Below are 71,886 nucleotides of genomic sequence, written 5' to 3'. Positions count from 1 at the left end.
CATACTTTAAATATTTCATATACCAGCTGTCATAAGGCATTAAAACATTGTTCAATTCCCACTTCAATGCAAGACTGAATTGTGCATGGGTTATATCCAGTACTGTTGGTTGAAAACAGATATTTTTCACAAGCTGGATGCTTCATTACAGTGTAGATATAGTCCAGGACGAATGCAAGAGCTGCTTAGGTAAGAAACCATGTGTAATGATTTTACAGCATGGATGAAGGTCTGCCCTTTAACTGGAGAAGTGAAGTAACCCACAATGTCCAGAGCTTTGAAAGTCAACTTATAGCACTAAAGATGGCCTCCAGTGAAAGGCTTGACTATATGCGTTCACAAATGCTGGTAACTTTGATTTTGGTCCCAAAGTTTGTGTCTCGTCCCAGCCCCTGTATTAAACTGAAAAGTTTCAGAGTGAAACCATAGTCTTCTTTTTAGGTTGTGGTCAAGAGCTGAATAGATATAACCTCACTAAACGTGGTATCACTGGGAACTTTAAAGTCTATTGGGATTTATGCAAAGGAAAATGCTAAGTTTCACCAGGATCAGTGCAGCAGACACACAAAATGACAGATTTTGTCAATATTGTTTGCCTAAATGAACATTGGTGTGCTCAAAAGTTACCTTAGATTTGACATTAAAATATACTTTGTCAGCAGATCTTTCCATTAATTGGGACTAGGCACAATTGTCATACAGAAAAACTACACTTTCTATTTTGCAGAAAAGCCCCTTAGATAAATATACTTATGCACATCAAAATGTCATGTAATAAACATTCTTTGCACTTAAAGCTAAGTAGAAGCTGTGTTTTGTCTCTACTTTGTCTAACAATTAACACGAGACCCATACTGCTGTAATGAAACAACTGACAATTCACAGAGAAAAAAATCCCAGTGATGCTGGGATTAACTGCTTGAGAGCATCCAGCGCAGGGCCACAAAGATGATTAAGGGAGTGGAGCATCTCCCTTATGAGGAAAGCTGAAGGTGCTGGGTCTCTTTAGGTTGGAGAAGAGGAGACTGAGGAGGGACCTCATTAATGTTTATAAATATGTAAAGGGTGACTGCCATGAGGATGGAGCCAGGCTCTTCTCACTGGCATCCAATGATAGGACAAGGGGAAATGGATACAAGCTGGAACATAGGAGGTTCCGCTTAAACATGAGGAAGAACTTTTTCATAGTAAGGGTAACAGAACTCTGGAACAGGCTGCCCAGGGAGGCTGTGGAGTCTCCTTCTCTGGAGATTTTCAAAACCTGCCTGGACGTGTTCTTGTGTGATCTAATCTAGGTGGTCCTGCTCCGGCAGGGGGATTGGACTAGATGATCCTTTGAGGTCGTTTCCAATCCCTAACATTCTGTGATCCTGTGATCCTGTGATTCTGTGATTCTGTGATTCTGTGATGTGATTCCTTCATTTCTCTGTCAGTGGTACCTACTGGCTTTTGCGTAGCCAAATACTTCATAGAGTTTAGCAATGAAATAAAGGAATAGGGTAAAAATAAAGTTCTAATATTTTTTTTTTTTAAAAAAAAGAAAATTGTATCAATGCTTAGAAAACATCTAACAATTATATGTAGTTCATGGCTGAGGCTGCCATTCTGTTTGCCGGAGCATGAACATTAAGTGTTAAGTGCAGCTATTAATGCACGCACACAGAATATTCAGATCCCTCCACCCCAAACCAAGAACTTGAACACTGCCCTCTCTTGAAACCTGTGTCCTGCTTACCCTATGGAATGGTCTAAATTGCATCACCAGTCAGAAGTCTTTCCAGCTGATTTGGACTTTCAAAGAAGAGTGAAGGTACATAAAGAATAATGAGAGAGTTGCCAATCCTGTTCCATTTTCAGACTATTGACAAAGAGAACAAGCTATAATTTTGTCACTTAAATGACCAGAAAAGTGCAGTATCACTTACTTTGATTTAAACAGCAAAAGGCACTCAAGGCTAATGAAGACAAGCTGATATGTTAACAGGTTTTCAGCAAGTGCATGGTTCAGAGCAGAAATCAAATGATGACAGCGTTGACTAACAGGAAATAAAAGTGTAGGCAGACCAATGTAAGAAATAGAATAGATGCAGATATTTGCATTTCCTTTCTCATGGCATCCATGGCTGGAACTCCTTTTTTTATGTTTTAAGCCACTTTTTAAAATTCAGGAGCTTAGAGGCCTTGAAAATACCATCTCTGCCACTCCCCATCTCTACAAAATTACAGCTGTAACAGCAAGCTGGATTTAGCAGGTTAAGGAATATCTACATGGAGATTTAACTGCAAACCTATGCCTAAAATCAAATACTATGCTTGAAACCAGTGCAACAGGCCAGCATATTTTACATTGTGATTTTTATTTAATAAGTTCGTAACACCTGAAGGTGTGATGGCCACCTTCCAGCGCTGTTGATGTGACAACTTCTTTGACCCAGAGAACTTTCAGTGCAGTCACAAAGCAAGAGACAACCACATAATGTAGTACACGGAATAGAACAGGACGAGGTGTACAGTGAGAAGGATGCATGCATGTTCTGATGGCCCTATTAAACGCATATGAAATAACAGTTTGGATTTAACAGGGACCTTTGGATTTTGAGGAGAAAAAATACACTTCTCGAAGGAGGCACAGCGGCAGTTTTAAGTATGGTGGGAAGAGAAAGCTGGTTTGTACTAACATTTTCATGTTAAAAAGGCCAGGACAGAGAACATACTGTATGTGTAGATGAAGAGGGACAAGAGGCAAAACAGTGCCAGAACCATCAAAGACATAGGACCATAAGTCTGGAAGAGAAGATATTCCCCAGCTCAGTAGCGTGACCACAGCAGCCTATAACCACTTTCAGACATACACAAGTGTTTGCTGCTCATGAGCGCATTGCTGCAAGATTTCTTCATGGCGCAGGAGAGATGATCTGCATATCCAATGATCAACACAAAGGGTAACTAGGATGGTGGCTTGAGCAAAAAGCCAAGACAGAAGCAGAGGGAAGGCCACGGGGCAAGGAGTGAAAGCTAGACAGGACTGGGCTCGTACACTATGTAGGAGACCCTAATATCTGAGCAATGATATAGCTCCTTCCCGGCAGCAGGCAAACGTTGTGCAGTACTACTTCTCTCCCTTCAAAAACGAGCCTTTACTCCTCCCTTTGGAGCAGCCTCTGCAAGGTACTGGGCTGCAGAAGCAGAGCCACTGGCCTACTTAAGGGTGCCCTGTCCTCAGGCAACAGGGAAACCCAGAACTTCAAGAGTTTCTAAAAGTGTTTGTTTCTAAGGGATAAAAAAAGGAGGGGCTCTCTGGAGCACAAGGAGGTTTGCTTTATGAATTTGGGAAGAGGCTCACTTCCACACATAAGAATAACTGCACCAGATCACACCAAAGATCCTTCTGAGGCCAGTATCTCATCCTTGGCATTGATCAATAAAAAATATGTAGAGAAAAATATAAAACCAGATCAACTACAATGTCTTCCTACACCACTGTTAACCTACAACAAGTTGTAGTTCAGGGACCTCCTGAACCAAAGTCGGTGTTTTTATATTTAACATTTTGCAATAGGATTTTCAGGCATGAGTCTGAACATGCTTTTTAAACCCATGTGAATTTTCAACATCAGCAACATCCTGCAATAAGGACTTCCACAACTGAAACACACAGTAGGTCAAGAGCATCATCCCCCTATTTGCTCTGACTCTGCCTCCGGCTGGTTTCATTCAGTGCACCCCACTTCTTGTCTGGCAAGGGACAGCAAACAGTCATTCTCTGGTCACTCATGGTTTTACAAGGTTCTGTCATCTACTTCTTCAGTCATCTTTTGACCAGACTGAAAACTCCTGGTCTGTACATTACTTCGGATTATCATAGCTGCTTTCGTCAGCAGTTTATCCAGTTCTGCTGTATTCTTTTGCTCTATAAAAATGATCTTGACTCTTGTCACTGTGTCACATTAAACCTGAGTTTATATATTCAAATCCTTTAAAAGTTTCTCTTCCCTTGCCCAGAACAGATATTCTGGTTGCTGGGTGCAATTCCCAGACCTCCCTGCCAATCTTTTTTTTTACAACTGATGGCATATTAGCTGTCTTCTGCTCCACTGCTATTCTGGTGGTTCTGAACAAGCGGCGATACAGAACAGTCACTCAACTAAAGGAAAATAGGTAAGGTGGGCTTTAAAGGAGCATACACCAATTTCCACCAGGAAATTCCTAGTCCTAATGAGTCTTCTGCAGACGGAAAGAAATCTTTAATTTTTCAGATTCTGAGGAAGAAAATGAGAAAATTATTCTGCTTTCCCCATCTATCCCACTCCTGGCTGCTTTCTCCTGGGGCAACAGCTATTACGTCCTGTGTTTTACTACTGCAGTTCTGGTGATGTGAATCAGAAGGTAGAGGCACAGAAAAAAGACTGAAGGAAAATATCTCCACGTGGTCAGATTTTCTCTTGTTCAAGCCTGCACAGATTTTCTCTGTGCAGACACTAAGGGAAAAATTCATCAAGATCTACAGGTGTTTCCAGTTGTGCCAGAACAACTTATTACAAAACACCTGGCAAAACCAGCAGCTGACCATGGCTGGGTTCCTGTCCACATGTGTAACAAGCTGGTGAGCTTGCATCATCCTAGTGGACAATCCATATATTAACTCAGCTTTACGAGCAGAGTTTTCACCACCTCAACTGTTCTGGGACTTCCTCCAAGTTCTGCAACAGGACTGTTGGCTTACCAGGTAAAAAGAGGCCCTTCCCCACAATGTCTTCACTGGATAGGGAACGAGTTATCAGTGTTCCTCAGCATCATGTTCACTCACTCCACGTGAAATTGAAGTGCTACGCATTGCTCCTGCAGTGCTGCCAGTAGGATCTAAAAGGACCACTGCCCTGAGGAGCATCAGCCTCATCTCTCACATTTGCAGTGATTATAGGCAGAGTCATTAGGATGGGAAGGGCAGGTGTTCATGGAGAAATCCCTGGGCCTAGAGAGAGGGCAATGCCAGAATAGAAGGGGGAATGGAGGTTGCACTGGAGAGGGGAGCCAAGGCAGGTCCAGAGCAAAGCAGAGGAACAAAGCCAAGCTAGAACAAGATTGGGAAGACCCAACTGCAGCAAAAGCCAAGAAGCTTTGAGAAGCCATTCTTCTACAGCCAGGATCAGCTGAAGCCCTCCAAAGGAGGCCTTTCTCCAAGAAGTCCAGCAAATGTTCTGCCATGCATGAGTGAAAGACTGCTCTCTCTCTCCGCTCCCTGGGAGTGGCGCTGCAGCTGGAGCTTGCAGTTACTCTTATTTTTTCCAGGAGTTGGATATGAGCAGTGCCAGTGCTCCCGTGCTGTGTGAACAGGCTTAGTAAAAAACACAGCACAGGTGCTTCTTGAGAGAATTTGAAAAAATAACAGCAGAATCCCCTCTCCAGTTCACACAGAGCTTCTGAGCTGGCCTATGTCCTGGTCCCATGCAGAAGGGCATGCTGCACTTCTCAGTGTGCAGGAATTGGTTTTCCAAGCCCTGAACAGGTTTGGCAAGCCACTGAGGCTACCTATCGTGTTCCTCTCCTCACCCAGCTGTTTGCTACTATACCTACAGCTGAACTGGCAGAGCAGTACTTGTGTTTCATCTCTCATCTACTTCCAGCAAAGTCTCACCAGTTTAGTTAGAGAAGTAAGGCCACAAGCAGGCACCTTCTTCCAAATTTAGCTGAAGTGGTTTTGGCCTTCAGATGTCCACCTCCCATCCACTCCCCAAACCAGGTTAGCACCCCACAGTCCCACTGTTGGAGTGGTTTGAGATGGCTCTAAATCATGTCAAACAAACTCAGAGGATCTACTCAAACTGCTCAACCTAATTCAGACTTGTGGGTGGACATGTATCTGCGAATAAAGTGGTAAAGCTGAGAATAAAAATCATCTCAGCTTTCAGGTGCATGTCTGTCTTCATGCCTGAAACTAAAAGAGCAGTTTTCAAGCAACTACAAGGAAAGACCAAAATGTCCAGAGCTCAGTCCATCACAGAATAGACCAAATATGCCTGACCTAACCACTGTGTTTCACTGCAAGTAAAATAAGGAACACTCATGAAGAAACTTCATGGCACTGCATGGAGCTGGTAACTTTCCTTCAGTGTGATGCTGAGTAGTTGCTGGTGGTAGCATTTGGTACAGCTGGAACTGGCAAGGCTGCCTAGTCATGCCCTTATTCTCCATTTTTTACTCTACTCATGACATGCTAAGATAAACCTATTTAGAGATACAGTGGGTTCAGAGTGGAGTGTCCAAACAAGGAGAAGAAGAAACTAAAGGTTTTGATTAAAGAAGACAATACTCTTATGCGGGATACCAGAAGACTCAGCACAAAGATATAAACTGTTTTGGTCCAAGTACAGCACACATATACCTCCTCATGACACATACTTCATTACAGCTGACAGAGCTACAACATGCCTGAATGTGGTCACAGTGCAGACAACAAACAGAAAGGACTTCCATCATCTTTAATACACAAGCAAAGCCTACAGAGACCACAATTCCCTGTCTCAATATAACTGGGTAAGTTGCCACAGACATTTGTTCATATTCGAGATGAAAAACAGCTGCAAGCATCTCTTGACCACTGCTGGCCATATTTATCTTGTGGGTTACACTTGGCCAACTCTGATTTACAAATCAAAGCAAGTAAATTTTTCCCCCACTCTGATACCAAGTAACAGACTTACTGACGAGCCCTTACTGGCAACCCAGTGGATATGAAAAGAGGATACTTTTTTTAAAAAAACAACAACAACAAAAAAAGACCAACAGAACAGACAAATACATGAGAGAATCCCCCAATATTTCCTCAGTACATTGGGGCATACATGCTTGCAACATTGACTCCATAAAGCTGTATTTTATACAGCTGCCTTTTAAAAACCGCTGAACAGGTGATACTCCTTAGCTGGCCTCCAGGATTCAGTTCAGCAGATTTGCAGTTACACAGTCACACAGATTTCTCTTTTCCACCTGAAGAAGCAGAGTTTCTGTCTATAAGAGGGGGGAACAAAAGCAACATCAAAAAACAAGCATGAGTGCCACAAAACTAATTAGCTCCCGAAGAAAAGTCCACTTTACTTTTGTTCCAAGATTTGGGATTGGTTGCATTGAGATGAGGCTTGAAGTAACATTCAGATTTATTGCTTACTGCTCTGCAAAATAATATAGCTTCTGCATGATTAATTGGCTTACTAACATAGCAATACGTTCTGTGACATGGAGGAATTCAGTCCAGTACATATTCATGTTTTTCACATTAGTACATCCAGTATGTGCCTACGTGTTGCTACTTTTGTTTGAAGTCATTTGTCTTTCTTACAATCTTAGTTCAGCTGCACAAACTGGAGCATAAGCTCTCAAGTTTGTGAGAGGTTTGAAAAAAAACAACCCAAACTTATCAGAAATTCTCTTTTTACTTACAAACAGACTCGAAGAATTAAATTTAGAGTATTACAGCCTGGACTCACTGTTGAAAGTTACACAGAGAAAGTAAGGCATAATTTACCTCTGTTTTAACTTCTCCTGCTTCACTGTTGTTATTGTTAATATGCTGTTGGGGCCTAAAATAGACGATAGGTGCAGAGCTGGCACACAGCCATCACAAGCCAAACGTGATAGGATTGCTGGCTTCTTTAATGAAAGGGGTCCCAAAACAGTGAGAGCAGAGGTCCCCCAGTTGAACTGGGGTTCATCAATATCAGGAGATCATTACTCCCCAAAGAGATTTTCTGGAACAATGAGGGTGGATTAGGAACTTCCCAGAACTGGAGCCGGTTGTGATGGTAAAGGCCTGCACCCTCTCAGCCTGCTGTGCAAGAAGGGGCTGAGAACCAGGGAAGGGACAGCAGGGCTGCATAAGGGAAATATGGGAATCCTTCCTCTCTAGCACACACTGTTTTTCCTGGCTGTTTGGAGCACTTGTGGCTTCAGTAGATGCATGATGGAGCACAGAGCTGCTTGACATCAACGTCATACCTTCTATCTCAATTTGTCTATCATGAGCTGAAGCTGTATCTAAGAATCAGTCTGATTCAAGAGAGGACTACTACCCTGCTGTCATGGGACTAACTGGGAAGTCTGCTCACCAAATTAATCTCCACTGGTGTGACCAGCTACACAAAAAAAGGGCATGTAAAAACCAGTGAAATCCATCCTTAATCTGCCTGTCTTGTGATTTTTGTATTTTGTAATTGCCACATGAGTAAAAGCTGTGTTTCAAACCCTGCGTTATCCACTGACCCACATAGGCTAAGGGCACTTAGAGCAGATATGGGCTGAGGCATACTCCTTACCACCTGCTGCCTTAGTACGGGGAAAGCTATCTGTTGGTTAGGTTTTTTTCCTCGGCTGATAAATCACCAGACACAGCTCTGTGATACTACACTAAATCAGGTATGACTTTTGATCACTTCAGCTACCTTGCAAGACTGGAAAGGTCTGATCAGACTTTGCTGATCACCTAAGACACTTAATCAACAACTTCTAACCATCTCCTTGACATGATTTGCGATGATTTGAATACGGGAGGTTGACAGCACGCCAGCAGTGTTGGAGTTAAGCCCCAAGGCTGCTAACCATCTTATATATCTTTAATAACATTTTCAAGCCTTTGTTTTTACTTTCATGGGCACATCTAACTTAATGTGCTTTGAACATTCCAAATAACCATTGACAGTGTAGAAAGGAATAAAGAACAAAATGAACAGCACTAAATACAGCTTTGCTGACTGTTTTGTGAGCATGATCACAAAACCATTTGCACAGAGATTTGTTGTTATCCCCTGGTGGGTTAAAGTATTTTTTTAAAGGAAAAAAACCACAAACAACAAAACCCACCACAAAAAAAAAAAAAAGGCAGGGTACAGATTCTGAATCTACAAAAAAGCTGATAAGTTCCAGCTAAAAATGCAGTTCCTGAGCTCTTTAAAGTTGTAATGCAATGTCTACTGTTAGACTCTGAAAAATGGGTTAGAATTTTGAAAATAAGTGTCCGTAGTGCAGACTTACAGTGAACTGTATAGCCCATGGACTGGCTTTGGTTTACAGGATTTGTTTTATGGCCTGCTCCCTGCTGGCCTCTCTCTTGAGTGGCTTTTAGACGCAGTAGGGAGCTGGCTGTGAGCTGGCTGAATGGTTTTGATGGTAGCAGCTCCCTCCCAGCAGTACAAGAACCCTCTCCCTAGTTCATGATCAGAGCTGCACCTGCCACATACGGCATTTTGGCTGAGTGGTGAATAACAGACATTCTCTCAAAAGATTGCCCAGAGTTGTTTTCTGCTGTTAAAACAACTAATCCAGCCTGCAGCCTGCTTCAAGGGGCCAGCAACAACAAAAGGGTGGAAAGCAGTATGCAAGGGAGCAATCATATCTGGTGTGTGCATGGGCACATGCAGCTAGCCTCTCAGAGGTGGTCTGTGACCCTTTTTTTACTGTATGAGTGAAATGCCGCCAGCCTGTCAATCAGTAAGTGATCACCACATCAGTGTAGGTCACAAGCACGTTTAGTCTTGTAAAAGGAAGCAGATCTAGCCTATGGCCCCCATGAAAGGTTACATGATATATGCTAGAGTCAGCTTGCTTTGTGAGATACTGTGCAGATCAATAAAAGGCCAAATTAAGCATGCAAACTCTGAGTTGTGCAATAAAACTATATGGTTTCCTCTGCACAGAACTGCAGAGTGAGATTTGCAGGAGGATTTAAATGGGAATTTCCTCTCTAAGCTTTTGGGAATCTCTCCGCCTCCAACACAGTTAGGAGCTGCTTAGTCATCATCTGAAAATCTTGCCTGCAAACAAAAGGGAGTTTTTCAAGGAAATGAATGTCTCCAGTGGGACTATTAACAAAGGGAATTGTATTTTCAGGGACAGAAACATTTGCCCCACTAAGAAGCAAAACAGACTAAAATAGTCAAATGTAAAACATATACATGGCTGAAAGCAATTGTCTTAAAACTCCCACTTTGCATCACATTGGCCCACAGCTGAGTAATAAAACTACAAATTGAAACACTGTAGAAGGCACTTCCAAGAAGTCCTCGACTATTAAATATTTCCATGTCTTTTGAAGATGTAGGCAGAATTCCTCGTTTAATGACTCAAATAGGCCTGTCCTAGTCCAGGGGCACTGAAGAATCTCAATTTGGGTTCAACTACTTAGATATTAAAGTGATAAAAAAGCCATATGTTTGGTTTTGTGAGAATATAACATGGAGCCACATTTTCAGGCTTGCTGTCAAATCTACAACTGTGAAACTCACTAATAGGACATTCCTCTCAACTGAACCTTTTTTGTATCCTCATTTCCTCTCCTTGGTTGTCTTTTATTTTTAAAAAAATACATATTAAAATACAGTTGCTATCTTTGGGGATCTCATTGCTACCTTCTTGCTTTGGATATCTGTAATTAATAAGGCTTCTCTCTTGGTCTGCAAGCTATAACTGTCATGAAGCTTATTGCCAGAGCCAGACAACCAGATAAGATTGTAGTAGTTGAGATATTTTTGAATCGAGATTTAGAAATTCTGGGGAAAAGTTCAAAAGTTTGTAAAAGAGGAAAAGGTATGCTAGAACTACTTTACAGCACAATCTGAACATCTGATTTGGGCTGTATACAATGCACAGCAGATGTATTCATTAACGAGATTTCTTCATGAAGGAGCCCAAAATGCATTTGACCTGTAATTATTGAACAGATTTTGTTTAACTGTAAATGTGCTACATACCAATCTGGTTCTGCTGGAACGTTTGTTTGTCTTTTTGTAGTATGTCCCAATTCAAGGCATCTTCATTTCTGCACCTGCATTTTCACCTAAATGTCATGGACCCTGCTCGGAGTTACCTCAAACCGTTCTTCAAAGATGACAGTTTGCAGGCTTTGAACTGTGAATAGCCTTGACCATAGATTAGAATAGCAAGAAAGTTTGAGTGTCTTCTGTTGAAAAATCTATGCAAGAGTGTAGATGCAGTGTTTCAGCTAAAGGGTGCATAGGAGGTGGGGAAAAATTTACCCTCCTGAGACACTGCTGTCTGACAGCAGCTGAGATACAGCTAGTCACACATTGCAGGTTGCAGTAGCAAGAGACAGATTAAACTCCTCTTACAGAAGGAAGATACCAACCTTGGCAAATTCTCCACACTGACTGCAAGCCAAACAAGTTTTGTTCCCTATGCTGCTCTACTTTGTGGCATTTTTCATCATTATGGAATCAGAGCAATTTAGAAAGTATCTATGAGATGACATTTCCTCCCTTAGCCTCTCCCCAGAGGTAAAAGCATGTGCAGGGTAGTATTTTATTTTAGCAGGCTTTTTGTGTGAGTTGGCTCTCTCCTTTTGAGTAATAAATATAAATGATGCTCTCACCTTACTCCTCCTAAAATAAAAACAAAGGCGTGTGCGCAGCATTTGGAATGAGAATAGCAGCACTAATGGCTCTAACTTGGGCAAGAGAAGGATAACTTGGGCAAGAGAAGGATAGAGGGCTGAGGACTGCCAGCTCAATCTTTCCTAAGCTTCCTAGAGTCCCTGATATCCCAAGTCAGAAGAATTCCACAGATTATTGTCTACAGAGGTGAAATGTAATTACCCAGCATCACCTCAGAAGATAGGACGGTACAGTTGACTGACAGTCTTATGCAAAATCCATCCACCTTATCTACTTCTATCTACCGCATTTTCTTCCACATTAAAAAAAGAAAAAAAAAAAAAAACCACCAAGAAATTGAATGTTTCCTTACCCGTGTGTCTAGATTATATGCTGTCTTCTTTAAATCCTGCAGAGCCCTCTGCATGAACTCGAATGCATGGCAGTCAACACAGGGACGGCCTAGGAGAGCATTTAGTAGACAATTGTGACTATATGGCATTAAGTATTAAGTTGAAGGAATAAACAGTGATTTTGAGTATGCAGAAGAGCTATAGAAAAGAGTCCACAGAGTAAGTACTGATGCATGTCCTCTTGAACAAACCAGGTTATTGTAAATGGTTCATCATGATGGTCCACTCAGTCTCTCAATAACAAACAAATAACTTCAACAAATTTGCATTTAAAATTTTCTTCCTCATTTATTGCTGTTCCCCTTATCCTTCTCTTGTCACAGTTCACAGTGTGGAATAACCTGAGTCCTTCATTTTCCTCCACCAACTGTGAGCACACTTTCAACTTCATTTTCAGATTTTTCAGATTTTTCAGAAATTATCTCTGAAACCATGAACCTGTTCCCTGGAAAATCTTGTCTCCTAATTTCACAAATTTGAGCTCTAAATAGAAAGCTAATGGAATAAAATTGACTACATTATCACAAAGAGAAATCACTTAGCCTCTAACTTTGAATATGATATAGCTTTGTCCAAAGCTAGTGAAGCAAGCAGCAGATAAACGCACTGCCCTGTCATTAGTAGGCATTGCTGATAAGCAGAACTGCTACATTCTGGACTAATTGCAGTGTTTAAGATAGTATTCCCATATCTAGATATCCAAACTGAAGGTCACAAGGCTTGCTTTGCCGTGATCATCATGTAACACAAAGCTATGCCCTAACAGCAGTACTGAGACAGAACAAATATAGACATGACGAAATGTCTTTGAATCGCCAAACTCTAAATATGCTCTTATTTGCTTCTCAGTGCCTGTACCTCTCTGACAACTTCATAGGAAATATTGCGCAAGTGAGAACTCCTAAGCAGAGGTTTAGTTTGGTTTTTGAAGTGTGGTAAGGAAGAAAGGATGAAACCTAGAGTGATGTTGGGAAATCCTGCAGTGTCTGTCAGCCTATTTTGCAAATGCTTGATATTTGACTGATTACTACATGCCTCTGATAAGATGGAATATGAACTTCCAGATCATGAACTGTGTGCTAACCAGCAGCCAGGAATCCTGCTTGCTAGAGAAAAGGAGCCTGCCAAATTCTTTAACTGGATAAGAAATAAAAAAGAGATAAAAAATAAACATTGAGCAGTATTAAAGACCTCCTCTCTCATTGTTGTACCACCATCCAACATTAGTGCTATTACATTTGCACCAGACAAAAGGAGAGGACAGCATTTTCCACATCAACAACTTGATGCAAGGACCTGTTATGTCTATGACATAAAATAAACTGAACAAAGATCAGCAAAGGAGAATTAGGCGGTTGAAGGCGGCAAGACTAAGTGCTGACAAAGTGTGCTTTCTTGGCATCTTCACTGTGAATTTTTTAAACCAAAACTACTGACTTTAATACAGCAAACATTACCAAGAATGAAAGATACAAAGAAAAGTTAATGTCAGTTGAAAAAAGCAAGTCTTAATAATGTCTCTGAAAAGCAAACAGGGTGATTCCTGGCATAGAATGGGCTAACACACTGAAAGGGCTGTACAAAAGAAAAGGTGCAGAACAGCAGCAGATTTCAAAGACAGCAACTGGCAGGAGACAAGGGTAAGAGACTGGAGAGCCTTGGATGCAGGATAAAAAAACTAGTATACTATCAAGTTGTGGTTTTAAAACAATATAAGCAAGACATTTCCAAAATAGTTTGATTTGGACAAGCTTCAGTCATTTGAAGTCCTGCAACATTGAAAGTATAATACAAGCTATATGAGAGGACTGTAAGGTGGTACGTACTTTCAGCTGGTATGGCTGTTCCTGCTTCTTGATCCGATATAACAGGCTCCAGGAGAAGCAGTGCAACCACAAAAACTAAAGGAACTGTAAGGACCACTTTTCTCAGAAGGCAGGGTGCCAGCATCTTGGAAACAGGTGCTTCTCTGTTTATCAAGAGACAGAAACAAGTCAGTGAGGAACATTACAGATACGAGGGTTTTGTTACAAAGAACTTAGCATTCCTGACAGCTAAAGCATTGGCAGTCTTCCTTTGAAAGAAAAAAAAATATCAGAAGATCTAGAGGATGGACAGAAGTTCTCTGTACTTTTCCAGCAGTGCATATAAAACTCAGCTGGGACAGAATGTTCCTATATGAGAAGGAGATGATCAGAAGTCCCTAGACAGTTTTTGGTTTAATTTGCAAGCCAGGATGCCAGCAACTTTGCTGGCTCTGTGACTCCAATCTTTTTTTCTAACTACACAGCTCCAGACCAGCACATGAATCTGGACAGCTGGTTCATTATTAGACTCTGGAATCAAAACTGCACAGATCATAGAGCTGGCTGAAATAGACCTGAACCTGGAAATGAGGTTTTTAGCCACTGGTTTGCTTTCCTGATGCACCCTCTTTTCACAAGAATAATAACTAAAGCTAACCATTATCATTAACTACATACCACACTGATTGTAAAAACTTATCCTTTATGAAAGTAGCTGAAGGAAAAGACTTTTGTTAAACCTCCACTAATTCAGAGGTAGAATTTCTAATGACAAACACATCAAAACTTTTTGACCTTCTGTTTCCCCTCCTAATTTGGGCTTCAGATCTTTATTTGCAGCCATCCATTTGTTCCTGAAAATCACAGCCAGGCCACACCATGCCCTGAAGACAGGTAAAGTCTGGTCCAGCAACAACTCCTCTTCATGCAGAGGTAAAATTTTTGACAAGTACCCAGGTTTCAAATGAATTCTCTTCTTGACCCCACAGGTAAACTGTTTAGACCAAGAAGAAACAGAGGAAACTTGGACTGGCTCAAGCTGCAACTGTCTGTTAGAGATTTCAGTTCAAGCCTCAAGGATCCTGGCAAACTGCTAGGGTGGTACTTAGTTCAGCCAAGTCTACCTTCCCTTTCTGTACGTTGAAATGGAAGAAAGAAGAATCTAATAAGGTTAAGTTGTAGCAACGCAATAAAATCCACATGAAAATTCTCTTTTGCTAAACCCAGGAAGGCAGGACAACATTCTGTCTCTTCCTGATTTTTAAGTTGGTGCATACTAAGCAAAAGATGTTGCATAAGAACATCACATCTGCATGTGTTGAATACAAGAGTACAGCACTCCCCCAGACAGCTTATATTTCACATTTGGAAGGGCAATACAGAGAGGCAGGAAAGGAAATGTTTTTCACCATCTTGTCACAAATACAGAACAGAACAAGGTTGCTCTTCGATATATGCAATCCACTGTTTCAGACACAGCTAATCTGAAGCTGCACAAACACTTGCAGCACGTGCAAATCAGCAATTCATCCAGGAAAGTAGCAGCATTATACACATCCCCTTCCTGTGCACCTCAACCTAAACATAAGAGTAGGGGATGGTTCAGAAGCAAGAGATGCAGTACACATAGAGTCACAGATATATTTGGGCCCACACCAAAAAATAGATACAGTAATATAATTCCTATAACCTCAGAACCGGGCTTTCTATTCCTTCCACTATTTAGAAGTGATCTGATGTGATCCTTTTTCTTATTTCTACAATCCTGAAAATAAAGAGATTAAAACCATAACAAGCAGCTTGGGTTTTCTGTTTTAATTAATGGTGATCTGCAATCAAAGCAAGTACAACCAAAGACGCCAGGCTTTGCAACAGGATGCAGCAGTGTCTCCAAGTAAACTAGGATAATACAAGCCTCCTTTAAAAGCACCTAATGCAGAAGCCTCCTGGTCAATAGCAGCAGAGGGTATTCTCACAGTTGACTACAAGTGCTATAAAGGTTCAACAAAACAAGGCAGACAAACTGTTAAACTTTTTCAGGGTACCTTACACATCACCCGCCCCAGCGCCAGCTCAGCTTCGTATGTGAGCCCCACTGCAAAGCAATTGCTCCCCGAGTGCAGCAGTCACCTCAGGCCACATGTAACTACTGCCTCTTGGTTATTCTGTGGGGATTTGCTGTCTGCAAGGAATAATCACGATGGGCTTCAAGGGTGGTCTCTCTCTGCAGTGCAACTGGGAACAGAGACAGATCTGTGCATGGACTTCTGTGAAAGAGAAAAGTCACCCCCTTTAACAAAGGAAAAAAATATCAGTACCTGATCTCTCTCTCGTCTTTGTGATGGTCTCTTTGAAATGGCCGCTGCAAACTGCTAACAGAACAAGTGCAGCATTTCTGAGCATGTGCACTGTCTCTTTTTAACCTTCTCTGAAAGAGGTTATTACTATGGGGAGATTTCTGCCATGGCAACAATGCAGAGCACTGCAGCACACAGCACAGATTTAAAGAGGAACAGGCTGTGTCTCCCAGGTCTGGGGAAGGATGTTTCCACTTTGACATGTGAGTTCCAGCAGTGACTTACCTGCTCTGGTTAAGGCTTTCAAAGCCGGGCCATCTGATTCATCTCTCTTGAAGTCTGCTGAATGATTCTCCTGAAGTCTGCTCAGCTGGATGTGGTGCCCGATTCAAGCAACTTGCTTCCTTAGTGCCTGAAAATAACCATGACAAATTACACCTGCTTTATGAGAAACCAGGAAAAAACCACAGGATTGCACTTGGGAACTGCTGGACACGTTGCAGCTTATTCAGTGAAGGCCAGGAATTGTTCAGCCCACCATCTGCCATTTGAACAGAGTAACAGAGGTCACCACCACCCGTGCCTGCTTTCCCGGGTGATTCTGTGATCCTAGTCTCGGCTGCCAGGAACAGCTGCATGAGTGCAGACACTTAAATTCTAAGTGGGAACTTGAATCTGAACACAGAGTAAACTTCACCCCCCTTTCCCAGCCTGCACCTCTGTTTCCCTTTCAGTGTCCCATGAGCTTTAATCCAGAACAACACTCATAGCGCTTGTGCTGAATGCAATACAATAATGGAGCGCAGATGATAAAAATGCTTTTGTCAAAACAAAGCTAAGTTCATCTGCCCCCACGAAACACATTTCCCATCACAAATTAGACACTAGCACTTCTTGTTCCAGAGAGAATGATCTCAGCTGAGGGCAGGCGCAGCACTGAGAAGTGCACGCAGAACTTCAAAGGGACCGTGCTCTGTGTTTGCTTTTGGCCAGTTCAATAGGGACTCAATCTTCAATGCTTTCATGGTGAAAGGTGGAGGCACTTTGTGTCCAGGAAGGTCAGGCATGCTCTTTTTTTTCATGAGCAAGAAAATCCTTCTCAGAATTATGACTAAATTGCTGGCTAACATTTTTCTTTTCAACATGTTCTGCAACCTCTCTCGTGTAAGATTTGTTCCCATTAATTCAACTTTTGAAGTAAGATGCTAAAATTTCAGGTTGTTCAGTGTGTAACTATGATGCTATATGAAGTTACAGCATCTATAAGCAGAGTCAAGAGAGGATTAATTATAGTACTGCCATCCTCATACATCACAATAATAGAAAGAAGGGGAAAATAATTTTTAGAGACTGTTCTTTTGGACAAACAAGATTTAGCAGTTATTGAAGAGATAACCACACAGGATTTGGTCTGATTAAGTATCTGCCTATATGCAAATTACAAATGCAGAACTTCATTCATGATCATTCTCAGCCATCTAATCTCACACCTTGGCCTCTCTTCCTGATAAATGACATAGATATTCATATGTATATATATATATATATACACACAAACCACCGTCAACGCCTTTTCTTAACCTGTGCTCTCGATCATTCCCAGTAAATCTTACCCTGTTCTCCTGAATCCTGCCCTTTCTCTGTCACAACAGTAACACCATGCAGCCAGCCCTGGTAGCATGGGTGTTATCACTGATTCATTCTTCTAGACCCATGCAATGGACTTCTGACTCCATTAAATAGGATTTAAAAAATCTGTTTCTGCCATTCTCAGCTGCCAAATTCCTTGCTCTAAGCACCTCATACCAGCTACTGTGACCTCCCTTCCTTAACCTTGTCCTAAATCTACTTTTCCTGCAAGGAACAACTTCCTTTTTAGGGTTTAACATATCCTCTTTATTCACTTCTCCCCACTCTGTACCATGTTAAGCACCAGCTTTTCTCTTCACTGAGGCTAATATTTTCTCAACTGGAAAATATCAGTTCACCAAGGAGGATACTTTCCACAGAGGAGGTAGAGACTCCATTTTAGGATATTTTTATTGAAAAATGTTTGGAAAAAAATATTTTAACAATTTTCAAATTGATAATTTCTGGCTTTCTGCTTCAAAATTATTTCCTTTTTAAACCTAAGCCTAAAAAATAACCTAAAAGTAGAAATATATTTCACGCTCAATTCATGGAACTGCAGAGCGGGAGCAGCTCTTATCTTAAAGGTATTGTACTGCATCCCCACCAAAATATTACGACCCCAATAAAATCTTTCTTACTTTTATTTCCCTCATGCATGAAGTGTGGGTGGTACAGATGCTAGCCCTAGAGCACCCCAAAACTGGAAGTATAGATCGGAACTGGGTCTACACAGCACCTGCACAACAGTCCTTAGTGGTGATTTCCCTGGTGTGCCCAAAGTTGAGGTGGTGGTCACGTGGCACCTTGGTCTGAGTGTGAAAAGTGATATTTAAGTGAAAGCTGAAATGTCCAGACTCCCCAGCTGCCCAGTGGGATTATTCATGAGATAAGCAGAGAGAATTCATAGCTTCTTTTTATAATGAAGTCAAACACAATGGATTTTTTTTTTTTGAAATCCCCACCAGCTAAAAAGCGTCAAAGCACTGTTTTTGAGATTTCAATTTTCATCTTGATAGCACATGTTTTGATACTATAAATAGTTCTGTGGGACTGGGAGAAAAGCTCAAGCCTTTACCTCTAAGCCTCTTCACTGCTTGGTCTCTCCTTGGCTTTTAAATCTGAAACTGCCACAGCAGAAAACTTTCTTTCCTCACTAAAGATGACAGCATCTATCACTTCTCCTGTAGACGGTTTTATGCTTTCTCCCAGCCTGCCCTCTAAATCATGGTAAAAATCTCCCTGCAAGGTACCATCTTGTTTTCCATCAAATACTCTTCTAAGCTTTACCTCTGCCACGAATCCTACAAAGCACTGCTGCCTAGCAGAACCTGGGGAGGAAGCTGCCTGTGACGGCTGATGGTATGCAAATGTGCTAATTATACCAATATCTCACTGCCTCACACTTCTCCCTGAGTCCCCTCCTTATCATCCCACCGTAATCCCAGGCTGCGACAGCTCGAGGGCAGGGGCTGTGTTTGCACTTGTTGGCGCAGCACCACAAGGCTGGAGTGCTGATTGAGGACTTCAGGCAGATGTGACGAATAATAATGTTCAACTACCTAAAGCTGATCACATTGTCTCACACTCTGATGTATGAGCTATTCATACAGCAAGCCTCTTATTCTTTTCCTTCCAATGTAAAGCTCTTGGGAAGTGTCAGAGTGACCAGATTAAATGAAGGCTGCCTTTGTCCCCTGAACAGGTCTTGCATATCTTCGTAGCAGCAAATAATTGAAATTGTTCCTCCTTCCATTTTCCCCACCAGTAATTTTAGGAATAATTTCCTTGTCAGTAACACTGATTCCTGCAGCCCCTATCTGTCGGAGCATGGCTCATCTGAAATCATTTGAGGCTCCAAAAGTCTTGAGTTTCAGTGCAACACTAAGGCTGGGCTCATGTCCAAGTCTGAAGTTTCCACATAGCACTCAGGGAGACCTGCACTGTCAGAACTGCTTACTACTTTTTGATGAAATGCTAAACTGAGGTCAAATCTTTCAGCATCTCTCTGGGAGTTGCAAAGGACTTAAAAATCTCATGGCAATATTCAGGAAGGGTTAGCGTTAGCTGAGCTATCCTTGGCTTGCACTACCCACCCTCCTGCACACACATCTTTGGGGAAACAAGCTGTGTTCCAAGCTGTGCTCGAGCTATTTCTGGGTACACAATAGTTGCAACTTTAACTAGTCTGCTAAGTCCACAGGGATGTCTTGAGTACTTTGCAGCAACTATACAAATATGCACACGTATTAATGGGCTTTGAACAAGAGGACAACAAACTATTATCTTTACGAGCTTCTCATTCTAGAACCAGACTTCAGAGTCCAGGGGCCTCTTCTAACATGGGCGGCCTAGAAAAGAGACTCTCTTAGCTGAGCAACAGTGCACCATTAGCCAGTTTCCTTATAAAGGCTGCCTTGAAAAACAGCAACTGAGGAAACTAAAGGAAAGGAGACTGTGAAAATTTGAAGCTTATCAATGACTGTTTTTTCCCCAAAAGATGTTTATTATCCAAGTCTCCATAAGGACTCTCAAACTTCAGAATCCAGAAGATCCATTACCTGCTCTAGGAATCAACTGCTTTGCAGTCAGTTATCTCAGATTGATCCAGGATGATTTTTATGACAGCAATACTTGGATCTCATTGATTATAATTTTGGCATTAATATCTCCATGATTTAATGGCTTAAAGATGGATGTACCTTCATATATCTATGTTTGAAAACAGCATCTTTCACCTGAGTTTATGTTTACAAGATCTTTGCAAGTGGACAGATGTGGCTTCTCCTTTCCTTAATTTTTTTCTCCTTTCTATAACGACAGTGCTACAAATTGCAAGCTGGTTAGTGCAGTACTATCCTGATGTTGCACCAACTGCGACTGCACAGTTTCCAGCTAAGAGATTATTCATGTCTGCCTTCAAAATGCCCTGTGAATGAATTCCTCTTTTGTTATTCAGGGATGTTTTTAGACACTAGCCAGTGACAAATGAGCAATTAATGTTTCTTAAGTATCATTACAGTGGTCACAATCTTGGTTGAGATGCTAGAAAACAGACCAGAACACCCCCGCTAAAAGCATGGCTAGTTACAGCATAAGCAACTGAGTCAAGAATCAGTGATCAGAGCTAGGACAGACTCCCATCCTCAGGAGGTCTAGAACTTGATCTAGGCATGGATCGAGTTTTAACACACACTCATTAACAGACTACACTCCCCAAGTCCTCAAGCTCACCTGGTTATCATTCTAGAAGGGAGACACAGGAACCACCGGGGCAGAATGGGTTATTTGCTCCTTGGAAAATTTTTTGTAACTGTTGGCCAAAAAAATGTGGGTCTATAACCCTCAAAGCAACAGATTGGGTTCTTCTTCTCAAAGAAAAATCATGAAGAATCCTATGTTAGTCTTCTAATTTACTAAGTTAGTTAGTAGTAGCAACTACTGTCAAACCATGTTAGCATCCCCAATGCGAAACGTGCTGTCCAAATGCACTTGCAGGGCACTTCCCACACTGGAGGTATTTTCCTTCCTACACTCTGACATCCAGGCTTGGTTTTTAAGCAATGCATTCTTTCATTTCTAGCATCCTGGGAAGTATCTTTCCTTTCTTGCTCAGTTGTCCTCTCAGTTATGTCATTGGCTTTTGCTGCACAATGTTGTGAATCACATGAATGTATGTAGAAAGACAGCATGTAGGCTCTAGCTAGTAGAAGATTCTCATTCAGTTTTAGGCAGCCATATCCATGGCAGCTCTGCTTGAAGACTGTTCATTCACTGTCCACTTCCAACACCTGTTAGAACACGCAAGGCAGTAAGTATCTCATGTCTCAGCAATATCAAATTCATCTTACAAAATACAATGGCAGTTCTGCAGCTCTGAGACTATGCAGAATGCACTTTAAGAATGCTGAGAAAACAAATCAATCTTGTCGAGGACATTTGTCTGCACAAGTAGCATCAGAAGAAATCGGGTGAATCCAGAGTCTGACCAGAATTAGAAAATGCTGCAAAATCTTCCTCTCAATAAAAGCCTTTCAATAATCAGTAACTTCCCAGGAGGTTGAAATGCTGAAGTCATCTACTGAAATGCTTCTTTTTCTCTTTAACTCTTTCTAATCTTCACACCTACTCACTTCAAAAGCAAGAAAAATCCCTACTGTGGACAAAAAGTGTATTCTAAGGGGATGAGGATGTAGAAGGGAAACAAATATGTCATGATGATAGGTATATTAAAAACTCTAAACCAGATGGATATGTCTTATTTTAAGGTCATGCTGGATGGGGCTTTGAGCAACCTGAGATAGGGAGAGATGTCCCTGCCCATGGCAGGGGGCTGGACTAGATGATCTTTAAAGGTCCCTTCCAACTCAAACCATCCTATGATTCTGTGATTGATAGATGGCAGAAAATCTTGGAAAACTGAAAAGCCAGGAAAAGGAATATTTTCCTCTTGTGGACAAAAAATATTAAGCTGCCCATCCATACAAAGAAAACTCTTTGTACTCCCATCCCTCTCCATGGAAGGGTAAAGACTTATCTATAACTATAAAGGAGATAAAGATAGATTTAATTTTGTCAAGTAGGTTGAAGGACTGTGGGGAGCAGTCCCACATAGAGGTCAGAAGGGAGACTTCCTTTTGTGGAGAAAAGAGTGAGCACGGTCATACCGGATGCAGACAAAAGTGGGGAGCTGAAGTCAGCCACAAAGCAAAGGTGGTATGAGATAAGAAAGAAGGTTGTGTAGGGAAGAGAAAAAAGAAGGGCTAGTTTAGCTGGAAAAGTGGAGGAAAGATCCACTTTATTAAACCTTCCAAGTCCTCAGATGAGATTGGTATAATTGTGATGGAGCAGAATGCTTTCTATTTGAAGGTGAACAACACTTTTTTCCAGACCCTCTCAAAAATGTCAATACTGATATACAGCACTCTGAGGAAGAAACAGCTATCCTGACTTTGAAGGTCTAGAACTGATCCGTGAACTACAAAGTGTTGCTCAATGTATATAGACATCAGGGTGACACACATAAGAAATGGGATGTCATTGTGCAACTTTGTATGGGGTACTCTCTAGATATGTCCCATTATCATTACTTCTGTGGATTACTGTTTTTAGAAATTTAAACCTCAGCAAATCATAGAATCATAGAATGGTTAGGGCTGGAAGGGACCTTCAAAGGTCATCTAGTCCAACGCTCCTGCAAGGAACAGGGATATCTCCTACTAGATCAGGTTGCTCAGGGCCTCGTCCAACCTGGCCTTGAACGTCTCCAGGGATGGAGCATCCACCACCTCTCTGGGCAACCTGTTCCAGTGTTCTACAACTCTCATGGCAAAAAATTTTTTCCTAATATCCAACCTGAATCTACCTCCCTCTATTTTAAAACCATTACCCCTTGTCCTATCACAACAGGTCCTCCTGAACAGCCTCTCCCCATCTTTCCTGTAGGCCCCCTTGAGGTACTAGAAGACCGCTATAAGGTCACCCCGGAGCCTCCTCTTCTCCAGGCTGAACAGCCCCAACTCTTTCAGCCTGTCCTCATAGGAAATGTGTTCCAGCCCTCTTATCATCTTCGTGGCCCTCCTCTGGACCCTCTCCAACTGGTCCATGTCCTTCTTATGTTGGGGGCTCCAGAACTGGACGCAGTACTCCAGGTGAGGTCTCACGAGGGCAGAGTAGAGGGGGAGAATCACCTCTCTCGACCTGCTGGCCACGCTCCTCTTGATGCAGCCCAGGATGCAGTTGGCCTTCTGGGCCGCAAGAGCACATTGCCGGCTCATATTGAGCTTCTCGTCCACCAGTACTCCCAAATCCTTCTCCTCAGTGCTGCTCTCAATCCATTCACCACACAGTCTGTATTTGTGCCTGGGATTGCCACGACCCAGATGTAGGACCTTGCATTTGGCCTGGTTGAACTTCATGAGGTTGACACGGGCCCACGTCTCCAGCCTGTCGAGGTCTCTCTGGATGGCATCCCTCCCTTCCAGCGTCTCGACGGCACCACACAGCTTGGTGTCATCAGCGAACTTGCTGAGGGTGCACTCCATGTCACTGTCCACGTCACCGACAAAGATGTTGAAGAGGGCTGGGCCCAACACGGACCCCTGAGGGACGCCACTCGTGACCGGTCTCCACTTGGACATCGAGCCGTTGACCACTACTCTCTGAGTGCAGCCATTGAGCCAATTCCTTATCCACCGAGTGGTCCATCCATCAAACCCATGCCTCTCTAGTTTAGAGAGAAGAATGTCATGCGGGACAGTGTCAAAAGCTTTGCACAAGTCCAGGTAGATGATATCCGTTGGTCGACCCTTGTCCACCGATGCTGTCACCCCATCATAAAAGGCCGCCAAGTTGGTCAGGCACGATCTGCCTTTGGTGAAGCCATGTTGGCTGTCACCCACCACCTCCTTGCTCTCCATGTGCCTTAGCATGGTTCCCAGGAGAATCTGCTCCATGACCTTGCCAGGCACAGAGGTGAGGCTGACCGGCCTGTAGTTGCCCGGGTCCTCCTTGTTCCCCTTTTTAAATATGGGGATTATGTTCCCTCTCTTCCAGTCATCGGGGACCTAGCCAGACCGCCACGACTTCTCAAATACAATGGCCAGTGGCTTGGCAACTTCATCCGCCAGTTCCTTCAGGACCAGCGGATGGATCTCATCAGGTCCCATGGACTTGTGCACCTTCAAGTTCCTCAGATGTTCTCGAACCTGCTCTTCAAGTACAGTGGGCGGTGGTTCATCCTCACAGTCCCTGCTAGTTCTTTCCACAGCTTGGGCGGTAAGACAAGAGGCTTTATCAGTGAAGACTGAGTGAAATCAAGAAAAACAGGATTTTCACTGCTATGCTGGAACCAAGAACTGTCAGAAAACTGTAAGCATGTCTGTCTGATAGGTGAATCTGCCTGCCAAAACAGCTGAAGACTTCTTCCAAAACTCAGCACTGCCCGAGAGGGAATTGGACAAGTTCTTACACAATTTTAATAGCTTGAGACAGTGCTTATGTTTAAAAACAGGAGCAGGTTATTTACAGTGCAGCCACATTTTCAAGGTGAGGAGGAAGAGAAATCACAGAAGATATTTTACTGAGTGCGTAGAGATGTGCACAGGACAGTATGGCAGCTAAGAGAAAAGGTAAAAGGTGTCTGTCAACAAAGCTCTTTCCTTTCTTACTTTGCCTCCGCTCCTTTCATATTTTCCTCTTGACTCTTACACAACTTCTGCTGTAATTGTTCATTCTCTCTATCTCTGTCTTTTAGTTCTTTGTCCCTCATTTGACACCTTTTCTTCTCTCAGCCCCTGATATTCTCCTGCAATCTGATGCTCAGCTGCAGTGTGTGAATGCTGACCTCTGGTTTGGGCCCTCAGCTGAGTGCAGTTTAGCGACCCTGCAAAGAAGTAGCTCCTTGTGCACCTCTCCACCGCCTTACCCCTCTGCCAAAGTGCTGTTATTCTCTAGAAAGATGGCTGGCGTAAAACACATTGGCTTCTCATCCCCTTGTAGTTGATAGTCTGGCATACTATGCCAGAATGGATCACAGAGTGCTTTGTAAAGGGCAACGTGGAGTGTCACTGAATGACTACACGCTTGTCCCATCTGCCAGAATTAGCATCGGCTCAGCTGGCTTTCTGCTCCTAGCACGGCTATCTCCAAGCTATGCAGACTGTAAACAAAGATGTAGATGAATGTAAAAGAAAGAGAGACTCCTGTTTTTAAAAGTCATGTAACCACCTTGACAACTTCAAACGTGTGGAAGTCTCTCAAAATACTGCATAGTCAGTGGCATGGGTTCCCTGAGATCAGTCAATAAATCAATATGGGTACTGGGACTATGCTGAATCAGTGAATATTGGCTATTTGAGGACAGTACGACACAAACATATACTTTTTTAAAAAGGAATCTTATAGGCAGGGGAGGACTGGGAGAAAAATCTGCCCAATCCATCCCCCGCAGAATAACAGCTGGCTCTAAGTCAAACCCTCAGCCATTAGCAGAAGGCTCTAAGGTGCTGAAAAGGCCCTCACTAGAGGTTCTCCATCTTTTCCACATTGAAGCCCATTTTTCCTTTTCTAGGACTTTCTACTTATTTTTAGGGATACGGGAAAGACAAGGCAGCAACCACCTGGTTATTCCTCTTCATTGCTTCTGGATGAGGAGTCTGCAACAGGAAGGACTGCCCCATCCCCAGGAATGTGGGCAGCCCACAGCACCATCCTGCGTTATTTTAAGTGCTATGTTTGAATCTGTAATAATGGACAAACTACTTCTCATCTCCATATCTCAAAGAAGGAAAGAAAAGAACAAGGCAGAGCTCTCAGTTGCAGAAATACTTTTCTCTTGCCAAGAAATCTTCTCTGGGCAAGCATCCTGCATTTTTATCCTAGAGAGCAGCATTCTCTCCTCAAAATGCAGATATCTTTAACTTAGTTTCCCACTATATTCTGGAAATTGCATCAGGAGGGAGAAAAGAGAGATTATGTGAGGATTAAAAGATTCAATTTTTCAAAGCATAAATTCCTGCAATGTCTATGCTAATGGTGCACTTGTGATATGCCAATTTTGCTAACATGAGTAGCCACCTCTCAGGAGTTACTGTCTAATCTAATATGACCCTGAATCACTATGGGGCAGTGGGTTCATATCTAGGGCATATAGTTTCATATGAGATTTTTTATTAAGCAATTTGAAGTAAATATTTTTCATCTTTAAAAAAAAACAAACATTCTAGTGTTGTTGAGGCAAAGAAAGATTTTCAAGTAACATTAGATGAAGTATTCTTTTGACAAAGAGGTACCAGGGCTTTCTACAGTGTTTGAGAAAACATGCATTACACATGGCAGATAAACGTGGCTGCAGCATACTGGGTTGTTAAAGCTGAATGACAACTTTCATTGTGATCCTCACTCAACCTCTCCAATTCCTAATTTTTTCATACACTGTCCTGGCACAGAAGTTAATTTAGAGAAAGCACTTTAAACAGAACTGATGCACTGGCGTGAGAACAAAACAAGCCTACCATTCCTCATTGGTTCCACTGGGTTTTTTGAGCCTGAAACATTCCCATATGGCTCAGCTGTTTTTGTATTTAAACTTGAAAATTTTTGAGTCAAAAATGAAGAACATCTGTTCAGCAATTTTGAAGCTAGAAGTATTTAACATTTTTCCCTTGATGTGCACAATTTGATTCACTGCCCTGTCATATTGATGTTACTGGAGGGGCTTTGCGCATGATTTAGAAGACAGATCAGCAATGCAGGACACTCAAGATGGCAACTGGGCAGACAGCATGCTGTTGGGCTGGTACGGGGCCAGGAGCCACAGCTTCTTTAGAGAGGCATTTGTGAGAGGCAGTAGCTGTCAGCTCCCAGTTCAAACTGTGTTCTGAGCCCAGCAAGAGCTGCTGCCTTCCAGAGAGGCAAAGTACCTCCCATTAGCCAACCAGCTGCAGGACCTTGTTTCCTTGAGAGGTAGAATCACCTGGTTCCAGCCAGGTTTCTGCAGGAACACGTACCCTCTTTTTGAGGAAAGAAAAATGAAGCACTTTCAGACCAGCAGTGTAGCCCTCTTTATCCTGAGCATCAGGAATGCTTCTCATTATTAGCACTTAGACCTGCAAAGCTTCTTTCCTGCTCCAGGCTTGCTGAAAAAAAATAAATACAAGCAGATGTGTATTCTGAAATTTAAAAATTCTGAAAGAGAGGAAAATATTTGCTGTTTTACTATCCATTATTTCGTTAGTTGGACTGTTTCTACTTAGTCAACTATTTTTTTTATTGGAGAAAGTGTCAGATGTATTTTTTTTTTTAAAGGCTGTAATTAAGCACAGTCAGGAGTCATTAGATTATTCAAAAAGCCTGCTGCTTCCCATTAACTAATAGCAACTACCAAAACAAGTTTGTTTTTTTTTTAAGGACTATGCCTTGCTCTAAATGTAAAAGTACCTTGGAAGGCAAAAGGCACATACTATACTTAAGAGATCCCATCTTCATACTATAGAATGCTGTACTTGGAAATTAATTCCTTCCAAGCTGGAGCTGAAAATTACCTCTTTCCAAACACCGAAATTAACAGAGGATTAAACTGTCACCTTTTGCATAAAAATAGGCTTGGAATATTGATTAAGCCATGAGTCACCTTTTGTCTTGAGATCAGCCATTTACCTCTGATGCAGGTTGCACTTTTTTGCTAGTACTTTTTATCTAGGTGGAAAAAAAGACTAGATATTGTGGTGTGGAATGCTTCTGAATCAGTGAATTCTGGCTTTTCTATCTTCTAACCAGTGTTAAATTGCAAAGGTAATTGGAGAGAGAGAGGAGGGTATAAAGGTAGCAGAAGTGTTAATTCTCCAGAGTAAAGAAAATATAGCCTTAAGACCCCATCTTCATCTGAGACAGATAAATGTTAAAAAATACCTTTGTTGTACCAGCAAAAAAAAGCCATAAGAAAATGTTTGAGCGCTGTTCATGTCACACCATACTATGTTGGCATTTCCATTTGACACGCAGACTTGTCAGTTTTGAGCGTAGCTGTGAACTACAGATGCTTTTAAAATAAGGGATAGAGGAAAATAGGTTCCCATTTGAAATAGAACCTGTGCTGAATATCTATTCCAGGTCTAAAAAGGTCTGAGATTTACTAGTTTTACAATTTTCCAGCTGCACTAACACTGACGGAGGGAGAAAACATACTGAGGTGCTCTCTGTCCTTTATCTTTCAAGCTGGTTTTGAAATCTCTGAACAGAAATATTTCCTCTGTTTCTAGAGACCAGCTGTTCAACAAGAGGTGGGAAATGGAGGGAGCAACAGACAAGCAGCTTTGAAATCTGCTCATATTGGCATGGCTGAATTGTATTAACTCATCCCTTGTCTGACAGTAAGTAAAATATAAGACAATTCACAGAGGATTTTCCCACCTGTGCATTTGTAAGTACACAGAAGAACATGAGTTATAGTTCCTTTTTGCTGTCTCTCCAATGCTAAACGTTAAATCAAGCACAACTGGCGAGGAGCATCCTTCATTCTGAGTAACAGACTTGCAGTGGCTGAGGCTCACCATGTGTGTCACCTTTTGTTGGTTATGATCTCCTTCAGGAGCCAACACTGGCATTGTGGAAAGGTGACTGAAGTGAGAACAGATTAAATAGGAAGGCAAGTTGCAGGCACCAACAGGCCAGAAGCAGCCACTCACGCAACAGAGGGCAACAGAAATACTGCACAGCAAACCACCTACCCGGTGCTGTGCTGCTGAGGAGCATCTTAACACAACCACCACATCAAAATCCTCCTGCCTCCCTCAAAGGCATCTCTATTTATGACAGACCTGGACTAAAGCCTGGAAATCCTCTTCCATATGTGCTTTTACATGGCCTCATTGCTATGTATATTTTAGTACGTTGCATTCATGTAGTACTTTGCTGGGCTTAACATCCCACATAATTTTCATACAAGCATTGATATTCCTCTTCTACTCTTATAAGGGGAATGTGATGTGTGTGCTTCTATGTAAGGCCAAAAACTTGCTCTTCCATTTGGAAGGATGAGTAATAATTTATGATCCTTAATATCGAGAAGAATTGTGTCTTCAGTCTGTGAGCTACTCTCCAAAAATGCTTCTACACTGCCAGTTATGACTGAGCCAAAGAATCATATACTCTCCACCACCTAAACAATCTTCCTTGCATCTACATCTTGCTTGTCAGCACCAGCTTCCACATCTTTTTCCTTAATCCTCCAACCAGCCCTGTCTGTGAATTGATTTTGTCCATTAAGTCTTATCTCTTGTTATGGTCAGCAAAGACAGGAGGTATAGTGCCATTTAGGACTGCTGCTCACCACTACCCATACTTGGAAGCTGCAGCAGCCAGATGAACTAAGTATATCATGTAACCTCAAAAAAGCTTCTGGATTCAGACCGGATGGCTGCTGAGACTTGCACTTAGGGCTTTTCTTTATAGGCATCCACTGAGCTGTGGCTTGAAAGTGATCCTAAAGTTTTCTGTAATTATCAGACATATTCTTATCCTTTCTGTGCATCTATTCTCCAGCTGGCAAATGAGGCTAACTGAAGTTCTCAACTCTCTCAAGTTGAGAGGCTTTATTTACCCTTGCGGTAAAAAGCTTCACAGCACCTCAGGAACAGTACTGTTAACTCCAGCCAATATCCAAGAGCAGTGTCATTTACAGTTTCTAAACCAGGCCACAGAGCAGCTGGAAAATCATGACTTGAAACCCTGGGTTTGAGTATGGGAAGCCAGTGTAGAGAGCAGGAATCAGTTTGATACGCATGTGGGTGTTCTGAGTTGTTAAGGATACACACTGCAGTGTTCTGTAGCAGTCGTGTTTCCCGAGGACTTGTGGCATCGTGCCAAGTATATAGTACCCCTGCAGATCTGAGAGCAGGTTATGTTTCAGAATGCTTTTCTCCACCTTTAGATCTCTTTACCAGCCAAAATGGGAAATGGGTGTCTTTGGGCATCTTTCCAGAAGCCTCTGAACTAATGCACTCAGGCAGCAAAACTCAACTGGTACATTCATATCCTTTTCACCTTGGTATTTGCGCTCCATAAAGTATTTGCCCTACCTTTGCGGTTCCTTTGGATGCCCACTGGCCTTTTGCTTATTTTCCAAAGCAGGAAGTACCTAAGTAGGAACAAAACTGAGTTAAAGTCTGACAGATCAATAGTATCTGTCAGATACTATTGGTTTGGGCTTCTTAACAATCATTACTGTTTTAGAATAAAGGTGTTAAGCTCTATAGGTAGATGTCCCTTCTGAAGTTACATGACTGAGCTGAAATTTAACCCTTCTTCACATTTCCAAAAGTCAATCAGGCTGTCACTGAAACAAGAGAATAAAATCACCGGTCCTTGATCTATCCCTGTTGCTATTTAAAGGTGATAAACAGTTGATTTCACATAAGATCTCATCAGCGTTCCTTAGTCAGCGTGATTGTTCTGGACTTGCTGGCATTCCCACAAACCGAGCACGTAAGATTATTTAGGAGCTTAGAGCAAGGATGGATGGAAAGGGAAAGTAGACAATATGCTGCCACCTTTTGGTTATAGAAATGAGAACAGGTGTTTTCTGGAAATACCTATCCAGTGGAAATTAAAAGACGTCTATGCCTGTTTTCTGTAATAAAACAAGCTGAAAGTCAATATAGTGCGAGATGCATCCCTTCATGTTCTAAACTGTTGCTATGAGCTTAGCTTACATATTTCACATTTGTTCAGTCTTATTTGGGCTAATTAGTTATTATCAATCTATAATTAATAATTTCAATCATTTAAAACATATAGGGTTGAGTTTACTCACCTAAAACTAATGCTTTGCATCACAAAACTGATTTGAGGAACATAGCTGCAGAAATAGAAGGTACAATGTCTCATGAATTAGTAGCTTGTAAAGGTTGAGTTGCTACATGTTGTAACTCCCGTTTGGCTGTTTATATGGATGCACATAGTTAAGGCAGCCTGACGCTTTCATCACTGGGTTCATTTATCAGTACAACCAGTACGTTACAACTTTTAACCTTAACTATATGAGTGAGATTTTCTGTGCTGGCTGACTGCTCTGAGGACCTGACGGGCATTTTGTTTGCTTGTTTATTAAAATGTTGGTTCACCTGTCTATGAGAATAAAAGACAGAAGAATGACCATCTTAATAAAAGAAATGCAAGATTGTTCTGTTAAAAAGTTTGTGTACCTTCTAGTTTGATGCAGAGTCTTGAAATTTAAAAGAGAATCTATCTGTGTCAAAGATGTGCTTCCCACTGCTCCTATGAATCACTGCACAAATTTGGGCCAAGTGACAAGCCTTTGAAAATCTCAGTTCAAATATGTTCTGTAAAGACTTAGGGGAGGTTGTGAGCTCAAGTCCAGGGATGTTCTGTTACTCTCCGCTCCCATATGCCAGAGGCTCTTTACATTTACTGCACATACAGATTCACCATGTGCCTCATCCTGGGGCACAAAAATTCATCAAACACTTGATCTTCTGTTTCTCAATGCTGACACTGAGTTCTCACTCTCTTCTCCTGGCATATGGGTAATGTAAAGGGGGATTCTCTCTGCCTGTACTGCAGAAGGAACAGGAATTCTCCAAGCATCATCAAAGCAGTGTTGGTAGGTCTCTGTTGCCCTGTACCAGTAATGCATTGGTTCTCAACCATGAGCAAAGCTGTGCAGCAGACCTGAACTAGGCCCTTATGCCACATCATGCCGTTGTTACACTTCACACATTGGTGCTTATGCAAAATGTCCCTGCATCAGGAAAGACATGCACACCTTTAATATACCAATGGTGCATGCTACACCAGTGTCTGCTGCACTACGCTCCAAAAGCTGGGAGTTAGAGAGCATCCTTGTACCTCGAGGCATTCTAAGCTCTCCTGCCGTTTGGAAGAGTAGCTCCACAGACATGAGAAAACCACTAGGAATTATCTTGTTTATGCATTGATCGCTCACTAACAGTCCCAGCAGAGACACTCAACAGCTTTGCAGACACCGTCATATAAAGATCAAGAAGCTGAAGGAGACTTACAAGAAGGTTGTTGGTAGGAAACAACCCCCACCTATGTGCTATCACTTCTTCAGGGGGTTTAGCTCCATCACCCATCAGGAAAAGCAAGAGAGGAACTGATTTTATCTTGCTATTTTCAAGGAGGGAAGTGCTGCACTGATTTATGGTGCAGTGCCGGGCTTAACCTCTCAGGGTTGAGGGCATCCTGTTATCTTTCACAGGTCAGGATCACGCCGTTAGCAATCTGGGTCAGTGGTGGGAAACAGCAAGACATCCTTCCAGAGGTAAATGAGGCCTCCTTTTCCTAGCAGTAAATCCCCCTAAACCTCTTGCCAATCAGAATTCCTTTTCCCCATCCCAACCCTCACCTTCCACACACCTCACAAACTGTTTTTTACCTATCTTCCAAGGGTAGGTTTTTTAATCCACTTCCCCTACACGGTCGGCACCAGCACAGACATGCAGTTATCCAAAGCACTCACTGAAGCCACATCAGGTTAGAGAGGCAGAGGAACACCTGGACTACCAGGCCTGCCAGAAAGACTCGCAGGGATGGGCTTTTTTTTTTCTCTCCAACTTTGCTGTCATTTTTAGGGAAGCATATCTGGCTTGTTGGTATAGAGCTGTATATAGCTACTCAGTGCACAGAATGGACCATGGTATGGAGATGAGTCAGGATTGTGTAATGAATCAGATCTTGGCCAGAGGATCCTGGCTTTTTTGTTGCAGAAAGCAAACACAATGACTGGAGGAAGAGAAAAGTGGTTGCTGGCTAAGGCGTTTGTATGCTGCTTCAGAAGGACTGGATATTTTTGTCTTTCACGCAGACTACTAAATTAGCCACTTAAAACTCCATTTATCATGCGTGGCCATGAACCGGTGTGATAGTTTGATGTGTGGGGGGGTGTTCTGGTGGCAGGGGAGGGGATTTGCTCCCTGTGCCACCAGATCTGAGTCCCATCCCCCCCGGGGGAGGTTGAGCCAAATTGGCGCCTCTGCGAATTGCCCTATTTAAGTTGGGACAAAGGGGCGGGAAAGGGCTTTTTGCTCAGGAGCGAGGAGAGAGCAGGAGGGCGCTGCCCTCGCTCCCGGCTCCCGGCCGAGCGGCCGCTCGGGCCCGGGCCGGCGCCATGTGCTCAAGATGGCGCCGGGGAGCCGCATGGGGGACTCGGTAAGCGCCCCGCTCCCGAGGTGCCTGCCGGGCCGAGCTCCCCCAGAGAGGATTAAGATCTAAGAGAAAACAACCACAACGACCGGGTCAGCCAAGATGGAGCAGGAGGAGGTGTGCTGGAGCTGAGGCTTCCCTTGCAATCGGTGTGAAGATGGCAGGCGGCCCCCCTGCAGCCAGGGTGTACTCGGCGGAGCAGAAACCCACTCGTGGCCCGTGGAGAAACCCACGTCGGGAAGGAGATGCCTGAGCCCGGGAGAGGTCGTGGAGCAGGGGATGCGCGACCAGGTACTGTTAACAATGGGGCATGGAATGCACGACGAGGTCGTGGAGGCATCTGGAATCCGTGGGACGGCCGACACGAGTGGCAGCAGGTCCCTAAGAGGCCGAGACTGGTAAAGCCCAAACTGGTGCGATCCATGGGGAGGATTGCAATCCTGCGGGCAGGACTCATACTGGAAAAGTTTGGGGACTTGTTCTTCGTGAGTAGGGGATCCACCGAAGCAAGGGAAAAAATGGTGTAAAGACTCCTCCTCCTTTAAGAAAGGCGCGGCAGTTAACAGCATGGATGAACTGACCTGCACTCCCCCATTCCCTGTCCCCCTGCGCCGCCGGGGGGGGGAGGTAGAGCCAGGAAGGAAAGAAAATAGGGAGTGGGGAGGTTGTTGTTTTAAGATCTGGCCTTGTTTTCTCTTTCTCCTCTCAAGTAACCGGTTTTCGTTCCCTTTTGTCTTTTGTTTAGTAACTGTTAATAAATTGTTTTGGTTTATGAAGAAAGCCTGAGTCATGTTTTGCCCGGGACTGTGGTTGGTGGGTGCTCCCTCTCGGTTCTTGTCTCGACCCTCAGTCCAAAAACCACAACAACTGGGTACAGGGTTTTGCTGAAAGCCTAAATTCTAACCTTGTGCTTTTATGGCTAAAAATGTAGCTGCAATGTAATGTAATTAGCTGTAATGCTATCTTTTCCTTACTTTATGAGGATGTTATCCAAACACATTGAATTCTGTTTGTTAAATTCTCAGGTCCTACGCTGTTGTACACCACTGAAAAGTACATAAGGAAATTACTAACTCCGTCTTCAGAGCAGGACGTGAACAGTAAGTAGTAAGGCATGGAGTCCCACATAAAGCATCAAAGAGAGAACAAGACATTGAAGAGTTGCTCATGAAGTGACTGCCATGCTTTCTGTGCACTGAATGGGCTCGTGTCACTGATGACCACCTTGCAATCAACACAAAGGGAGGCAAATCAAAATTCTGCAAACAACATGAATTCTGGCATTTTATAACTTCAAATGCTTGACTTTACAGCCTTAAAAACTTTAATATGATTTTTGTGTGGAATTTAAAGATATATTATATAAAACAAAGCATTAGGAACCATAAAACGAATCCCTGTAGATTGAAAGTGCATTAAGACTGACATTTCTGAGACTTTAGCCCTGACTATTGTGGATTAGTTTAAATCTATATGTTTAACAGCGCAAGCTTTATCATAATATTAGAATTATAAAAAGGTCCACAGAGTTTGGAAGTGGTTGAACTAAGCTACCATCAAACAGTAATAAGACAGTGCAACTCTGTATAAACAGACTTAAGATAATAATATGACACATTTAAAGAGATAGGGAACGTGTAAATTAATATAGAGTATTTTGCTGTTTTAGCTAGTTATTCCCTTTGGAACACTACACTGATGAAATTATGCCTGTAGCTAACATATTTGAGCTTGTGTCCCAGGATTCAGTGCATAAAGTTGACACACTTGGCCCTGGTCTGTGGCACTGCAGTGGGTTGGTCTTACAGTTCCTTCTCTGTATTCATCAGAAGACGGCTTGTTTGAGCTGTCGGTAACAGATCCTACCTCTTAAATTCAAGCTGTAGAAGGTAAAACACAATCGCAATACAGCAGCCAAGAGGATGGAGGTTGTAAATCAGCTATTAGAACGCTAAGGATTTTCATGTGTATAGTTTTACAGATGATCTCTCTCTACACTCCCCTTCATCCGCCCTTGTACCTCACATAGCTGCCAGAAATATGTTTTCCAAAGACCTTTAACTGAATTTACTTAACGATGCAACAATTCTGTCATCTCTGCATGTGTGACTGAATTGCTGTCCTCTGAGCTTCCTCGCTGAATTCCTGCAAACTATTCTGAAAAACTGGTTCTGGAATCAATTTTGTGAAGGTTTGTACGTGAATCATCAGGATCTTTAGCATTTCATCTGTGAACATTTTAACAGTGAAAAAGAAAATAGCAAATGACAGTAAAACAAAAAAAAACTTAAATCCACCATTGTTTTCATGTTCATCATCACCCCATGCTTGGCTGGGATCAGCATTCCCTTTGCTTGCTCATTCCCTGTTCTGAATTTTCCTGCTATGTTGTCAAATGTGCAAAGAACTGGTTTATCCGTGTGGAAAGGTTCTGTGTAGCCTGCAGGTTAGGACTGTGATATTTCTATTTCAGTTTCAAGGCTTGCATTTTAAGCACTAGGATTAAACAGAGATCTTTACAAGGTATCTGGCAGCTTTGTACTTGGCAGTTTGCAAAGAAGATGGGTACGTAATTCAGTGGTGGAGTTACTTTCCTTGTTCTGTATCACTTGATATGTAATTAAGATACAATTGCACTACCGGGCTTTCCGCATGTCAGGGTACAATCTATTCCATCTAGTCACAGTAAATTACACACTCATCATTATCCTATGAAACAGCATAGTACCAGTAAGTCAATTACACCTGACGGTCAGATTGCTCTGTGTTCAGTGCCTTCCTATTATCCCTAATCTTCTTGCCATTAAACTCAATGATGGTCTCCTACTGGTTTTGAAAAAGTAGGATTTGAAGAGATTTTAAGAAATAATGTGAAAATTGCTATCATTAACTTTTTCTAAAACATTTACTGAAATAAAAGTATTTTTTTAATCATAGAATCATAGAATGGTGTGGGTTGGAAGGGACCTTAAAGATCATCTAGTTCTAACCCTCCTGCCATGGGCAGGGACACCTTCCACTAGATCAGGTTGCTCAAAGCCTCATTTTTGATTTCCTTCCTGTCTTTCTCTTCCCTTTTTTGCTCTTCTCACTCCCCTCCTCCATCAGTTTGAAAACCTAAGTCCATAATGTTGCCTTTGAAAAGGGCTTTGGGAGCTGTAGATCAAAAACTCTTCTATCTAACTGTCAATATAATCCATTTCAAAACATCATCCTTCAAGCTAATTTACATCATTCAACAGTAAAAAAAGATATTAACAGACTAAGCTGGATTTAAACATCCCCCTCATTAATACAACTGAAAATTGGGAAGAGTGCAACTTCAGCTTTCTCCTCCCTGGTTTAGCCCAGTTAAATTTCAGAAGAGGAAAAATGTAGAGTAAAAATCACCGATCAGATGCTGTAGAATTGAGTTAAAGACCTGCCCCATCTAGTTTTCTTACCTGGTCCTAAGCATATAATTGTATCTACACTAGTCCTTAGGTGCCTCTTTATTAAACAGGGTAAAATGGGTACAAATGTCATAAAACTGTGAGAATCCTTTTTATCAGGGATCAAGGCAGTAAAATTCAATGGTAATTGGAACCAAACCAACAGATACAAATAGTACATGTAAACTAAATTTATGCCTTCTGAAGCTTTCTGTAAATGTGTTCATCGGGACATCACTTCAGTTACTAGAATACAGCAAAAGTTTTGCTAAAGTTACAATAATAATTTTTTAAAAAGCAAGAAAATTCTCAGCACATCAGAGTGAAACAAATAATACTAATCCAAAATCCATGGAAAATTAAAATTGCTTAAAAAGTTAATTTACTGGATCTGTAATGGACGTGCAATATCAGTTTGTACTGAGAATAGCAATGTCTCAATAATTCATAAATAATCACATACTAAATATTGCAAGTTTGCCTGCAAAAACTACAACCTTGTAAGTTATTACAGTTCTGCAGGAAATCCAGACATGCTGAGAAAACCTGTGCTGAAAAATAAAGTTTGTAAGGAGAGGTAATATGTTTCATTAGATGAAAACAGACAAAATATAAGGACTGTAAGCCTGAAAGCTTATATATTTTTCCAGTTATATCTGACTAAATATAATGATGTCTTCCTACAAGCTTAACCTTTCTTATAGACTACAAAAATATTACTTTACTTCACATACACTTTACTATGGTTGATAAATATTAACAAAGAAATGGACATATGAAATGACATAATAAAACATGTCCATTTGGAGCCCTTCCTTCACCAGTAAAACCTAAGATAACTTATAACTGAAACATATTAGAAGATTTATAATAATTTTCACTGTTCTCTACATAGGTCTAAAATTGTGTAAAGCTAGTAATTTTCCCCTGCTTATTTGTATCTTTCTCATAGCAATGAATAGAACAAAAATAAAAAATAAAAAGAGTCATTGTAAAAACATAAAATTCACTGGCATGAAAAAGCTTGAAAAGCTTTTAGTCCATTTTATCTTCAAGTGACTATAGTTCAATTTCACCATATCCCTTTAACTATGAGAGATGTTTTGATTTCGGCCAGATTCTTCAGTTATGCATATCTTCTCATGCTCTTTGGAGGTTTCTCTATTTTCTTCCACTATAATCTGTGTTTTTGAAAAACACTCCAGTTCTCAAAGCAGTATCTGAACTACTGCTAGAGATCTTCATTGCCGGGCACTAACTGACATTTATTGTTTATTCAGACAAGCTGGAAAGCATGTTTGCATTTGAAACTTATTGTGGGTGAACTTGTATCATTTTATGATTAATGATTTGCATCAGATGTTTTGTGGGGGTTTTTTTGTCTGTGTGAATTCTCTGGTTTTACATGCACTACTGTTAGAACTTCTTTGGAAAAAGTATTAGTCAAACAACGCCCATTAGCCCAAGCATGTCTTACTGAAACACTATCCTGAAGCCGTTGTTCTGCAATTGCTACGTAGTTCCACTGACTGAAAACCATTATTTTCCTGGCTACCCGGATTGTCCCTTCTATCACACTTACCGATTGCCTCCACAGCCTGAACTACTGGTGTTCCACCTTCTGACACATTCCCATACCAGCAGACCTGTGTCTGTACAGCCAAACCTCAAGCGTCAGTGTGGTCTGATACTCAGCTCCAGATTTCATTGTCCTCAGAAAAGGAGTACATGCTGTCCCACTGGAATTCTGCCCAACAAGCTATACAAATACAGAAGAAAATATCAAAATATCAACCAATGAAGGAAACAATCGGAACATAAGCAGATACTGCCATAAGGAATCTCTCTTTTAATTATAAGAGTAAGAAATACATCAGCAGTAACTCTGGAAAGCTCACTGGGTCAGCAGCTACCATTAAAAGCAGGAAATTTTGCCTGTGGGAGTTATCAACTTGTAAATTCAAGTATTTCTATCTTAAGTCCCTACCAATGTTGATACTGACCAGGATCCAGAGCAAGCAGACATGGAATGTGAAACCCAGGCTCTTCATTGGCTCATAAATATGGAAAGAGTTTCAGGCCCAGATATCTACATGTCCTAAATCACACCTAGAACATCCAGCTGTATTACACATGGAGTCTCTCAAACAGTACAATAAGGTACATACGATAAAATACGCCTTTATGGTAAGTCTTAGATACCATAATTCCTTTCTGGATATTTTAATGTATCCTTGCTCTGCCTCCTGGGCTTTTAAATCTTCTCCAAGTGCTCAGTGTGGGATCCATGCCAAAAAAAATTTACAAATTAATTTCTTCAGTGACACAAAATTGTTCTTTTTTGAGAAAGTATGGTCTGGGCCACCTGTCTGTCAGTTGGTTTGAAAACTGGCTGGACTGCCAGGCTCAACCGGTAAAGATATGAATGGTTGGCATGTAGCTAGTGAAGAACACGGCGTTCAGCATCTTGATCAGAGGCCCAGATGATGACACAGAAGGCACCCTTAGCAAATATATGGACACTAAATTAAGGAGTGGCTGACATGAGGACTGTCAGAACTTAATCCAGAGAGATCTCAATAAACTGGAGGATTAGGGAATTAGGCCAACAGATATGTCAAGGTCAATAAAGTAGGACAACCCCAGGCATCAGGATAGGCAGGAAACGGGCTGAGCATCAGCCCGTGAAAAGGACCAGGGAATCACGGTGATCTTAGGCTGCCCACGAGCCTGTTTAAGCCAACAGTGCACTCTCACCACAAATAAACTGCACCCTGGACTCCATCGAGAGAGGTGTGGCAGGGAAGGTATTATCCCAGTCATTAAAACAGAAATTATGAGCAAAAATTCTCACAGAGGCTGACAAATTCTACTTCGACTAAGTGTTTATCCAGTACGTATAGAAAGAAAAAGAGCACCTTTTCATAAAAATGGACATAATCTATCTGGGAAATTAGAAGGTAGCAATCCTTGCCAGAGCAGTGAGTTTCTGGAATACTTTCTGCCTTCGGTAGCAAGGTAAAACAATCAAGCTAGCTACAAAATGGTGTTTAATAGTTTATGAAAAGACCAACGTAATAATGTTGCATATGACAGCAAGTGGTGATGGAGGAGGTCTCATCCAGTCCTACATTCCTGAATTCTGCATGCAGAAGGAGCAATAAAAAATGAAAGAAGATAAAGAATAGTTTCTGAAACACAATAAAGAGGGAGAGAAAAGAGGAGAGAAATATATGAGTGTTGGCAAACAAAGTCCCTGGAGGTAACAGAGAGGGAAGCAATCTTCCTCGAAAACTTGGTGACTTTCTTGTCAAAGATCACAATGTTGTCGCAATGTGGCCTGACACCACTGCCTTTAAAACCCCTCATTCTGGAGCACAGTTTCCTCCTGACAGCTGCTAGAAGCATTACTGCTTCTAACAAAACAGTCATGTCACATTTTATACAGCATATGCCATGGGATGTCAAGTAACAGATGATCCTGAATGATTCCCTTGAATCTTTTATCTACAAAGCAAGGCCTTTCTACCATTTGGTCATATCATCATAAGCAGAGACAATTTGAGGCACCACACATGCACAAATATATGACTTTGAAAGGACAAGTTTATTTGTGTGCAGCACTTTATGTTTTAGGTCCTAGTGGCTTTTTAAGACCCCTAATGCTTTTTAATTTTGCACATTGTTATGCCCAATTAACGATATTTGTCATGCTCAGTGATTGTGTTGTTGTTTATTAAACAGTAATTGAGAAGGTAATTGAGCTCTGCACTCACAGTTTTATGTTTTAAATAACTATTTAAATGTCTCCTTTTGTCACAATAATACATTAAAAAACTTACTAAAATCAAGAGAGAAAGAAAAGCAATGTAAGAGGTGTCAAAGGCAGGTGTTGCTATGTCATTGGAAGCAGCAGCAATGGCTGTAGGTAGGGATGTCCAGAAAAAGCTAAAGGAATACTCTTCAGCCAGGCACATCAGCTCCGAGAACAAACATCCTTTTGATGGCCTCTGAGGTCAAACATGGGAAGCAAATAAGACTTCAGTGATATCTGGAAGTCCCATTAATCACCCCAAATGCCCTGCTGGCTAGAAGAGCAGCACCCTCTTCAAAGCAGTGCACACTAATGAAGTCAGGGCAACCCTAAGGATGATGCATTACACCACACTGATTAGCTGCTGACGAGTGACACATGGAAGTAGGGGAAAAGCAGAAGGGGAGTTTCCAAACAGATGGCTCTGTTTCCTCAGGAATGGGACCTGTCACATAGGTATGCCGCTCCACAGAGACTTCAAGGAAATTGTTTCATCACTGCTGATAACCTTCAATTTTCAGGCCCCATTAGCCACTGCTAGACGTCAGAGCCTGAGTGGCAGTGTACCAAAAGAAACTATTCTAGAGCAAGATAAAAAGGAAATGATTGTTTTGAGTTCTACCTCTCACTCTTCATGGGCCTTTATCATGTTAGATCTGAAGTCACTACACCATTTTGAAGTTTATTTGGGGAAAAAAAATAATCACAGAATCGTGTGGGTAAGTCGTAAAGAAAGTCGTAAAAGGGTATGACAACAATGTGAGCATAATCCTGGACATAGTTAGCCAGATGGGGCACCATTACAATAATTAACTGCCTGTCATGCTATGCCAATTCACAAGAGAATATGTATCCAGGACACTTTTCATAGCTTTTACCTTTATTTACCTTTATTTCTGCCAGAATAGTTTGGTTTCAAGAGACTTTGCTTGCCAGGGAAGGTCGCTGGCTGTGTCACAGTTGACACAAGAGGTTACCACGAGCAAGGTTCCCATTTGACTTGAGGAAGTCAGATAATCCGGTTTTGTTTGAGTAAATTCTCAGACTGTGTTTCCTTTCAGATCCCACCACTACAGCAAAGTTTTAAGACGAAACAAATAAACTCCCACACAAAATGATATCCCCACACAAAATGTTAATGCATGAACTCATAAGAAGCAGCATTTTATGAAATGAAACAGTATAAAAATGTTTTGACAGGTATTAAAACTGACAGCAAATACCATTTTATAAAATCTACTACTGCTTAATGATAATTTAATTCTATACGTGAAGGTAGTGAAATGGATTTTCCTTAAAATTATGTGCACCTTAGACTCACTGACAAACTTCTGTTGCCAGTTAACATAAAGGATATTAGCTCGTTGCTACTACTAGTTAATCCATTCAGTGCCCCGGCAGCTCTAAGGTTTAACCACGCAGACAACTTATGTGCCAACCTGACATCACAGTATAAAATTTGTCCTCTTATTGTGCTTCGAAAACCTAGGAAACTGCACTTTAAAAACATACTGAAATACTGAATGTACTAAAAAGTTGCAGTGTTTAGAACTTCAATTACAAATATGAAAGTAAAAATAAAACTGCAAAGAAGCTCAGTAATCCAACTTTAATGGAAATGTTGGCAGGTCAAAAGGGTGTGTTATATGGTAACACACAACCTACTGCTTTGTCTACTTTCGTATGCTGGCCCCTGTCATCATGGCATGAATCACAGCCTAGAGCTTAGTTGGCTCAGAAACTGCCACATTTGCCATTGCAGGATGAGATGCCAGTGGGAACTTAGTGCCACTGCTAATGTTGTGTTTATTGCACATGCCTCAGTGCTTCCTAAAACACAGTAAAAGCAGCTTCTCGTTCACTGAGAGCTCAATGCCAACACCAGTCTGAAATCTCTGCCGATGAGCGTATCACTCCTCAACTCGGGTGCCCAGCTGAGATGCAGTGCTGCTTCCCCCCCCAAACCAGGAAAACTCCAAGTTCTACCCGTGTAATGTCCTTCTGAGTATATACAGTTATTCTGAGTCTGACAGGCAACACAGCACTCTGCCCTCAGTAGTGCAGGACTAATTCACCCCAGCATATATATTTTTCAACAGCTAGAGAGGTAAACTGCAGGTTGGGAAATTCCTGGAACACTGGGTTTGGGGTGAAATAAAGTCGTATCTCTCTTTAAACAATTATCAAGTGGATTCAAAGAGATGAATCTTTGCCTATGTCTGTTTTTTATTTGGATACTGTCATAACCGGGCAAACTAATATAGGGTGTCTTCCTCGAGTCTGTCTTGTAGCACACTTCAACTCTTCTCAACAGTTTGATATTCAACATTCCCAACTTTGAAAAAGCGACTTGTGACTTAGATGAGAAAACATTTGCAGACAGTTAACTGTGCAACACAACATCATGTGGGATATAAAGCATTTCCAGAGAAATCAAGTATATCCCTTCTAGCTTCAGGAATCCCTGAGGAATAAGCACTTTTATATTTCCCATATTATGCTGAAAATCACTACTCAAGCTAAGCAAAACTTAGGTAAAAAAATAAATAATGCTTTATTATATTCAAACAGAAAGTTAAGGTACTAGTAACTAGACAGGACAAAAGCATGCTCTCACAGCTAGCTGGCACTTTGTCTTAATCTCCACAGCATCTGCATGCCCATTCAGTTAACAGCTGATAGGCATAAATTTGCAGGCGATAGGACTGGAGCCAAATTGACTGTGCGAAATCTTATATTCCAGATATATATCACAGAATAGGCTTCCTTTTCAAGTCACAGTTCAGACAGGAAAGTAGAAGTGATTACAGTAGCTCAGACTAGACAGCCACGCAGGACAGTGCTTTAACAACTGACAGTATCCAAAAATAGATGCCTCAAGGAAAGCATAGGAACAAAGAAAGTATATAATAACACTCCCTTAGCTTCCATCAGTGTACAGTTTGGCATTGCCAGAGAAAGCCAGTACCTAATCCCACACAAAGTTTCCTGGAACAAAGTTACCCTTTCAAAAAACATTCAGTCCACGTGAACTGGTTGAACGAGGCTGTACAACTCCGCGCTTTGCACTATGGAGTTGTAGAGCATTTATCAGGTCTGACAGTTAAAAACCATTTGTGTCATCTCATAGAACCAGGTTAACTCTCTGTGTTAGCTATCGCTCGAAGACAACCAGCTGCACAAACCATTGCATATTCTCTGGTTTACTTCCTCTAACCCACCTTTAAAAGGAGTTGGCTATTTTTCTCCTCCCATTTGAATGTGAGAACACTGCTAGCTTTCCTTGCTTAACTAGATCTTTTTTGTAATTTTTTTGTAATCTCATGGATTACACATTTTCTAAAGTAGCTGACAGCAGAAAGCAGAGTTAAGGGTGAAATATTAAGCTATGCCTCACCAACAGGTTTGGGGAGTTTTGTCACAACTGTGCCACTTTGCAATTTTTTATTTTCAGAACACTTTCTCATAGCAGAGTCCATACCCTTAAGCAAAATCAGACCCAAATCTATCAGGGGCTATGTAAGGTACAGGAACAGGTAGAGAGCCTACTCTCCCGCCATGAAACAAATAGTTCCAGTGAACTCAAGGAGATGTTGCACTACAGTTAAGCATTTACCTAAGTCTTACCAATACAGGTGCCTACTTTACACAACTGGGTATAATTAACAGAGGGTAAAGGTAATTAGTGATAGTGACATGTTGATTATGTCTAAACCAATACCATTCCTTTACAGCTGTTTTTTAAAACTTTTGCTTCAATTCATTTCCTATTCTGTTTTCAATTTAATCATTTATCCCAGTCGCTACTATACATTTTCTTTCTGTACAAACGAACAGACTAATAGTTTCTTGTGGGTAAATAATTCTCCCATAGCTATGTCCTGAACTAACATATGAGATACAGGTCAACTGAAATTCTGGACAGAACAATTTATATGCTAGACAAACTGTATCTATTCCGATTTTGCTGTTCTAAAATGTCAGCTGACTGTATACACAAGTTTTGTCTTAAATCACATTTGAGTACACATTGATAGTACCAACGAAATGCATGTGTGTGCATTTGCACACACATTTTAAATTATTAGCTGTGGAAAAAAGTTCCCAACGTACTAATATATAATTTATTCGCATAGAAACTCTTTGTTCTAGAACACTTCCACATTGATATAAGTCAGTGTTTCATAACACCCAAGAGCTGCAGGCACTCCGCTGGGAAAAAGAATGAAGCATAACACTCCCCAATGCCATATTGAGGAAATATAAAGCACCTCAGCAACAATTGCTGGGCTGTCCTACAGAAACCAGGTTGTAAACTTCCTGTAAAGGGAGAATGCTGCAGAGAATACGGTTTCATTCAAAAGCTTAGCGAAAGAGACAAGGTGAAAGTGCTGTGCACTCCTTCAACTCCTGTGCTTTAATTTCCATTAGAAAGACACTAAAATCAACCCTTTACGCCACACTCGAAACTTGTCTTCTGGGATTTAGGCAATTGATTAACTTTTCATATTTAAATAACTAGCTGAATCACGAGGGAATACGAATGTATGCAAGCCAACCCCCGATGTCTGAGTGCCTACTGCTGCTGCTACAGACGCTGCGGGAACCTCCTACATCTCTGGAGCACCCACCACAGAAACCTCTGGGGAAAACGCTGAAACAGATACTCCACGCCACTTGTGTCAAATCGTAGCGCTACAAGGGAGCGAGGCAGGCTGCCACCATCGCGCTCCGCTTGGCGGTAAGAAAGCCAAGGCCTGACGGGACCTGCGGAAACCGCAGAGGTGGGCGCGCTTTAACGTGCTGTTCGCTCTAATAAGCTCCCCACGGGGCTGGGCGAGGAAAATGACTGCCTTTTGCACACAGGCCGACCGGTGAGAGAGTGAAAGGGGTGCTGCCGGGGCCTCCTGGGCCCCGGCGGGCGCTGCCGAGGGGCCACGTTACCGGCCCCTCGGGGACATGGCGACCGCGAGGAACACAGACACGGCGCCCTGGCAAACACGGCGCCGGGAGAGCGGGCGGCCAGCCCGGCCCCAGGGCGGAACTGCCTTCCACGTCAGCCGCCCGCCGCGCCGAGTCAGCGAGGCGGACGGCGGGAAGGAAAGGGAGGGCGGGAGCCGCCGTCCTGGGAGGGAGGAGCGGAGCGGGGCGGGCTCCGGCTGCCTCCCAGTTGTGCCGCGCGGCCCCGCGGCGGCTCGGCACCCCGCTTCTGGCTCTCGGCCCTTTTCTTGCCCGGGAGAGCCGCGGAGAAGTTAAGACCGGCTGTGAGGGATAATGAGTCGGGGCTGACGGAGAAGCTTCTCCCCAGTGAGGCGGCGCCGCCTTGCCATACAGAAGAAAAGCTGTGGCGGGCGCCATTTTGCATCTGAACGAGACATACGAGCCTCCCTGTTTTTCGCCGCGTGGGCGCCGCCATTTTAGGTTACGGCAAGAATCTCCGCCTTCCCTAGCACAACCTCACCGGGCGCCGCCATTTTGGGTTACGAACAAGACGGCGACCCGCAGGGGTCCTCACCTCCTCCCTTCCTCCATTTAGGTGTCTTCATAAAATGCCCGTGGAGAATCCCCTCTTTTTTCGCCCCGCTCCCAAGATGGCGTCGATGCGGGAGAGCGACACTGGCCTGTGGCTGCACAACAAACTGGGCTCCACAGACGAGCTGTGGGCGCCGCCGAGCATCGCCTCGCTGCTCACGGCTTCGGTGATCGACAACATCCGCCTCTGTTTCCACGGCCTCTCCTCGGCCGTCAAGCTTAAGCTACTCCTGGGGATGCTGCACCTGCCCCGCCGGGCAGTGGATGAGGTGAGAGCTGGGCAGGAGCTTGCCCGGGAAGCTTAACCGAAGAGTGCGTGTGTGTGAGGGGGAGAGGCCGGTCGGAGGTGGCGTGAGGGGAGAAGGGGGGCAGCGCCAGCACCACCTCCCCCCCGCCCTTTGCATTTCATATGGAATCTGTGGGGAGGGGAGACCCCGGGGCGGGCGTTGGAGCGGGCCGCTGCCTGCGCCAGCCCTGCCGGGGGAAGCGGAGCAGTGGCTGCTCCTCAAGGGCAGGTGCCCGCCCGCGCTCGGCGTGGGGTGTATGGCGAGGCTGGTCCCCATAGACGTTCCCGCCTCTCCCTTGCAGCCTTTCGAGGGTGGGGAGGGGGAGGAAGAAGGTCTCGGGTGGCTGAGCGGTCCGTAGAGGCCCAGCTCGGAGGACTCGGTCCTTGGTGTGTGAGGAAAAGCGCTCAGATTCCCCGTGATAAGCGAGTGAGGGGAGTGGAAGCTTGGCTGCTGCTCCTCCTGCTCTTCGGGGAATCTCTGCTTGGCGCTGGTCTTTTGAAAGCAGTTTTGACCTGAAACCCATCTTAAGTGTCCGCACAGACTCATAGTTGTAGGACTGTGTTTTGATACAGTTTGGGTGCCTTTGGGGAAGAGGGCTTTTCTGAGGCAGTGGTTGTTCTAGGAGTAGGACAGAGAGGCAGGAGCGTTTAGGAACAGTCATGTGCGTTAGGCTTCTTTCACTCTCCTTAATACTGGCAGGTGCGTAGGTGCCCCAAGTAGAACACCTCAGCTTTAGGAAGGACAGCAGCAAGTGCTGAAACTTTGGGAACAGAAGATCTGGGGTCTGCACTGAATAGTGCTTTTCCCCACCTTCTCACAGTCAGGTCTTGCTTGGCGAAATTTGCCTTGCCTGTTTTTTTTCTTCTCTGTACCTTTCTGGGAACAGCTGGTGCTTTCCTGTACTGTCCCACCCCAGCTAATAAGCTGGCTGGCTTGAGTCTGAGCTAGCTCTGCAGGATTATTCACTTGGCCCTGGACCATACCTTATCTGCAGCTGGCTTATTCTTACTATAGGCAGCTACTGATGTTTGGGATAACAGTCAGAGAATGATTGGGAAACATTTAAGTTTCTTCAGCCAGGTTTGAGGAATTCCTCTCCTACTTCCACCATGTATCGTATTGATTCCTGGTAACAATCATGGTGGTGGTGCATAGTTAATCCTCACCTTCTTGTGTAGAGTATCTTCAGCTGTGTTTGCACCATGCTCTTTTTTGGCTAGGACACAGCTGCTGCTTAGGCTTCATACACATACATACTAGGCAGGGTGTGGGGAGATGGTATGCGACTTGGATTATTGTATGCTCAGCTTTTATGTACTTCTAAGCTGAAAACGCACAAACGTCACATTTAAGCAATAGTTTAGTGTGTGTTGGTCTCTGTCTTGCCATATGCATTGATATGATTGTTTACTGTGTTACATGTAATTTGTGTGACTTTAAAAAAAAATAAATCTTGTTTAGCATTTTTACTGTAATTTTTAAAACATGATATTCATGTTGATGATCAGAGGGCTGGAGCACCTCTCCTATGAGGACAGGCTGAGAGAGTTGGGGTTGTTCAGCCTGGAGAAGAGAAGGCTCCGGGTAGACCTTATAGCAGCCTTCCAGTACCTAAAGGAAGCCTGCAAGAAAGTTGGAGAGGGGCTTTTTACACAGGCTTGTAGTGATAGGACAAGGGGCAATGGCTTTGAACTGAAAGAGGGTGGATTTAGACTAGATCTAAGCAAGCAATTCTTCCTCTGAGGATGGTGAAGCACTGGAATAGGTTGCCCAGAGAAGTTGTGGCTGCACCATCCCTGGAAATGTTCAAGGCCAGATTGGATGAGGCTTTGAGCAACCTGGTATAGTGGCAGGTGTCCCTGCCCGTGGAACTAGATGATCTGTATGGTTGCTTCTAACCCAAACCATTCTATGTTTAGTGCCTGTCCGGTGCATGAGCTCTTTTCCTTGTGTGTGACATGCAGTTGTGTTTTGGGCAAACAAAACAAGCAAAGCCAGAAGGAGGAATGGGGAGCTGTGCATAAGCTCACATGAACTCTGTGTATGCGAAATTCTTCTGAAGTAGTGTGAAAATCCAAATAGCCTGGAAGAAATTAGTATTGCGATGTTTAGAAAAAGCTAACAAATTAGTGATGTTTTTAGATGGAAGAGAAAAGAGCTTAAAAAAAGCTTAGAGGCCTTCATTAAGTTAACTCATGCCAGCTTTTTGAGGAAGCAGCATTCAAGCAAACTGAAATAATTTCTTGAAATTCCACAAGAGCGTTCACTGGGCGGGTAAAAGAACTTTTAAAACTGTTTCTGAGGAAGATGGTAGCCAGCAACTTTACTTGGTCTGTGCTTTTGTTAGCCATGGAGATAATGTATGTAAAGAAGAGCAAGTCAGCTGCTGTGCCTTTTAGTGTGTTGTTAAAGCGATCAGTTGTGTTCCAAATGTAAAGCTCTTGTTACTGCTGTAACAAAAATATTGTGTCATTTTTCACTTCTTTGGTAGAGTTTGTGAATTCAAACATAAATTTAATCTTTCATTGTAAACAGAGAGCACTTGATCAGGATCTAGGGATTTAGCATGTTTTCAGTCCTTTGGAAAGTACCTGTGACATCTAGTTATTTCAGGGATATGTGATTTATTTTTAACTGAGATGAAGGGCTTAAAATTGTTAAAAATGGAAAAACTCATGAGGCAGAAGCCTTTAAGATTGCTAGTAGGTCTGCCATTATTGTTATAGACTTCTTTCTATAAATGATAAAAATAGCTGGTGTAACCAAGCTGCTGACAGAATGGGATGTTGTCTTATTAGATACTCATCATTTGTGGTGAGTTTGCCAAAATAAGTTGTATTTGAAGATGTGTTACGTAACTTACTGTCAGGATTTTTGACGTTTTAACTGGCATTGGATATCCTACATATGATACTCAGAACATATACTGAACATATATATACATGTGTTCACTGTGCTGTGTACTTCTCTGCTCAGTGTATTGTGGACTGCTGAACATGGTGTCTTTTTGCTAACAGAAATACATCAGTGTAGGATACCTGTAGCTGCCTGGAAGTGAAATTCATCCTTTCGAAATCACTCTCATATCTGAAAATGATTAAACTTGACTGTGAAAGTACTTTCTTAGTCTCTTTGGAAAGTCGTATGTGTGTTTTCCATGCCATGTGCTAGTCTGTATCGATCATGCGTGAGGAGCACTGAGCTGGCATTCGGAAGCTTAATAGTATTGAAAAATATGTTGCATCAGCTTTGTGAAGCTTTGAGAATCTTGATAGTGGATGCAGGATGTGTTACTAGTTTGTTATGTAACATGTTAAACGGTATTCTGTGATACTGTGATAATCCTCTCTCTAGATAACAGATTGGAGTTAGTTATTTTCTATTCAGAATATTTTTTTTTTTAATGTTTTCTCTGTAATAGTGTTTTCATTGAGGCATAGAATAACATGGAAACCATTTGGGAGCAGAAGCCTGAGTAAAAAGTTATGTGGGAATCAAGAGAAGTGTGGTGGTATTTGGTTTAGAAGAGGTTTAATTGGCTGCTGGTCCTTTCTAAATCTCTGTGAAGGCTTCAGTCTAGACAAGTGAATCTTCAATGAGCTCTCTTGAAATTCAGTCCTTTGCTTAAGTGTTCTTTTCCTCAAATGTTTAATATCCTTCAATTTTCATAATGTTTTCATTCAACACTTCAAATATTGTATAGTTATAAGTGACTTAATCCTCATAATACTCTTGTGGGATAGGTAATAAAGCTAATTTTTTATCATGCTGTGAACCTCGTTACTGCTTGTTTGTTCCTGCTGACTAATAAGAATAATTGGCTCCCACTTTCATTTTAAGTGTGTTTTGTAGGCAATTATCAAAAATCTCCTTTCCCGCTGTAATTCTCTGGGCAGAACTTGCTAACTCTCAAGTCTCCTTACCCCTCAGCTTTTCATTTGCTCATTTTTTTTTCTACGTAATCATGCTTATTTGAAATGATGCTTAAAGCTTAGTGTAGTGCTGACCCAGAGTTTCAGTTGTGAATTTGCAGAACAGTTACTTGTGTTTATTTTGTGTATTATATTCTTGTTAACCTGATTCACAATGGCAAATGCAAGTTCATGTCTTGTGCCAACATTTCATTTATTTGTTCAGGGTTAGATTGTGATGTTACAACCAAGTCTGGAATGAGGACTGTGTGCTTTTGTGCTCTCTGAATTACCTTGAGAGGAAGATCCCTGTCCTGGTAGTGGCCTGCCCTTTTATTACAGTAGCTGCAAAAGAGCGAAAGTCAAAACTGTTTCTTCTTGGTTGTTTATGTGAATGAGGAGTCCTCTATTCATGCACGTGGGAATTGTGGAGTGCTAGTGCAAAGGAATAAAAGGGTGCATGATGCTCGCTTTTCCCTCCCTGTTCAGAACAGGCAGGTTGCTGTGTATCTTTCTGGCCTGCACTTAGTGTTCTTAATTTTTCTGTAATGTAATATGGTATATTTTAATCTAATATTACTCTTGGCCACATCTACGTTTTTTATGATTAAAAGACAAAACATACAATAGTGGTATTTGATCCATCTTAGTTTTGTATCACATAAATATTAATGCTGTGCTTTCAGTCCAATGCTTTTTAGCTTAATGAAAACACCTTATAATAATATGAATACCTATTAAATATCCCCTTCTTTATGGCCCCTGAAAGATTAAAACTTGATTTGATTTAATAGCCAACTGTTGATGTGATTAACATCACATATGTTAATTTAGGCGTAATATAAAGCAAATGAATGGGAATTCTTTGCAAGAAGTCATCTTGGAGCTATCACTTTGTGTGTTTCTAGTAATATTTCCTTTTTTACCCCTTCCCACGGTGCTGTTTGTGTATTTTTCCTGCACAGCCATTATTAATCTGCCTTTGTCTCTGTTCCCAGACTTTTTCCATCCTGCTTGATCCTTTCTTGTTAGATGTTTCTAGTTGTGCCCTATGCCTTTTTTTTTTTGTGTGTGCCAGCAGGCTGAGGAAAATACTTAAGATCTTTAAGTTTTAGATGAGAGAAATGCCAGAACATGTTGCATCAAACCTTGACGTTCATGCTTAACGAGACTGGTGGGAGCTGATTGGACTCTTACTGACCTAGTGTTGCAATCTTGCACAATTAAGAGTTTGGGATTATGGCTGTGCTTTGTAAAGTAACAGGAAAACTGTATGTAGGATTCTCTGTTATTTTGAGTTGCATTTCGTGCATTCTCAAACCACAAATGAGATTTTTTTTTTTTTCAGCCGCCAGTTCAACAGCAAACTGGGGACATATGTTTAAATTGCCATTTGAAGGCAAACTTGAGTCAAAACTCAAATTCAGACTTGTGAAATGCAAACCCATATTCAGATAAGGTCTCTAGTTAGCTCACGGTACCTGTTAATGTGCTTCATTTCCCTGTGTGTGACAGTGGCTGTTCTTTAACCATGTTCTTTCTGCTATGAGGCCTTGTGATAATGTTCTTTGTCAAATGCTAGGCAAACACGTTGTTTCTGGCTTCTTTCTTGAAGGAACCAAAGTCATGTGAAGTGATGGATAGTGGCATAAGTAGGTTACCTGAACTTTAGGTGCCCTGAGAGCAGTGTGGAGGTAATATGCCCAGAAAAGAGCTCCGTAGGAACATATATAATATAGGCATGTAGCTCTGAATTTTTGATACACATAAGAGTTTTGTGGAGCAGATGTGAAGGGTAAGCTGGGAGGATACAGAGATGTGTTTTGTCCTGTCCAAAATCAGCTATTGCCTGATTTTGCTTTGACGGAGAAAATTACGTTCTATACCCTTACCTGCATTAGTGGTGTCCAGATAAATGCTTTTAAGAGAGTTATAACTAAACTACAGCTTCATCAACTCTCATGGCATGTTATAAATTTTCTAGTGTTTTATGTAAATCAGTACTGAAATTCCTGTATGATAGATAGGAGACTAAAGGACTTTGTTTCGATAGTATTGACACTCGTCCTCAACCACTGTAGAAGTGAATTCTGATGAGGAGTTTAGGGTTAGAATAGAGAGTCTGACAAGTCTGTGTGGAGTCAAGATGAGATTTTTTACATTTACTGAGAGAGATATAAGCAATGGAGGACAACAAAGACTAGAACCTTAGGTATTGATCCTCTCCATTGGGTAAGCGTTGGTTAAATTTGACAACCGGTTGAACAGTGCATGGTCATGGTTACCTGGTCGGTTTAATCCAAAGCAAATCGATAGAGTTGCTGAAGGTGGTAACTTGACTGTTGCAGTGTCTCCTTTCTGCTTCACTCTTTTTGTGGCTTTAGTGTTTGTGTGACTGTAGTCAGGCACACCAAGGGGCTGATCAGGCTTAAAGCTGTAGAGAGATGCTCGTTTTCAGTCAGATAAACTGATCTGGTTTGTTTCACAAGCACATTACTATAGGCATGCTAAAACATGCAAGGGGTAAAGGACAAACTGCCTCTATAGCGAACGTGTAAACCTTTCTGAAGTGAGAGGGCAATAACGCTGTGTGATTGAAAGGAACTGAGAAACGCCAGTGTGTTTGTCTGCCTCTGCTGAGCTTTAAAAGTGCTTGGGGGGGAGAACGGAGAGCAGAAATTTGGCTTCGATTTCTTAGTTACATGACTAGAGTAAGCTTATTTTATTAAACTTTTTCATATAAGAAAAGGTTGATTCTAAATAAAGGGAAAGAAATATAGTGTGAAGGTGAATCTCTTGCTTGTCTCTCTGTGTTCAGAAACACGTAGACTATAACTAAGCCATATGTGCCACAGTGGGTTATGAAAAGTCAAAATTCAAGTATTTCCTTATACTTTGCTGGTAAATTCTTCAGTGTTAATACCATACAGATAGAGTATGTTTACTTCACATGACTTTACTGTTATGTTTTGTGGCTTGATAGACACATAGTCCATCTCAAACATCTTAGCTCTATGAAGCCATGCTTTAATGCTTATGTAAAAGTTCACTTAAAAAAAAAAGTGAGTGTTCAGTCTTTATTTGGGGGTAAGTTTAAGCTTACCTGTGAATGAAGTGAATTTCATTTCATAGTGCCAACAAACATACTGATCAGTAATTTATAAAAATTACTGTGACAGTGAAATTTTTTTATTCATCTCATGCTGTATTTCACCTTTTTCGAGATAGATGCTTAAAGAAAAATAACTTTTTTCTGGCTATAGAAACTTTGGGTAGATGGAAAATCTTATTACTCGTGACATGTCAGGGGGCTGGGTGTGCTTCTGTAATATGTAGTTTTTGTCAAACAATACAGTTTTAATTAACATGAAAGACATTGTTTTGGCCTAAGCTTAAGTAAAATTTTGAGGACTTAGTTTATGTTCATTTGATGCAGATGTGATCTATCTGCTATATTCTGCAGCCCAGAAAGCAGCACATCTTCATGTAGATGCCTGTTCTAAATAGCTGCTTGTGTTCTAGTTGCATATTCTGATCAATGAACATAAGGTGTGGGTACACTGGGAGTATAAGTGTAGAGTGTAAGGAGACAGTAATGTCAGGATCTGTCCTATTGCTTTTAGTAAAAATGTTCGGTGCTAAACAAAGCTTCGAGCTGCCAAAAGCTCAAAACAAACTTGGGTTAGATTGACTGAATGCAATACAAAAAAAGATTATCTTGGTTAATTCTTTACTTAGTTCTAGAGTTAATGTATAACTGCGTTGAAGCAGTCTCCCTCTTCCCTTCCCCAATAGTAAAACATTGTGCATGTTTATGCTTTTTAAAATAAAAGAATCCAACGATAACCTTTTTAAAACTGTTTCCAATTGGCTGATTTTCTTTTTCTTTTTTTATTAGATGAAAGGGGCACTGACTGAAATTATCCAGCTCGCTACCTTGGATTCAGACCCCTGGGTCTTAATGGTAGCTGATATTTTAAAATCCTTTCCAGATTCTGGCTCCCTTAACCTTGATCTTGAAGAACAGAATCCCAATGTTCAAGATATTTTAGGAGAGCTTAGAGAAAAAGGTAAGCCTTTTCTGAATTCAGTGAAAATTACAAAAACATGATGCCTTTTTTCAGAAAGGAACTGTTGTTTCACAGGCAAACTTGCTGTCTTAACAGTACTGGTATCAGTACAAGCAGTATGTCTTGTCTCTTAACTGCCACAGTTTATGACCTGGCATGTTACTGGACTGGGAACTGTGATATTTGAAGAATGGTAACTTCTTAAATTATCTCTTCACACATCATCAGAACTTGCATGTCAGGTGTTACCATGAGTGTTTGTGAAGGGCAACACACAAGTTAATGTGGATTCATTAGTATCGTAGGCTGTATGTGCACTGATACTAATAACTGACTGACTCCAGCTTAGTAAGTTGAGGTTTTTCGTATGTTGCTCTGTCTCATTTGTTGTGATACCAAAGAAGACAGTGAGGCTGTTTCTGCAGTGCATGTGTGGACAGCCTCACGTGTGGAAGCACCACTGTTGTATTGGGCAGGTGGGGTGCATCTCTGCTGGAAGTCTTCCTCTAGGCAACAAATGATAGGTGCTGTGGGGGAGATGGATCACAAGAAGAGTTACGCCGCTGATGTCTGACTAGCTGTGGATTGCCTAGCAGCTGAAAATATTGACTCAGGCACTTGCACGGTTGCTGCTTCAAACAGTGCAGTAAATGGTGATGCAAAGCGACTCCTACTTCAGAGGGTTTGATTTAGCGCATTGCCAAAAAAGAGCCCTCAGGCATCGACAGGCAGACATGGTCTTGGAGTTAGGATTGCAGCAGACCAATCATGAAATGACTCGGAGGTGGAAGCATTTTGTTTTCTTACTATAAACAAATGGTCATTTGTCTATTCACACTTTTAGTTGCACTTTTGTTTAGTAGCTTCCTTTTTACTTGTAATTCTTAAGAAATCTGAGAATTCGATCATTTTTGTCGTCTTTTACTCTGACAATAGTAGCATATTCAAGATTCCTGTAATTTGGCCAGGTATGATTAACATGGAAGCTCTTATGAAACTAATTTAAAAACCAAACATCCTAATAACAGGTTATATACTGGGTAATAATTAGAACTAAATTACTCTTGGTATTTAAACAAGTGATCTAAAATTTAAGAACACCTGTACAGTCTCATTGTAAAATGTTTTGTAATTAGCTGTCAAAGAGGTGCTAATACCCGTGCGTATTGTGTTAACTCTCTGTGCAGTCAGTGAATGTGAAACTTCAGCTATGTTGCCGTTGGAATGCCAATACTTAAACAAAAATGCCTTGACAACACTAGCTGGGCCTCTTACTCCCCCAGTGAAACACTTCCAGCTGAAACGGAAACCTAAAAGTGCCACTCTCAGAGCTGAACTCTTGCAGAAGTGTAAGTAGTATTACAGCTGGTTGTTAAGATTGAGTAAGAAGTTAAATGGTGAAAGGAAAACTTATATTCAGTGTTATTCTTCAGTATGGGGATATACAGTAAAATTTTCTGGTATAAGAGCTTTGCTGACTGAATTTTTTTCTTTGATAGACTGATATGTGTGGAAGAGCAGGTGCAAGTCATTCTGGCCATGATTACATTAAAATGCTAATCTTGACATAAATGCTGTTCGGATTTCAAGGCATACAAAAAGCTGTAGCTTTTTAAAGCACAAATACATTCTCTCATGGGTGTATTTAACAGTCGATTGCGAAGACTTGTGAGGGACAGCTTTGGTTAAAACTGTGGAAACAAAACTGAAATGAGAACCTGGTTTTATTTTGCCATATGTTTTTTGCAACAGAGAGCAAGAGCTGCTAATTAATGCTTTCTTTTGCTCAGTATGTGTATATAGGGTGTAAAAGCTGGCAACATGTATATACATATATGCATTGGTAGCTGCTTGAACTGAATGATCTTAAAATAGTTTACTGTAGCTGCTGTTCTGTTGCAGCAGCTTGCTTCTTTCTTACATGTGACTTGAGTAGTTGGTCTGGTTAAATACAAGATTTGTAACTTTTTATGATGTTATATATAACTTCCTTATTTCAGTCTCTATCAAGTAAATTGTCTACTCTGATAATTTAACTTAGACCATCTTGTCAGTTGCTTAGTCATTGACTTTGCATTTTCTCCAAATAATATAATTAAAATATGATTCTTTGTTGCTATACCCATCTTTTTATGTATTAGTTAATAACATTTTATATAAGAAGCAATGTATTGTATTTTTTCAGCACAGATTCTGTAATAACTAAAGCCTTTTTTCTTTTTAGCAACAGAAACTGCACAACAGCTCAAGAAGACTGCAGGAGTGCCTTTCCATGCTAAAGGGAGGGGGCTGGTCAAAAAAATAGATACGACAAGTATGGCTTACTTTCATTGCTTCCTGGAAACAAAAATCTGATAAAATAGCCTTGATGAAGAATAAAATTAAAGTCTAGTTTTTGTAAAAACTTGTCTTTTTGAAGCAAAGGATTTCTCCCTTGCTGCTTTCCTCTCTCCTGATATTTAAATGTTTCTGACAATCTTTTGTCAGAAAGAACAAGAGCGTAGGGTTTTTCTTAAATGGCAAGTGTATCTGCCATGCTTCTAAAATATATGCAGCTAGATCATGCCTATAGACTTTGGTAAGAATTTGATTTGTATCACTCCAGGAATAACTCCTGACTAAGCCATGTTGCTCAAAAAGGGAGCAGAGTGAGTGTATCACAGTAATCTGCTGTGCTTTTTGAAATGCTGTGAAATAGACTGAAACTATCTTGTATTTTTATAATACTTCATGGATAAAGCGGAGGGGACAATAAGCTCTATGCAGCCAAGACTTGTACATTGGCTTCTATTTAATAAGCACGACAAAGATGTATAATCGTTGTTCAGCTTTGCATTAATAGATCTCAACTGTTTGCTGAAGTACCTGAACTGCTTGAATTTTTCACATAAGTTTTTGACTAGGAGCAAGAGGAGGGTTCAAAACTAATTAAATCCTTTAAAACACTGCACAGCTGTAACTTTTCTGCCCACCAATACGACGCTGAGGTGTGAAACTTGAGTAATTTCTTGGTGTGGTGGATAGAAGATATGAAATACTTTGTGTCAATGCCATTTAAGATGTGATTTTGAGCACCAAAATTTAGCCACATGCAGGATATGCAAAAAGTGTAGTTGTAATTTGAACTAAAAACTGTCTCAGTATAGAAATTGACCATTAGTTGTTCTTGGCATTCTTTTTAGCCTTTGAACTAATAAAGCTAGTTTTTAGACTTGACCTTTAGAAACAGGTGGTCTCTAGAAATGAGTTATGGAACCAGCTAGAGTTTGCTCTGCTGAAACTTACATTGGTCAGAGAGGGTTGTCCTGTGGTCAAAACATTTTCAGTACAACATACAGAGGGTTACAGAGTATCTAAGCTCAAACTAAAATTCTATGTTTATCTTCAAATTGTAAGATATGATGAGATTGTCAGGAGGCTCAAAGACTTGATAGATATGTATGTGTGTCCCTAATTTTTAGCAGTTGATGAAAGAATACTGTCTTCAGCACTTATATTATGTGAAGTAGAAAGGTAAGAATGAAAAGTTGGGTGAAAAACAACTTACACATGTCTCAATTTCTACTCAATATTGAGAGAGCAGGTTTTCTGTTTGCAATGTAGACCTAAGTTGGATCCTCCTCCTTGTGCAAACAGCAGCTCCAGAATTTCAGACCTCTGTGTGAAGCAGTAATTTACCTTTCCAATAGATTGAGCCCTTAGCCCTTCAGAAGCTTGGCTGAGAATCTTTGATTAAATACAGTTTTACCAAGTAACTAAATATGAAAGTTCAAAGAGCGACTTTGGCAATAATTTGATTCAGAACCTTCATGCCTAATACCTTTTAATGTGTTCGAAGTTTGTTTGTTATGAGTAAGGAAAGCATCAATGTATGTAAGAAGAGTGTATTTTGATAGCAGTGCACCTGTTTGATTACTTCATGTAGAATGGGGTTACAGGTATTAGCATGGAGATTGGCTCTTGCCCCTTGTTTGAAGGGTAAAACCGAATCTGACCTTTGAGGAACTTTTAGTGTATTATAACAGTTCCACACTACAAACATTTGAAGTTAAAGGGATGGAGGAGGGTGTGTTAAGAAAGGGAAAAGCTAAGGGAATCCTTATTACTGTTTTGCATAGCTAATTAAACATAAATTACAATTGTTATCTTTTTTGTTCTTCCCTAAGCACCACTCAAAGGAATACCAAAACAAGCTCCGTTCAGGAGTACTTCAGCACCTAGTGTATTTAGTTCTTCTGGAAACAGAACTCCTATTCCTCCTTCAAGAACACCTTTGCGCAAAGAAAGAGGAGTGAAGGTAGGTGCACTTCTAGTCTCTTGCTTTCCTGCTCGATTCTGCTCCCTGATCTGAAGTGAATTTCTGGTGCTGTTTTGAATGTAGTATCACTATATTAAAGAAGAAATTAAGGACAATATTTAGAGATCAAGTGCATAATTTAACATGGATATTAAGTTCTCTGTGGTCTTTCTTTTTAGCTTCTAGATATCTCTGAGCTGGATATGGTAGGTGCTGGCCGTGAAGCAAAGAGAAGAAGAAAGACAGTAGGTTGGTATAACATCCTACTTACAAAGTTAGTAATATACCTGCAAATACAATCTAGGTTTGTAGTACCATTTTATTCTCCATTTGTTGAAACTTGTCTTCAGCTAAACTTCAGAAATGGAGGCAGGGGGGAATAAAACCCGAACCAAAAACCTTTTAAGGGAAGGCTTTCACTTTTTTTATCTAGTGCTCCTAATGATATTGCTATGTGCCCAGGTAATAACTTGACTCAGTTGCATGAAAGGATTTGAACTAGTCAGTTGTGCTTTGGGCAGCACATAGGTGTGTGAGTGGCTTCGGTACTGGAATTGTTCTGGCATATTGAGATGCTTATTTTTCCTGGCTACATGGCCACGTAAATTAATTGATAGTAATGCTGAAAAAATTTATCGTGCTGTCCAAAATCCCGGCTGAGAGATGTTAACAAGTGAATAATATCTGATATATTGTTCTTAAATCAAATGACAGTGCAGTGCTCTACTTAACCATATCAGGAAATATTCTAGGCAGTATATTTGCCCCAAAACAACGTTTTTGTATTTATCACAAAAAAGTACCATCTCAGAAGAAGATCATAATTGCAATTAAATTTTTGCTTGAGTTTGATGCTTTTTAATATCACAAGATTAGGCAGCTCTGCCTAAGTACTATCTTGATGGATACACGTTGTGGTTCAGCTCATAGTTGGATTGATTATAAAATTGTGTGTGAAGTACCTACCCACCTTTCAGCATACACCTCTTTAAGTGTGTTTTAGCAGACTTGGAGAAATGCATTTTTACATCTTTGTTTAAAAAGTACATCTAATCCAATATTTCAGACAGTTTCTGTGAACTGACTTCTATTTTTATGCAATAGATACAGAAGTTGTGGAAAAGCAAGCCAAAGAAGAAACAGTAGTAGAAAATGCTACCCCAGATTATGCTGCTGGCCTTGTGTCTACACAGGTAAAACTAAACAAAACCAAACCAAACAAAAACAAAGATGAGGAAACAATGATGCATGTTATTCTAAAACACTTAATTATATTTTACTAAGTTGTTGGAACATGCCTCTTAATGTAAAACTATTTACATAATTATTTGAAAATTCCTTTGTTTTCACCAAACTAGATTAAAAATTCAAAGCAGGATGAAGGTAAAGTTTTTGATTGTTTTCTTGTTGCTATTTTAAATTTGTGATGGGGTATGGCGTTTCTGTAGCTGAGGATTGTAGTCTTCTGTTAGAGAAGAAAAGGGGCAAGGGAGTGCTTTGACCCCAGAGAGGCAGAGTAATTTTCAGGAGCTCCTGCAGGTTTCACTCTGTGCCTGTGCATCCTTTGTAACTGTAGTGGAATAGTGCCCACAGAAGTCTCAGTGAGGAGCACTTGTCATTGGCCTGTGCCCAGGAGGGAGAGCTGAACATAAGCAGCCAAGTAAGAAAGACTTTACAACTCATCTGTCTTCTGGCTTGAGAAAAGAACTTACACACTAGTACCCTTCTGTGGTTCTTTCTCCATTTTTCACTTGTAATTTTTGAGAATTGATAATTAATCCAGAAGGCAGCTTTTTCTGAGGTCTCCAAACCTGTCTGTAACTAGGCTTAGCCAGTCCCATTACTACTGACAGGGGAGGAGAAATACAGTGGAATTGATCTCTGTCCAAACTACTCATGACTTATAAACTTGTTCTTCTTAAAACCCATAAAGTTGAGGTGTCCGCTCCCTCTGTTAACAGTCTTTTTAATCCAAAACGGGTTTAGGATCTACTGGAAAACCTAACCTGTTGCTAGAGGTGGCTCAATCAAGGGATGAGAGAAGGAGTTGTGTAGGGGATTTTTTTCCTATCTTTTCAGATACGGTGCATTGGAAATATTGTGGTGCAGTTTTATGTTTTCTGTCATGACATAGCTTTTACAAAAATGTTAAGTCCTCCTCCGCTTCTGAGTCTGTTCTATTCCAGTAAGCCTTGACCTGGAATTAATTTGGACTTCTGAGTTCTTTAGATACTAATAGATAATTTGAGGCTGTTGCACCCTAGTGTTTGCAAGCCTCTTGATATGATAGAAACCCATCTAAAATCTTAAGTGTCTTCTCTTGTTCCAAATTTAAAATGGTCATGATCACCTCTGCCTCTTTAAGTCTGTGTGTTGACATGCAATACTTGCCTTTGGAGAGCACTTATTTAAAAGACCCGTGGTTTTCTTGGTGAGCCAGGCATTTTTTTCTCTAGAGCCTACTAGTAAGCACATCCAACATTGGTCCCATGGTTATGGAGGTAATAATCTATGGTACACATGCCAAAACCAACATATAGGCAGATACTGGTATGCCTGTGTCAGGAGTGAATGTCATTGCCTGTCTTTCTGCAGAATGCAAAGAATATCTTTTTTTGACAAGCTCCACATTTTACAGAATGTCAGTCTCACTTTTGTCTAGACAGGTACCTAAAATGATTTGTCTGCTAGACTTAATTCCCCCAAAACGTCTTTCCTCTGTCTGCCCCTTATAAGGGTGGACTGGACTGAAGTGAAGCTCTTCATAGAGATGCCATGCTGTTGTGTTTATGCTGCGTGTGCAGTATCATGTATAGTTAAGTACAAAATGTGGCATTTTCTTTGGCTTGATCCTAGATGACATCCTTCATGTTGGTGTTGATCACCTGTTTCAGTAGAAACAGGATTTTACCTGTGCTTTTACTGCTGCCTTCTGCTTCCTTGTGTCCCAGAGGCCTTTGTGTCCTCATGGGCGATGTTTTAGTAGGCCTTTTGTCCATAGACAAGCATGGGTTTCTGCTTGCTAATAGTGAAGAGCATGTTTGCTCAGGCAGGAGATCACTCACTTCTATAGTGTAATTATTCAGAGTACCTTCTGCACAAATTTCATCATCTGGTCTCCACACTTACCAGCTGAGGAATGGGACAAAGGAGTAGCAGCTTGACTCTTTTTGCAGAAGTACGTTCTCCGTAATAGTATTTTTTATTCGCTCAGATTGTGCTTTCAGAAGCAACTTTGATCTGAATTAGGGGAGAAAAGCTGCTTTTTCTCTCCTAGGGTAATTCTAATGTCTGAAGTTTGTATAGGGAGTTAAGAGTTGAAAAGGCAAGCTTACTCTAACAGAGGAGTGTACAATTAAGTTTCCAAAAGGAATATCATAGCAGAACTACATGTTGAAATCGTATTTAAAAGGCAGAAACAGCACATGAATATATGTAGTACTTTCTTTTCTGTTTTACAGAAACTTGGCTCATTGAACAGTGAGCCTGCACTACCTTCTACGAGTTATTTACCTGCTACCCCCAGTGTGGTGCCATCCTCCTCGTATATCCCAAGCTCTGAAACACAGCCAGGTAAAAGACGCTTTTTCACTTTTGAGACCTAATGCCTCCAACTCTATGCAGTTCTACTGTCTAGCTCTCCTTTTATTTACAAACCTACTATCGCTCAACTCTAGTGAAACTAAACCTCATCAGTCTAAAAATCCATTGCAGGAACCCAGCCTTTGGGTTTTGGGCAACCAGACATGTCATTTAGCCTAAAACCAAGTATTTTCTTTATTTAAGTCTTAAAATGACTGCTAGTTAAGTCAAGCAGGCAAAGGAATTTAGTGTTTGGTTTTTTCTTACTCTGTAATAGAAAATTCAGCATTTCTTTAGTTCCTAAAGAGACACCAGTTAGACACGTAAGTCCAGAGTGTATATACTCCATACACACATCCATATGCGTGCACTTAAACAGTTGCTCTCAAGAGTTGGGTAACTTTCTAGAGGCAAGTACACACTAGCTTTCACACAGGCTGGGATCAAGCCATCCATTTTTTTTTACCTTTTTATAATGGTCTGATAGATAATAGCTGAGCTGCTGTATATTTTGAAACGTGCTATGTTATTTTCAATTCTAGAAAACTGCCTATAGTAAAAAATAGCATTCGACAAATCCTTTATTTATACACCTTTTATTTTAACACAATCAGTTTTACTTTTCCTTCCCTGCTGCATGTAGAGTCTTAAAGGAATGTATCAGTTTGCACTAACGTGTGTGCGTGACTGGGATTCATCACCAGACCTTGTAGTTACAACAGAGAACCAGTGTTTCAGTTTAATGCATTGTTTTTACTCTTGCTTGTTGTGATTTGGTACTGTAATGTTTGTTTTTATGTATGTGAGCTGTGACATGTTGATCACTATAGAAAAATGCATGTGCAAAACCTGATCACTTCATTTGGCTCTGAAACAGTTCAGAATCTCTCTGGAGGTCCATACAAATCTTTATCTGGCAGAAAATTGGCATCTCCAGAAGGAACGTGGCCAAGAGCACATCAGTGTTGTCAGCAGTATTATTTTCCAGAGCCTTGGCATTGTAATCAACAGCAGGAAAAGCCTAGTTTAAAATTCCCTATTGTCTTTGTTCTCTGTTTTCTAAGTTTTTTTCCCATCTGGATTATGCAATATCTAGCTTTCCTTATTGATGAGGAATACAAAACCGTTTCCTTGATGCAAGATGCACACGTAAGATGCACGGATTTGGCCTCATACAATCTTGTGTCATTAAGACATCCTATTTTATGCAAGTCAGTTATTCTGACATCAGAGGAAGTCAGTAATAAAACATTTGTTCAAAATTAAGGGGCAACTAATTATTACAAATGCCTGTCAAGCATTTGCTGTCCTGTTACACATCCTACTAGATAATAGCCATAATGTTAAAACCAATGCTATATCTGTGCCTAGATGGACAGCAGTAGACCTCTCATTCTCTAAAGTCTGATCTGAAAGGCATCAGCGTAGCTCTGGTCTGTATCTGCCTTGTAGGTTAGCTTAGTAGGTTAGCTTACACGTCTTGAGATTCATGAAAGGTGCTGAAGCAGCTGTGCCTGTGTATGAGGTGCAAGAGAATGTAACTGGCTAGAGTGTGCACTGAGTAATTATTGTTTGTTGGGCAGATAGTAACTTAGGAAATCACAGTAACTTGATCATATATGTAACCTCTACCTGCAGCCAGGTTTAGAATAGTAACTCCCTTAAGTGCAGGTGAATGGATCAACTTTGAGAAATAACAGTTAGGACTTGTCAGTACTGTGGGATTTTAACCCTCTTAGCAGTTAGTGTTTAAATGATGAATGATTTGTGAAGGCTGCGTTTAATTCTGTTGTCTGTTTAAGTGTTTGTGTGTTTTCAGTACTTGTAACTGGCTGAGACTTAATTACCATTTCTTTTGGAAGCTGCTGCTACATTAAGTAAAAACTAGTGAAATGTTTTTATGGTTTTGGCTTCAATGTAACAGTACAGCAGTAATCCTGGTAGGGTCAGAGTGCAGCTGTTACAGCAATATAAGCTAAAAAGTAAATAAAGCAGTTTCAATTTAATAAATCTGATATCCATTAAATATAATATTTTATGCTAAATATAATCTATATTGGACAGCCAGTCACTGAGTTGTCTAATTATTGCTAAAGATAATTGAGTGGAAAGAGCATTATCTCTTCAATTTTTCGTATATATATTAGATGGCATATTGAATCATGGTACTAGACTGGAATAATCAGAATTTTTAGTTTTCTTTAAAGGCCATTGGTGATGCTAATCCCTGTTTGTGAATTATAATGTCTATAATTATCCTGATGGGTTTTTGCAGCTGGCTCTGCACGAGAGGCCTTGCAGACTAACAGACAGACTGAAGAGCCTGCAGCTCCAAATGCCACCACAACTCTTCCTGCACAATTCAAACAAAGAACACCTATGTACAATAGTAACTCTAATCCACCTGCAACTACACCTACCTCACCCCTAACACCTACCACACCTCCTGCCATTTCCCCCGCGGCACAAGCACCACAAGTGGCCCCTCAAACTCAGCAACAGCCACCACCGAAAAAAAGCCTCTCTCTCACAGTAAGTAAAACCGGGTTCTTTTTGACTGCTGCTTTTGATGTAGATTGGAAAACACAGATTTTTATTATGGATCTCGCATAGTATGTTGGCATTTCCTGGCCTTTGGATTGTGGAGTGATTGGGGCTGCTTTTTTATAACTTAAGATAATGAAAACTCATTGTGGCTTGGTTAGCATTGCTGTCTTAATGTTCGTTGCAACATTTTAACTTGTGCAATGTTAATGTAACAGTAAGATGTCTTTATTTACTCCTGTTTACTATGTAAAATAATGTTGTGTAACTACTTCAAGGTGGGTTTTTTTCCCAGTTTCAGAATTTAGTTGTCACTGCTATAAGTGTTAGATTAAGGCTTTTTTGTTTGCATTTTGTAGGTCTACTAACTTCCAGCTTACTCTCATGCTTGTCTGTGAATATTAATATGATACCTGTTGATAGTGTTTTCTCCACTGAAATTCATATTTGTTATATCTTTTGCAGAGGGAGCAAATGTATGCTGCACAGGAAATGTTCAAGACTGCAAACAAAGTTACAAGGCCAGAAAAGGCTCTTATACTTGGATTCATGGCAGGATCCAGAGGTATGTATGGAGTCTAATTTATCTTGCTTTTGAATACCCAAATCTGAAATACAGCCTAACATTTCCAGATGTGCATGTGTGAGTGCAAGACTCTTGCTTTAGCTTTGCTCTGTATGTAGTGGACTCTGCTCTTTTCTCTGGACTGTATGCAGCTTTATGGATTACGATTCTAACTACCTGGAAATGGGTCTTCAGGGTCTATTTGCAGTAAGTCAAACAGTCTGTTAGAGCAGCTGCTAAGCACAATAGGTGCATAACTGAACGCATGTAATATCATGGCTTAGGGTTTGAGGAGAAACCAGGCAGCCAGTCAGAAGAGTGAACAGACTGGTTAGGTTCTAGCAGTCTGTCTAGAAGACCAATTAATGTAGGTTCTTTTGTGGCATGTCAAGGTACAAGTTGGGTAGTACAGTGCCTCATTGTTGTCTCAGAGACTTTAGGAAACGACAAGTGCTGTGAATCACAGAGAGATAAACTGTCTCATAGCCAGATCCTGTCACATACTGGCCTTGAGAGGCCAAGGCTGTTTTACCCAGAAGATTATCAGATGTAAGATGAGAAGGAGCTTAAGAGTCCTTAAGTGAACTCTATCATCTGCACTAGCTCTGGTTTCTAATTTGGTATTTGAGGGCTCTTATCACTGGAGTGCGGGAGCCTAAATGTGGCTTATGCGTTTAGATTAATGCAATACATTGTTGAAGATGACCAGGGTAGAGTTGCTGTGATGATCCCTGGGATTTAAGAAAGTTTTATGTATCTTGTATTAATGATGGTGCTCTTAGTACTAGATGCTACTTCAAATTGCAGTAGGAAGATGTACTTTAATATCCATGTGGACAGTTTTTTGTAATGCAAAGTAAAATATTATTTTGGAAGTGTGCATGTGTGTTTATATATATTCACATATGCATATATAGATAAGTATGTAACAATATGAATTCCTTCAGTAATAATGCCAGCACTTTCTGAAGGTGTAAAAGTTATTGGGTAAATAACTGCCAACTATTCTTGAGCTTCCTGAGTGTCTATTCCAGTACCTTGAAATGTAGCATTCAGTACTTCTACTGAAATGGAACTGAGTCTTCAATGAGTGACTTCAGTGAAGCTGTTTGGACTTCCAGAACAGCTGAAAATTGTTGAGGCTTTTAACTACAAAATGTATCCCAAATAGAGTAACTCTGGTAGTTCAGGTTTACCAACTCACATTTAAATATAAGCTGCTCTTATCGTTCTTGAAATAAACAGAGATGACATTAGCATGCTTTACTCACCCTTTTGTTGTTCTTCTAGTTACTTGGTGTGCATCTTTTGGGGTCTAGTTTTGTTATCCTTAAAACTCAGTCTGTAATGTATGGAGGGAGGAAGATCTTTGTGGCTGTGTGTATTAGTGACATTACTTGCTCACTTTTGGGTTTGGGGTTTGTTGGGCTTAGATTATTTTAATTTTTTTTTAACATAAGGTTTAGAATGTCCATCAAGTGCTCTTTACATTTTTCTAATACAGTACTGAAGTGTATAATTTGTTCCTGTTCTTGTTTTCACAGAGAATCCTTGCCAAGAGCAAGGTGACATAATCCAAATTAAACTTAGTGAGCATACAGAAGATTTACCAAAGGCTGATGGCACTGGCAGCACCACTATGTTGGTTGATACGGTCTTTGAAATGAACTATGCTACTGGTGAATGGACCAGATTCAAGAAGTACAAACCTATAACTAATGTTTCCTAAGAGATGCAGCAACAGCAGACTGGACCAAATCAAGCTTAGAGTCAACCAGCTTATAGAGTATGTCGACTGTACAAAATGACATTCATGTGTACATTTCTTATTACCCTGCAGAGTAAAAGCTGTGGCTCTTCAACCTAACTGGGCTTAGTGAACACAGAAGAAGATGATGTCAAACTCACTTTTTTGATCTTGGGAGAGGGAAAGGTGATTTTAGGGGAGAAAGTTTTGGTGTGTTTTTGTTTTCCTACAGTTCAAGATGCTGGAAAAGAAGACCACAGCTGAAAGATGGGAGCAGTTTACTTCTGAGTACCAGAAGAGAAAGACTACTGTGCAGTCATTCACGGTTTACCATTAAACGAGGGCACAGATCTTTATTGTAAAAATATTTTCTTTGGCTACATGGGTTCTATTGTAAGAATGGACATTTAAAGCACCACTGGTCAGTGCTTGACTATTTTGTAATTCAGCTGCAGTATAACTAAATATTGCAGGTGGTAGATGTCCAGTGTCTAATGGTACCCACCGTATGTTTAGCTTATTTATGCTTGGGTCATAGGATGGGATTGAGCAGCTTTGATAACTCGCTATATTGTCCATGTCTGTGGCCAGCACGAGTTAATCTGTATTTGGCATTATTTGAGAGAAACTGAGTATCGTAACTTTCTGAAGAAAACAAATCATCAAAACTAAGAACAAAGAAAAGTAGTAGTGGCTTGTCACTGCCTGGAAGTGATGGCTCTTCACATGCAAGCCTTAGGGTAGAAGTTGATCCCTGGCTCTTGCATAGCATGCCCTTTGAGCAGCATAACCTATCTGGGAGGAGGTGATACTATTACATCTCAAAACCAATTGTAGCTTAATTTAAAAATGGCCCTAGAAATTGTTGAGTGACACATGTCTGAATATATATGATCGGGAAGATTTGTTGTCTTGAGGCAGTGTTAATTTATGTTTGGTTGAGCAGTCATAGGGCACTTGAATGCCAAGCCCTGATCCAAAAAGTTTTGAATGGCTGTAGCTGTGGTTTTTACCAGTGTAGTTATATTAGTATAATCACTACTGTGACCACAATTATACTGGCATATAAATGTGCCTTATACTTGTCTCTTTCTAGTAGAAGCACATTTTTTATCTTTATAACTGTGTTCACACCGCTGGTATAATCTGGCTTTAATAGTAGACATCAAGCTTGCATTTATGGAGAGGGTTTACATACATAGTTCAGGATTCATCCTTTGGAGACTTGACTTCAGTTGGAGGAGGCTTGGACTAAACACCTGGTTTCTGTCAGTACTTGTATGTGGAGCTGTGCTTGGTTGGGAGCCCTGCTTGGAAGGAAGAAATACAAAGATATATACAAAGTAGCACAATGGTTGGTTGGTGCTGAGGAGGTACTTTGGGCTGACCAGAGGTTCATGCTAAAGTGGAACTCTTAAGACAAAATGAGGCTTTTTTCTTTTTTTAAAGAAAGCAGACCAAATCCCATACGTACACTTATATACTAACAAAGACATTTAGATGATTGATTAGAGCCTTTTTGTATTGGGGAATTTTTATTGCATTTTATCTTTAGTTTTTCAAACAAATTATTCAACAGGACAGGGCAAGTATAAATAGTAAGAAAATCTGTATTCTACAGTCTTTTAAGATGTGACCAAAAGTATAGATTTCTTAACTTTATTTAAGCAAATAAACGGAATGTTTTAGCTCCTGTAGCGGGCAAGTTGTTTGATGGTACCTGCTACCGTTATGGAGTGTTGTGCATGTATTAGTGTGGAAGTTACTTGCATGTAACTGTCACACTGGGAGCCCTCCTGCACATCATGACCCCATTTCAGAAGCGATGTAGATTGTGGTTCTGATTGCAATTTTTCTTTAAGCAGCTAGAAATCAGCCTGACAAGTGAGAATGAGTAGTGGGTTTTAGCTTTTAGAATGAGTTCAGTAGAAGTGTGTTTTCATGGTTATAACTTATTTGATTATAGTATGTTACATAGTAAGGGCTAACAATAGAATATGAAAGTATTCATCTTTTAAAAGAAAGATTTAAAGAGTGACATTCCTTTTCTTGTCTGCATTCGGATTTTTAATGTTTTCTTGTGAAGACCAGTTTTCTGTAAACATGTATGATACATCTGTCTTAACTGTTCCTGCTTGCTAGATAAGCGACAAGTACCAAATATGGTTTTTAAGGAAGAACTTTTAGAAAATTGACTGACTTGAGGGGCATGTACTGTCATTGTAAATTGTTGATACAGGACTCCTTGCAGTTCAGTAGCCACGAGGAGCTGCTGTGTGGTGGCTCTTTTGGCTTACTTGAGATTAATAGGGGTCCCTTGCTAAAGTTTTAGTCTGCAGAAGTCTGTATTTCAGACCTGTGCTGTCAGGATGGAGACAGCTGTCCATCTCCTCTTCAAGAAGTCCTAGAATGCAGTGGAGTCATTTGAGTGTAGTAGTGTGTAGGAAGCTGAACCATGCTGCTATTTGTATTTGCTGCATAACAAAGTTGATCTCCAGGCCTGTTTGTCTAAAGTCAGTCATATGCAATAAATTAAAATTTTAAATAGAAGCATAGTATATTTTTAATTCCGTTAAGTCATTAGGATGAGACAATTTAACACTGCAAAAATAAATTATTTTTAAAGTGACTTTATGACCCTCAATACCAGAGCATTACTTCAACTTGATCTGTGAATCTAGAAAGTCTTTTTTAAATGCCTAAAGAAAGGGAAGTTTTTGCAATGTTGTCAAAATGGTATGATAAGAAGTAAAACCACATGAGTTCTTTGGTTCAGAGAATGAAGTCATTGAACCAGTGGCCTGACAGTAGGGATAATGCCAGACAGTTCAGAAAGGGCAACATCGACATTTAAATTCCAATATAATGGAGTTGTTGCTTGCAGAACAAAATCTGGCCCTGGAACTTAATATTTTTTTTGTCTTGAATATTCAGTCACTTGGATGTTAGCTGGATTCCATTCAGTGAGGCTCAATGTGTGCTCTAAGATTAAACAAAAACATTTGTTGACTCTAGAGTGACTTGCAGATGTACTGACAAATTGACCGGAGGAGTAGTTTAGAGTTTTCTTAAAGCTTTGTGTCCTTTCCTCTTTCCCTTTATCCAAGCATGAAGTTTTAGGAAGTAGCAAGTGCAAACTTACAAAGTGTATTACTGCACCTCAGCAAGGCAGGATGGCCCAGCTTCTCTTGCCCTTGCTTGTAAGGAAGCACCTGTCTGTGCAAGCCTAGACATGATATGAATTAGGTCATTTGATTTTTAGAGTGGAATTCTGGAGAAAGAAGCAATGAAAGTGGCTTGTGTTTTTCTCTATCCTGTCCAACCTTTTTATTCCAAGAGCAGAGAGAATACGTATGTGCATACCCAGGTTTCTTTAACAACTTGCCCTACACCAAAGTGCTGGGTGTCTTTCGGTTCCATTTTCTTTCATGAATGTCATGAGGACCAGAAAGAGTGAAATGAATGTAATGAAGAAGGTGAGCCCAGGGAGGATGCTGAGCAAGAGTATCTGATCATAGATTCCATCATCCTTTTAGATAGAACATTTTTTACTACTCTAGTGCTCTGTAGTTAATCTCCATACAAAACGGTCTAGGCTTAGTATGGTTAACACTCTAGTGTTGGGCCAGTATTTTCTGGGTTAACTTGATTTTCGCTGGTAGCTTTGCCATTTAATATTGAGTTAAATACCATAGAATGCTGGATGCCTTTCCTAGTTGCTTGACACTTCCGTGTGGAAGTTGGTCACTTCTCTCACTAAGTCGTGTCGAAGTGCAGGCCGCTTGTCTAGATGAAAGAAGCTTGAGACTTTGACATTATACAGTTTTAAGAGTGAATCATACTTTCATAGTAAGATCTGACTGGAAAAAAAGACTAAAAAATGTTAAGCCAGAGCCCTCTGGGAATCTGGTGCCTTTAACAAGAACTGTCATTTTGTAAAATGTTACATCTATAGCATAGCCCATATGTTTTCTATTGTTTTTTTGTACAGTTGTAAATTCAAAATATTCTGTCTTTGGGTACGTATTTTCAGTGTAATACAGTATGTATAATAAAAATTTAGATTTTCTAAGGAAATGGACTGATACTTTTGTTAATACTCAAGTTGTGTATTGTTCTAACAGGTGAACTGGTCATGAGTACCACTAGTCTGAGACTGAAGAGCCAAATTGTGTGATAATATGTATCCGTTTCAGATTTGTCACACTGTTTCTGTAGAGGCATTTCAAAGTTGGTGTTTCAAAGTTGACATATGCTGGTTTTGCTGGTTAGAATATTTGTGAGTAGGAGGTGTTACCAAAAAACCTGCTCTTGCTTTCTGGGTGGATTTGCTGAAAGCTGATTAATCTTGGGTGATGTGTCTCCACAACGTGTGAGTGTGCATATACTGAAGCACTTGCCACAGCCTAGACCTGATGGTACAAGGAAGTTACGCCATGCACAGGTTCTATGGATGGCCCACATGGTATGAAAGTGTGGAATAACCCCCCCCCTTTTTTTTTTAACTGTCTTCAGCTGAATTACAGCAATGGTGGCCTTTCTCAATTTGAGTGCTGCAGAAGATGGGTGTCTCTTGGTTTGGGGTTAGTATTGTTTTTTAGAAACTGTGTTCATGTGTAGAGATACTGTTTCTGTGGTCCAGTTTATCTTGTGATAAACATGAAGACTTATCTTATGATGTTGAGTTATATGGATGTGTGTGGCTGGCCTCATTCCAGTTTTCTTATATACAGCTGTGTGACGTGGCTCTGTTAACGCTTGCCTGTGCTGGTGCAGTGCCAGACACACTCAGCTATTTCTTTTCTGTGTTGGACTGACCTTATCAAATAGCCAGGAAGGGAATTCTGTTCCAGGTCAACTGCTCTGGTAGAATGCTAGGGACAAAGCTTTGAGAATAGGT

General features: G+C 41.0%; 2 protein-coding genes across 3 annotated transcripts; one reads left to right on the top strand and one right to left on the bottom strand.

The window, feature by feature from the left end:
• Positions 1–6,936: 6,936 nt before the first annotated feature.
• LOC104381400 (NELL2-interacting cell ontogeny regulator 1) lies at positions 6,937–15,999 on the bottom strand. Its single transcript, XM_086612327.1, has 4 exons — positions 15,915–15,999; positions 13,618–13,758; positions 11,752–11,840; positions 6,937–7,008 (listed from the first exon to the last, which is right to left on the bottom strand). The coding sequence occupies exons 1-4, from the start codon at positions 15,997–15,999 to the stop codon at positions 6,937–6,939; spliced, it is 387 nt and encodes a 128-aa protein (XP_086468453.1).
• A 29,222-nt stretch (positions 16,000–45,221) lies between these two features.
• NELFA (negative elongation factor complex member A) lies at positions 45,222–71,031 on the top strand. 2 transcript variants are annotated; one of them, XM_086612136.1, is made up of 12 exons: positions 45,222–45,235; positions 45,988–46,252; positions 54,080–54,251; positions 55,439–55,600; positions 56,476–56,565; positions 58,418–58,548; positions 58,728–58,797; positions 59,653–59,741; positions 62,010–62,121; positions 64,406–64,662; positions 65,140–65,239; positions 66,784–71,031. In XM_086612136.1, exons 2-12 carry the CDS (start codon positions 46,001–46,003, stop codon positions 66,966–66,968), a joined length of 1,620 nt encoding a protein of 539 aa, XP_086468262.1. In that variant the 5' UTR covers positions 45,222–45,235; positions 45,988–46,000; the 3' UTR covers positions 66,969–71,031. The 2 variants fall into 2 exon arrangements, with proteins under 2 accessions (XP_086468262.1, XP_086468263.1); XM_086612137.1 differs by lacking the exon at positions 45,222–45,235 and adding an exon at positions 45,856–45,872.
• Positions 71,032–71,886: the final 855 nt, after the last annotated feature.

The sequence above is a fragment of the Tauraco erythrolophus genome, chromosome 5 (assembly GCF_009769465.1).
Source record: "Tauraco erythrolophus isolate bTauEry1 chromosome 5, bTauEry1.pri, whole genome shotgun sequence".
Taxonomy (NCBI): Eukaryota; Metazoa; Chordata; class Aves; order Musophagiformes; family Musophagidae; genus Tauraco; species Tauraco erythrolophus.
Note: the sequence above shows the minus strand (reverse complement) of the source record. Positions and strands in the feature narration are given on the sequence as shown.

Coding starts and splice junctions, on each gene's coding strand:
- LOC104381400 (XM_086612327.1), bottom strand. CDS start 15,999: ATGCTCAGAAATGCTGCACTTGTTCTGTTAGCAGTTTGCAGCGGCCAT. Junction 13,759..15,914: donor AAAGACGAGAGAGAGATCAG/GTACTGATATTT, acceptor TGATAAACAGAG/AAGCACCTGTTTCCAAGATG. Junction 7,009..11,751: donor CATATAATCTAGACACACGG/GTAAGGAAACAT, acceptor CCCCTCTTATAG/ACAGAAACTCTGCTTCTTCA.
- NELFA (XM_086612136.1), top strand. CDS start 46,001: ATGCCCGTGGAGAATCCCCTCTTTTTTCGCCCCGCTCCCAAGATGGCG. Junction 56,566..58,417: donor CAAAAAAATAGATACGACAA/GTATGGCTTACT, acceptor TTCTTCCCTAAG/CACCACTCAAAGGAATACCA. Junction 62,122..64,405: donor AAGCTCTGAAACACAGCCAG/GTAAAAGACGCT, acceptor GGGTTTTTGCAG/CTGGCTCTGCACGAGAGGCC.